General features: G+C 38.0%; 1 protein-coding gene across 5 annotated transcripts; it reads right to left on the bottom strand.

The window, feature by feature from the left end:
• Window positions 1-2,854: 2,854 nt before the first annotated feature.
• SAB (HYPERSENSITIVE TO PI STARVATION 4) lies at window positions 2,855-54,805 on the bottom strand. 5 transcript variants are annotated; one of them, XM_020672482.2, is made up of 23 exons: window positions 54,392-54,805; window positions 44,878-44,989; window positions 42,154-42,414; window positions 39,485-39,768; window positions 38,484-38,745; window positions 36,642-36,810; window positions 36,460-36,537; window positions 33,461-33,724; window positions 30,423-32,540; window positions 27,100-28,981; window positions 26,802-26,902; window positions 25,691-26,047; window positions 25,254-25,372; window positions 20,354-20,609; window positions 18,827-19,051; window positions 9,379-9,518; window positions 8,366-8,438; window positions 6,699-6,800; window positions 6,410-6,598; window positions 5,164-5,523; window positions 4,617-4,784; window positions 3,840-4,218; window positions 2,855-3,483 (listed from the first exon to the last, which is right to left on the bottom strand). In XM_020672482.2, exons 6-23 carry the CDS (start codon window positions 36,801-36,803, stop codon window positions 3,380-3,382), a joined length of 7,077 nt encoding a protein of 2,358 aa, XP_020528141.1. In that variant the 5' UTR covers window positions 36,804-36,810; window positions 38,484-38,745; window positions 39,485-39,768; window positions 42,154-42,414; window positions 44,878-44,989; window positions 54,392-54,805; the 3' UTR covers window positions 2,855-3,379. The 5 variants fall into 5 exon arrangements, 4 of the variants coding, with proteins under 4 accessions (XP_020528141.1, XP_020528140.1, XP_020528142.1 ...); XM_020672481.2 differs by having other exon boundaries at window positions 36,642-36,815; window positions 54,392-54,803; XR_016047572.1 differs by lacking the exon at window positions 9,379-9,518 and having other exon boundaries at window positions 36,642-36,815; window positions 54,392-54,803.
• Between the last annotated feature and the right edge of the window lie 8,521 nt (window positions 54,806-63,326).

Below are 63,326 nucleotides of genomic sequence, written 5' to 3'. Positions count from 1 at the left end.
ATAGAAGTTATATACTTCCCCCAACATCTAGCCATCCAATTCATATCAAATGAGCCACTTGCCATTTGATCTAGAACCTCGCCTCAGAGTATTTTATTTTTTATATTTTTCTACAAATCATATGAATATAAAATTCGGTACATGTCACCATCGCAATGGAGCACTCCTAAAAAAATATAAAAAAGATATTCTCAATAAAATAAAATGACCAAAATACCCCTAAAATTTTCAAGGATATTTTGATCATTTTATTTTCTCAAGAATATTTTGTTTATATTGTTTTTTTTTTTTGCAAATGATAGTTTAAGTGAGGAGTGGACGTCCGAAATCTGATATCAATTTTTTTTGTAGAAATAAAATTAAAAATAAAAATATAGAGGCATGACATTGTGATTGGGTCCATCTCAATCGTTCATTCAAATCAAATGGTCGAGATTTTCATTTTCCTTTAACATTTTTCCCAGAGATTTTGATTTAATTTTCAAAATACCCATTAAAATAAACATGATTTTGAGTTGTGGTAGTATAAAAAGGGTAAAATGTTACATAGTTGCAAAAAGTGAATTGTATTTTGATAAAATTTCTTAAAATTAATATTCTCTCTTTTACAGGTGTGATGTACCATTATTTCTCTTAAGTCTGGATACTAGCCGCCTCTGCAGAACTAATATTATTAATTATTGTGATTAGTTTGTGCCTGAAACAATAACTATGTCACAACTAAGTTGGTTGCTAAGCTCCACTCCTAAAGGTCTCAGCTAAGAGTAAGCTTATACTCGACTTTGAATCTGCAATAATTAAGCATCTGCACCTTCGCGATAATTAAGTAAATAAACAATTCCATGACATAGCTTTGTCGGAACATAATCGCAATTGACGGCTTGACCTGCTGTCATGTTGGTCATGCTCAATGTCTCCGGTTCGAAGCCCAGCTTGACTGATGCCTTGGACACCCCTCTCTCTCTGTCTCTGTCTCTGTCTCTCTCTCTCTCTCAAGTAATCGTAATTCACGTAACATGGGATTCATGCACATCTGACTGTGCTCGTGTTCAGTGGTAGCTCAAGTGTGGCTACAGAGTGCTGTAGATCCTTACCAGCTGGGAAGTCAGCAAAAGGCCTTCTGTTTAATCATCAAGTAGTATAAGAGATTGAGGGAGTTTCTGATTGTTTGGCAATATACAATGTCACCTACAACTAGGACCACTTTTGCTATAGGACATCATCGTCATAGCATTTTTTCAATTAATATCACCTCTACTATAGGTCTGCTTACCAAATCGTTTTACAGAACTGATCCACCTTAATTAGCTAGAAAAAAGCTTTGACGATGATGATGAGATAATTTAGAAAATTGGACCACTTGCATTGTTTGAGGATCTTCACTCGCTTGAGCAATATGCTTGCTATAGCTTGACGACACCAAGAATGTTGTAATGCCTATATACAATTCAATAGGAAAGGTTTGTTGATTATATATACCTTTACCCAAAGAAAAGGTTCTCAATTATACACTACTTAGCAAAATGTTTACGTTACTCATAGCCCCGATTCCAAAAGCGATAGGACATCGATACTCGTTATAATCTCAAACAAGCACCTAGAGCATGGTGTGAGTGTTCAATAAGTACTATTAATCATCACAACTAAGCTGAATTTTTGGCTCTTCCCAAAGTTATTATAGCCCGTCATATTTGTGTTACTTCTAATACCACAACTGGCCATGATCCATGATCAGATTGCAGTTCATCATGTCAAATAACCTTCTATGAAGATTTTGACAAGAGTATCTCGAATCTAAATCACTCAGGTTCCCCATTGAGATACTTCTATCTCAAGCAAGTGAACGTTCCATGAAGCAAATAATGGGAGTATTCTTCAATTAAACCCAATATCGTGGCAAGTAAAGAGCTTCATAGTATCACAATTTCAAGAGGCCTAACTTCTGATTTTCTTCATTTATTTTATGTTACCCATGCATCAACCCACGGAAAAAACCTTCATATGATATGGGAAATTCACCAAAATAGCCACTAGATATGAGGTATTTAACTTCTTGCCCATTTGCAACTTACTACAACTCAAAACAATGATCATTTTTTTTTGGTATTTTGAAATTAAATCAAAAGATATAAGTGCTAAATTATTTATACCTCATGGATAATTTAATAGCATGTGTGCTTGTAGGTACATATCTCCAATTTATCTAATAAAAATACTTGGCATGAGATAATTAAGGTTTGCTTATTAAAAATTAAGCACACAGATTTACCATTCCATAGGAAATCCCGCCGTCATTTCTCTTCTTTCGTTTCTCATTCTTTTAGAATTTTGCTTCTATTTTACTATTTTCTTTTAGGAAAAGTATTTCACAGAAGGTTGCTTTATTTAACTACACCTCAAACCCCATCAAGAAATATAGTTATGGCACCATAAAACCTGCAAATCATTCATGTCCATCTTGACAATGATGGATTTGAAAAAGAAAATGGACTTCAAGCCCTAAAATGGTCATCTTGGCCACTTTATCTGGTCCATTTGAGACTTTTCACATCAGCAAAATATGCAACATTTAGGAGCATCATATTCCAATATCAGGGTGAGATGGATTTACATGTCATCGCGAGGTCTTTTTATGCTCGATCTAATTTTTCCAGAAGGGGTTTTAGATGTGGACTTACTAAATGTCACATTCCTTTCTTCTGTACCTGAGGTTCTGAATATATGTTAATGTTTCCTACCATACCATGATTCCCCTCTTTCCAGAGATAGAACTAGTTAAATGTGACCATCTCAGAACAGATGCTCCCATTCACTTGATTTTCATGCTCTCTTTTACTTCCACAAAAAGAAACTGTTACCAAAATTGCCTGCCATTTCCCTGCATCACCAGTCTTCACATGTTGGGAGAATTATTATACATAAATACTCTCAAAATTTTAGCTCCCTGGCTGCCTAGAATGGACTTTAAAATTAAGTCCCACATTATTGCTTTCCATTTTCTCTTTTCTATATATACAAAAAATGCAAGACATGGAAAACTGCCCTGGGGGGTAGGGGGGAAGGGACGAGAGAGAGAGAGAGAGAGAGAGAGAGAGAGAGAGACTTACATTTGACCCACCCCATTTCAGGCAGGTTGTCACTGACAAGCACTTAGCTCGTCGCAAGTGAATAAAACCAATGCAGTTCCTCGACGACCACGAGCAGCTGCATTTTATCCCAAAACCTTCAATAAATTATTCAATCTCTGGCAACATGCGCACCATTTCTTTTTGGTTTGAAATGGAAGAGTTGAGCGGGAAGCACAAGCCTCAGATTCTTCTGGACTGGCACTTGGCAAGTCTGATTCTAGCCTTTGAGAGATTGTTGATGATCAGAGAACTTATTCGTGGAAGTCCTCATATGGGGAAGAAGCATTAGAGGAATCGCTATCGAACGGTGTTGCTCTTGGTGATGATGGAACTGACTCTCTTTGCTGAGATACACCTGAAAGGGAACAGGAAAAACATGACATGTAAAACAGAGAGAGAGAGAGAGAGAGAGATCATGGAAAAAGAACTACAAAAAGAAAATGATTTTTTTTTCCTTTTGGGGCCGGGGAAGTCAGGGTGGGAATAGATAATAGAAAGAATCAAGAAAGGAAATAACTGAAATGCACAAGAGAGAGAGAGAGAGAGAGTCAGGAAGAGAAAATTTCCTTTTGTTCTTTCTTTTCTTGGTTTCTTTTTTTTTTTTTTTGGGGTGGGGGAGGGGTTTGGGTGTGAATAGATAACATGTGTGTGTATGTGAGAGAGAAAGAAATCAAAACAAAAGGATGAATCAAAAAACTTTTGGCCCACTACCTTTTCGGGTGGTCCGGAACTTCTTTGTATGACGTCTTATGAGCCTCTTTGCCTTAGTGATGGTCAGCTGCCTCGCAAAAGGGGAAAACTCGGCATCACTTTCACTCCACTCACCCTGGAACTCATTCTCGGCATCCCCCCTCATTGTTCTCAACACAAAGGCCTTGGCTCTTCGCCTTTGAGAGTTGAAGAGCCCCCTTATGGACGTCACAAACCCATCACCTGCCCCATCGCTTGGCCTCTTGAACCACGATATGGGGTACTGGTCTGATTTACCATTTTGCCCCCCATCACTGTCACTGAAGTTCAGGTCACTATCTGGTGAGGCTCCCCCACTGACTTGTCTTTGGCTCTGGACTTTGTCTTTAAATTTTTTACCCTGAAAAAAGGGTCATTATGTTAGGTCATTTCCCTTGAACAGGAATTGTTTACGTTTTGTATCGCATTCTATGATAGTTCTGTATATATTGGTCATCATATAGCTGTCTAAGCAGTCCAAACTAATTGTGACCAACTCACTTGTATATAAGCAAAGCTCCTATCATTCATTAATCAAGAAATTATTTATTAAATCCAATTTTATTCTTTTTCTTTTTAGTGGAAAACTATGGGCAAGTGCCCATCATAAGATAAAAGGATGGACAAGAAACCCATAACAATAGGCAGGCACTGGAAAAGCTAAGGCACTTCTTCATAACAACTACAGCGACTAGTTTAGAATCACAGAAAGAAAACAACACTCTCTAGATAGAGAGAATCTGTCTGCCAATCAGCTACCTGCATGCCAGTCACAGACTTCAAAACTCCCCATATGATATGCTTCTTAACACGTGAGAAGAGTCGCCTCCACGTGCCCGTGAAATCTACACGGGTGAAAGTATCCATCAAAAGCCTTAGGTCGTTCACTGCAAACCTTGAACCCTCGTAGGTAACAAGCAATTCAACCTAAAAGGATGCACACAGTAAAAGAACAGTTTAAGCTATGGCATAAACCTGGTATTTTGAGATGAGAAAGACTATAAAAAGTATGACATAGTCCAATGAACTGGTATGGTGCTCCATGCTTCATCCACCATGGTTGGGTGAAGCTTAATTGTATGCATGTGAATTCCCCTGTAGGGCACCACTCAGTTAATCTCCACCATCTACAAGAGGGAACTCAAGGAGGATATAGTCAAGGTGTACCATACAGCACAAATCATTGGAATATCGTGTACTTCGCCTTTTAAGAACATGGTTTCATTGGTGGGATACCTGCTCAAACCCCGCACTAGCATTGCTAAAATTAAAATAAAAAAATGTATGGTTTCATTTAGAAGGGCACCTGGCTTATCTTGATATTGTGAAACTCCATTGTCTTCCTCCCCTTAGATCTTTTCTCATCTTGCAACTTTCCAACCTTCTTCTCTTCATGGGAAAAGCGGCCAGACTTGAGTGTGGGCTTGGGGTCTTTCGACCTGCTCTTTGAGGTATCCTCATAGCCAGCATACTGGTGCTCAGAGGATGAGTTAAGAGACTCGCTTTTTGTATTAGATACACTTGCAGAATGAACTTGTAATACTAGCTCAACAGCAACTGATTCAGCCACATTCTCTTCCCAGTTTTTATCGAAAGAGGAGGTTCGCCGGAGCTCTGAATTTGTGCCACAGACCATATTTGCTTTCAGGTTCTGCAATTTTGAGCCCTGCATTTTAGCAATTGGATTGTTATTTTGGAAAAATGGTAGTATCTTGCAAATCTTATTTTTTAACAAGTTGCTAATTCACAAATTTCTAGATTTAACATTCCCCATATCTCAAATGAAGTATTAGAAGAAAAAAATGCATAGCATAATCCAATGGTCATGGTTACAGTACTCCAAAGCACATCCACCATCTGCTCCCTATGATGGATGCTGGAGATTAACAGTAATTGGCCCCTGCATGATATTCACCCAACACAGTTAATCTCCAATCATCTGTCAAGGGGAGCAGATGGGGGATGCAGCTTCGAGTAACACAAAATGGTATATACTTCTGCTTGGACAAAATAAACTTAGTTCTCGTATTTTCAGACCTTAGTTCCATACAAAGAAAAGTATATTCAATGAAAGAAGAATCACAAGGAAAAGAAGCAAGAATAAACTGATGCTTCTCCAGGCTCGACGACCAGGAGAAGCAAAACGAAGTCAGGATTTCCATTCTAATGGTTTTGAAAGAAGCTAAAGGTTTCCAAATAGCAAAAAATGAGTTGACAAAATAGTTCTATATAGCAAAAGAGATACGGAAAGACTTGCAATAATAAAGCATACATGAGTCTGGGGCTTCAAAAGGAAACAGTAATAAAATACTTGAGTCTGGGGCTTTAAAAGATCCAGGACATGGGTTACAGTTTTATTTATAGAAACACAATCGAGTTTCCAAAGTTAACTGAACATTGTAATAGGGATCAAAAAGTGGACATGACCCAACTCAACTGGGGGATCTGGTAGTATTACAATCGGGTCAAAATTTCAATGGTAAAGCAAGTTCTCCACTTCAAGAATATGATCACTAGCAAATAAGATATAGATCATGTCCTAATAAACTTACTTGGGAGACATCACCATGTGAACTCTGACTTAAGCCTGTGGCCATTGAGGGTGTAGCAGACATGCCATGTTTAATGGGAACTTCAGATTCTCTAACTGAGCGACTGCTTGATGCCACAGATTCTGCAGATAAAGATATATTTTTCTTTCCACGTCTTGAACCCGCTGTTGTTGACACTTTCCATACTTCCTGCATATTTCACAAGGAGATTCCAAATTAAAAAGCCTCAAAAAAAAAAAAGCACATAGCGCAAGCCAAGGCACTTGAAATATCGAAGGAAGTTGCTTGCCTGGCGTCTTTGTGAATCTTGTTCTTCTTCAGGAAAGAAATAGTCCCACATCATTCTGTACATTGTCTCAGTCAGATGTATTTTCAAGGGATAAATCTCTACCTGTATAGACAAAAACAAGTATCGAATTATTCCTCATGAGAAACATTCAAACCCTAAAAAGAGAACTATTAAGTTGATAAAATGAATGTAATAGAGAAGATAATGTTCACTGAAAATGAATCCACTCCATAATCGCACAAATTTTCTCACAGTAATTTTCAATTTATACTATCAAATCAAGTTGAAAAGGAAAGAAATAATAAGTAATGGAATAATAACAACACAAGGCTTGTAAGTTATCACATCAGTGGCATTTCCCCTTGAAATCAACATAATATCAACTACTCCTTCATCAAACTCTCAGGAGATTGTGGTATACAAAAACAGGTACAGTTTAACATAAAAATTAATCAGGATATATTACGGGATTAAAGACCTGCTCAGGTTCTTCCTTGACTATGTTTGATGGCTGGGGTTACCTAGAGATAGAGAAAATGAGGTTTCCCCCCTCCCCTCCCCAAAGAATGTGTGTGGGGTTACTTAGAGATAGAGAAAAGGAGCTTTTTTTCCAAAGAATGTGGTGTATGCTATTCGATTTTACTTCAGATCTAAGATGCACAAATACCGGTTAGGAGGGGCAATTTGGTTTAAATGGAAAGCTCTAAAAGGGCAAGGGGAAGGCTCAAAAGGACACAAATGGAAGTACTGCGAAGAGATATAGTGACCTACAGTCTAACTGAGGGTATGACCCTTGATAGAGCAGAATGGTGTAACAGAGATCCATATAGCTGATCCCAAATAGTTGGGATAAAGCCCGACTGATAGTGGATCATCATCATCAAAGTCCTTTCTGAATTATTTGAGGTCGGCTACATAAATCCTGGCCCACTATTTTGCTCTATCAAGGGCCATATCCTCAGTGTGAGGCCATAAGTCCCAAAATCTTTTCTCACTACTTCCAACTATGTCCAAATGCAAATATTGATTCAAAAATGGATGTGGAGAATGGGGATATAACTTGGCATTCACAAAATCCCAAGACATGTAAGGAAACGGGCCTGGGTCAAAGATGGGACAGGCTAGGTTTTCATAGCCCAATGTCTAGGTTCCAATCCTATGATACCTTGTCAAACAGAAAAAAAAATCCCAAGACATGTATACAGATACAAGCATCCAATCCAACATATGGCTACATATACTTTTCATCATTTTATATAATACTGTACAACAATAATGCGCATTCAGCATGTAAATGCATATATAGTTAACCACATAAGAGCAACTGCGTATCATGGCTAGCTGATACAAATTTCAAATTTATATTCTAAGACTTATTTGTCCATTACCTTCTTTCCCTATGTTGAAAAATATATATGCAGAGCAATTTGTCAATCTACAATTGAATATAGTTATATATTTACAAGGAAAGATGCACCCTTGTTTTGACTCTTATTTCACAGGCTGTAAAGAAGAAACGTGAAAAGAAATTAGAATTTCTATTACAATAAAGCTGCAAATTATTATATTTAAAAAAATAAAGCTGCAAATTATCATCTAAAACAAAAAGAAGTAACCGGTCCAGGAAGACATATAGAGGTCAAACAAAAAGAGAGAGGGCCAATGACCTGGAAAAGTTCAAGAGGAGAACTTCCATCCTTTGGGGCTCCCTGCTTCGCATCTACACGAAGCATAACGTTTCTGGAAACAAAACACCAAATAGGATCATAGCACAATGAGCGTTCCGTCCATGCTAAGTATCTTAATTCATTCAAATGTAATAATGAATGTAAAATCTTCACAATCATTGACCAGTAAGAAGGTAATAAATCTCCTCAGGAAAATGGCAAACTACCCCAGACATATGGTGCAGGCACTAGATTCTTTCCACTTACAATCAGTGATCTACTTATTCAGGCACTACATTATGCATAGCACAAATATAAAATATTGCCCTTGACATGCAAATCTGGTCACATGGCAGTACACTGAGAGGATGCAAAATTGCCTTACCTTATTCAACAAATAATTAGCAGTTTTTCTTAAAAGAACTCAAAAAATCTGCTAAGCACTAGATACAGCAAATTCTTTGTTCAATATCCCCCCATATGAATTTCTAAATACAACACAAAAACATAAGAAATATCAAAATATACATTTCAAGTTACTTCTAGCCACCACACTTGCAATCAAAAAGGTATTTGTACTTATGAATATCAAAGACTTAAAAGAGGCATCAAGCCTGCTAAAAATAAAAAGATGGAATTTGTTGGTGCTCAACTGCAGAAAGAAAACACAGTTAACTTCAAAACCAAGCTGACACAAACTATGGTTTAATTCAGAAAATAAAGTCACGATAGTCTGGGACATGTGTACAATAACTACAAGAAACAAGCGTATCCCTAACTGGAGAATAAGAATGTCTTCAACAGGAGAAATGTAGAGAAAATTTAATATAAAATGGGGTTTACTGGTTATTAACTCCATAGCAGAGAAGGTAATGCTTTTAAGCGCAAAATCCAAATGAAAATGGATGCAGGTGTAAAAAAACAGATGCAGTAAAACCATGGAAAGTCACTAAATACAGCTTCCTTAAAAGCAATATTAATAGAGGAAGAACGCATATGCTAGTTATTCTCACCTTCCCCATTCAGGAGGAGGATTCCACGCAGATAACAGCATATCAGATTTGACATTAGGCATGCAGTTTCTCACAACAAATGACTTTGTTGTAAATTGTGCAACACCAATATCTTTGTAATCGCGATCAAAATCATAGTTCTGTCAAAAATCAACTGGACTATTAGATGCAACAGATGTGAAACATAAAAGATGTAAGAAAAGTGAATGTGAAAAATGGAAAAGCCTTGCAATAAGGCATATTGTGTGTATACACAAAGAAGATGTTTAACCTACTTAGTTTTTGAAATGCTACAGGAAGGTAGCAATGTAATCTCATGATTCGAATCGGTTTTAATACTCAAGATATATGACCATTCTCATGATTCTCATGTACATCCAAACATTATAAATCCAAACATTACAAAGAAAAGGTACATTACCACCAAAGAAAATGGCCTCCAAAGAAATTTTGAGTATGTCAATAACATCCACGTATAAATCTATCAAGCTGTTACAAAAGATACGTGGAGCATCTATATACCTAGGCAACCACACTTTCTAGGAGAAACTTTTGAGACTCCCACTCTTGTCATATTTATCACATACCTCTCCACATTTATGTACTTGCGATCAGAATTCCTCAAAATTCTCGTCTCTTATTGATTTCAAATAGTAAAACTTTCCATGGTATATGTTTCATCCAAGGTTTACAAAAACGGATCAATGACCCAGATCGGCCACCCCAAAAACCGTTGGATCGGTGGATCGGCAATCCAAATCGAAAAATCGGCTGGATCGGCAAGATTCGGCATTAAAAATTTTAAAATAAAAATTATTAACATTTTTTAAAAATCTATTTTTTTAGGTTTTCAAAAAAATAGTGGTATTGCATTATAGTTTTCTTTATTTTGTTGTAAATACATAAGTATTGAGAACTTGTCTCATGTTTGAGTGTTTGTTATTTATTATATTCATTTTATAGTCAAAATGAAATTTAAAATGCAACTCACTGCAATAGAATGGATCTATTGGCTCAAATTTATGGTGAAAAAAAAAACAAAAAAGACTATAAAATGTTTGGACCTTTTGACTTAATTGAGAGAAACAAGGGTATGTCGCTTGCCAGCAAGTTCAATGCCGGCTCCTTCCTCGTCAGCTTTATTCAATTCCTATGCTCAGCTTTTTCACGGCCACCCCTCCTCTGCCACCCTTCCACCTCCTTCGCCCCCCTTCCCTCCCTCTTCCCCTATTTTTCTAGGCCTTTTCTCTCATCGTCATTGACTGGGTCCTCAATCATTCGTGTCCAAGACAACCCCTGCCAACCTGGTGTGGCCCTGCTCAATTCACTAGTAGGCTTCTTCCATCCCCCCAGAGCAGACTTGAGAGCCATTGAAAATGGGCCCAACATTGGATGTCGATCCCTTCAAAGAGGTGTTCTTTTCTCTTTCCCCTCCCGAGAGGTGTCGTCACGATCTGAGAATTCCTCTGCCTTCTTTCAAAGGAGCATCTCTTTTCTTATCCAGTTGGAACCCTAACTTTAGTACTTTTCTCCCTCGCCAAATTTGGTTACGGTTGTTCAACATTCCCCCTCCATCTCTGGAACCTTAATACTTTCAAATGTATCCGCAACACAGTAGGGGGTTTCATCAGCGTCCACTGGAAGCTCCTTCCCCTCGCATCTATCCAACTCCTCGTTGAATCGATCTTGCCGGAGCTTATCCCTCAAGCAACCTATATTTCGTCTAATGGCCTATTCTATAGGGTCCACTTGACCTAGATTCCCTCGCTGCCTTTTAATCGCTATTTTCAAGCACCCATTGTCTCGTGGGCCCTCAAGCTACCTAGCGACGTTCATGAGCCCTCATCTTCTTCGAATGGTTAGAACTTGGTTTACCGGAGAAAATGGTACCAGAGAGGCAACCCCATTGAAAACTTCTGTCATCGACAATTTCCAGCTAAAGCCCCAGTCAAGCCATCAACAGCTATCGACGAAGGTCCCAACTGTCGCTTGACACCTGCATCCACAGTCCAGTAGCCTGCAGAGCCACAATTGTCGACCTCCGTCTTAGCCCCGTCCACATGGGCTGGTAGGATTTCCCCTCTTGGTTTTAGCCTCCCCGAGCCCCATGTTGTATGCCCCCCTTCGCATAAGGTGGTAGCTTTTATTGCCTCCTCTAGCCACGTGGCTAGCATCGCGTTGTCCTCCAATAGTAGCACCCCGAGTAATCCCCTTCTTGCTCCCAGTTTTCCCCCCTTATTCCTTTTTCATCCCTCCCCTTTTTGTTTCCCCCTTTATTACCTACTCCCATATTGCAACCTCCTCTAGAACGTGTGGCAGCTTCTCTTGAGCCACAGGTGTTTCCCTCTCTACTGCCCCTGGACTATGTGGCAGACTCTCACAAGCTCAGTTGTTGCCCTATTTGATCCCCCTTCCAGCCTGCATCTCCCCTGGTGGCTCTGTGCCCTCTCCAATCTCCATGCGACTACCTCCTACCGTGAATTCCCGCGGTCCTCACTGCTCTCCGTCGCCAAGTTCTCCCTCCCGACGTCTTTCGACAGCTTCTCTCCCCCTGCAGCTTCCTCCTTGTTCTGCAACCCTGAACGCCCGTGAAACCGTCGTGCGTGAGCCCTCCTTGCTTTTGGTGCCCCCTGCCTCCTATCGCCTGCTTCACAACCGTGGCAAAGAGCCCTTGGAGTCCCCTGCTTACCACTGTCAAGTCACCCCTTGGCAGATGTCTTCCCCTCACCTTTCTCGTCGATCTCTTCTCTCTCTATCCCACCCCCTCAGCTCCCTCCCCCCCCCCCCCCCCCCGGCCTACCCCTCCACCTCCTCTCGCCCCTCTCCCTCCCTCCCTGCCTCCGTCTCTACCTTCCTCTTCCTCCTATTCCTTGGGAGCCTTTGCCCCTTCTCTCCTCATTCCCCCTTCATTGTCTTCTTCTTCCCTCCATCACTGAGTCTCTTCTTCTCCCAACTCTCGGCCCCCTACTATTCCCAATCCCCCCCCAACGTTTGCTCCTACCTCTCTTGCGCACTCCCCTGTTTTCGCACTTGTTGTCTTGGTTCAGGTGCCTTCCCCTTCCTTTCTCTGCAAGTCTTTCCCTTCTCGAGTGGTATTCTCCTTATCCTCGACCCCCCTTTGGAGGCTTATCCTCCCCTGATTTCTAAAACTTGCCCCCCCTCTCCCTCTCAGACTAGCTCTCTTGGGGATTTATCAAGCCCCTCTAACCAGCTTTTGGTTGATTCAACTTTTGTGGATGCCCGACGTTCTCAAAGTTATCAAGGTTATGGGCATGGCTTTCTCGGGTCCGTAGATGGTCTTGATTGAATTTATCAAAGAATGATTCACAGTTTAAAGAAAACTTGTCCTCTAGAGATAGGAGGGAACTGTCTACCGTTATTTGCCATATCAACTATGATTGTGCATCGGCTGTCCCGGATCAGCCTCTTGTTATTGAGCCCCCTTTGAGTGGTCGTCCTGCCACTAGATATTCTGGTCGACGCCTGCCCATTCTCTCTCCTTTCCATGAGGATCTTAACATGGAATATCAGGGGCCTCGGTCACCCCTCAAAACGGCGTCACGTTCTTAACTTCTGTCTACAACACTCTCTTGCTATCATGGCTCTACTAGAGACCAAGCTTCACGACCCCTCGCTTTAAGAAGTGCACCAAATTTGGGGTCGTCGCCCTTGTCAGTGGCTTGCCCTACCTTCCAATCGGGCCTTGGGCGGTGTTTGGGTAATATGGGACCCATCCCTTCACTCCCTCTCTTCGTCCTTGTGAGAGAGTTCTTTGTTCTATCTCTCCTTAAAAATTCAGATGGTATGCCTTGAAAGTTTACTGTAGTTTATGGCCAGAATTCCGCTTCACGTAGAGATTGCTTGTGGCAAGAGCTCCAAGCGATTACCAAAGTCCCCCCATCGAATTGGTGTATTTGGAGGGATTTCAATACTACCCACTGGTCATTTGAACGGAACTCCAGTTCAAGAATTTCTCCCTCGATCTTGGCTTTCTCAGATTTTATTATGAGAAACCATCTACTAGATTTGCCTCTCCAAGGGGCCCGCTTTACTTGTTCAAACCACTTAGAGGACCTCTCCTTGTCAAAACTTGATTGGTCTCTTCTCTCTCTAGATTGGGATTCTACGTTCCCCAATTCCCACTCAGCGGCTCTTCCCAAGCCTACATCTGACCACAGGCCCATTCTCCTCAATACAAATGATTCTGACCTCGATCTTAAGCCCTATTGCTTCGAGTTATCCTGGCAGGAAGAGCCCAACCTTCCATCTTTTATCACCTCTTGGTGGCAATCTTTTGCCCCTCTTGTTCTTGGATGGCCGGGCTTTCGCCTTCAGCGTAAGGTCTTTCTCTTAAAGCTAGCTCTCAAAGAATGGCGTTGGAGCCTCCCTGGAAACTTTCATGCTCAAAAACAGCCATTACTTAACACAATCCTGCATCTTGACACTCTTGAGGAATCCTTGCCTCCGCTGCTGACCTTAATGCTCGCCTTGAAGCCAAATTAGCCCTGCATTCAATTCCTCATAAGCAGGAAATCTTTTGGGCACAAAGATCTAAGGTCAAGTGGTTAAAACTTGGTGACCAGAATACCACCGTTTTTCACAAAATTGCAATTGTCGGAAGCGCGGCAATACTATCTCTCTTGTCAAACCTCACAATCAGTACTTGGAAGACAAGGTTCTCATTGAAGATGCCATAATCGATTACTTCGAATATCTCTTCACCTCACAAGGTGGACCGAGGCCAATCTTGTCCTCCCTATATTCCCCATGACAAAGTGGTGTAGCTAGAACAACCTTTTGATGAGAAGGAAATCCTGGAAGCAGTTAAGTCCTTAGGCCAAGATTGACCGCCTGGCACTGATGGCTTTCCCCTTGCTCTATTCCACCAATTTTGAGAAACTTTAAAGGATGACTTGATGGCATTTTTTGCCTATTTCCACTCAAGTGGCATTGTAAACAAGGCCATACTTTCTTGGCCCTCATTCCCAAAGTCGAAGTTGCGGAAGAATTAAATGATTTTAATAGTTCCTAAAAGATTATTTCCAAGGTCCTTGTCTCAAGAATTCGAGTAAGTTCTGGGTTGGGTGATCTCTTCTACTCCTTTGTCAAAAATCGTCAAATCCGGGATGGTGCCCTCATCGCTCAAGAGTGTCTTCACATTCAGCATTTGGCCAAAACCCCGGGTTTGGTCATAAAGTTAAATTGAGAGAATGCCTATGACCATGTGGTTGGGATACCGTTGACGAGACTTTACTTCGCATGGGGTTTGGTGATCGCTGGCGCAGATGGATGAGAGGGTGTGTTTCTTCATCTTCCTTCTCGGTTATCATCAATGGTACCCACAAGGGCCTCTTCCGAGCATCAAGGGGTCTTTGGCAAGGTGATCCCCTTTCGCCATTCCTTTCTTTCCATAGCTGGTGAGGTTTTTAGTACCTCTCTCTCGGGATTGTATCAAGCTGGTCTTGTCGGGGGATTCTAGGCTAGTCCGAGAGGTCCCTCTATCTCCCATCTCCAATATGCCGATGATACCCTCCTTTTTTGTGATGTGCTCCTAGACCAAGTTCAAATTCTTCACCTCTTTCTCCGATGCTTGCAATGGGCAATGGGATTTAAAGTAAATCTTGCCAAGACCAACATGATGGGAGTGGCCTTAACCCTTGATTCGGTAGCGCAATTTGCAAACCTCTGGGGTAGTCTAGCCCAACTATTGCCTTCCACCTACTTAGGACTGCCCCTGTGATTCGGCAGGCCCAAAGCTTGTCAATGGTCACACATCATCGACAAGATCGATAGGAGATTCACGGGGTGAAAGGTAGATTTCTCTCCGCTGCAGGTAGACTCACTCTTATCAAGGCTACTCTTTCAAGTATACCCATCTACCAGATGTCCTCATTCAAGATTCCGGCTTCAGTGGCAAACCGACTTGATCAGCTCATGAGAACTTTCCTATGGTCTGGAACTAGAGGAAGGAAATACCACCTCATTGCCTGGAAGACAGTTTGTACTCCAAAATTTCAAGGAGGCCTCGACATTTGCAATTTCAAAAGGACCAATGTCGCCCTCATGGGTAAATGGTAGTGGAGATTTGCAACCCAAAGGGACCACATCTGGTAACAGGTAGTTCGCCTCAAATATCACTGCCTCCGCAATGAGTGGTTCCCGACCAGCAGGGTCCCCAACAATGCCTCAAGCATTTGAAAGGGCTTCCATTTGTGCCTTCATCGCTTTGTTGATTCCATTCAACCGTCTTCTAATCTTCTCCACACGCACAAGCACTCACCATGGCAGAATGTTAATCAAGTTCAAGCATTGTTGAACTTCTGTATTGGAATTGGCTTTGTCAACACGAACATCCTTCTTAGTATCGATCTTCAACAAGATATCACTCACAACTATTATCTCACGGATAAAATGATACATGACGTCAATATGCTTTCTCCTCGCATGATAGACTTAGATCTTCAACAAAAGTATTGCACTTTGACCATCTGAATAAACGATAGTCCGATCTTATTGTAAGCCCAAGTCACATATAAGTCCTCTAAGTCAAATAACTTCTTTATGCTTCCATAATGGTCGGATACTTGAATCAGTCACACCCCTTTGAAGGAGTCTTTCCCTTCCTTTTTTTGATTGGCTCGCTATCCCCTCCCTATCCCATATAGCTGAGAACTTTGAATTCTCTCCCCGTGGTAAGGTTTGGACCCCACTTTTCAGGAGGCCCCTAATGATGCCGAGTTTCCATCTTTCATCAACCTGCAACCCTTCTCCATCACTTCTTCCTCCCTCCTTTTGGTCCTGACAAGTTAGTATGGACCCCCTCTCCCTCAAGTGTTTTCTCTGTTTCTTCCTTTTACAATGCCCTTCTCCCACTTTCCCAAAGCCATTCCCCCATCACCCATACTGCAGCAAAGGCTTGGGTAGTCATGGGGAACCTAAAACTCAGTTCTTTCTTTGGGTGGCGACCATTAAAGGGTCCTCACCTTGGACACTTCCAAAGAAGGGGTTTGCAACTCCCAAACAGGTGCATGAGGTGTTGGAATGAAGCGAAACCAATGCCCATCTCTTTTTGCATGGTGAGATAGCTTCCCACCGATGAACTTCTGTCCTCAATCTTTTTGGATGGTATTGGGTAACTCCGCAGTCCATTCCCCATCTTTTCTCTTCCTACCTCTCACCCCCTAGGGCTATATCTGGTATTCTTCTTTGGAAAGCCTCGGTTGCAACCATCCTTGGACCCTGTGGCTGGAGAGAAACTAAAGAATCTTTGGGGGAGAGTTCTCCAATACCGACACCCGGATGGAAAAGGTGCGATCCATGGTCATTTGTTGGGCAACTAACTACAAACTCTTCAAGCATATTTCTCTAGAGGCTCTTCGCCAAAATTGGAAGGCCTTGCTTCTTCTGAGGGCGTATCACATCCTTCAAGCCTCGTCTTGGTCTCCTCCTACCTCCGGCTCTACCAAGCTCAACTACGATGGCTGCTCCTCGAGTAATCCTAGCCCTTCAAGAGTAGGTGGGATCTTTCGCGACTTCAACGGCCGCACCGTTTTCTCTTTCGCACACTCCATTGGCTCCTGCGACTCCAACCATGCCGAGGCCATGGCTCTCCTATTCGGCCTAAGAAATTTCAATTCCGAATGGGTAACCTTTTTGGTCATTTACGGGAAACGGACCATGGCTCACAGCAGTATTACATGAACACCGATACAAGCGTCAGTATCCAACAAGTCTACTTCAGCTTAAAAGATTCGGCTAGACACGTCCACAGAATCATTTTTTGATAAATAAAATATTACGTTTACTAGTATTTATAACATAATTTCCTATATTATATAACATATGAAGTGGTCTAGGAAGTGGTAGAGAATGGTAGCCCAAGGTTACCTAGGTTTTAACCCTACCTTGAGCACTTTTATTCTATTTATTATACCCCAGCATCCCCATGTATCAACATTTGTTGAAGTGATCAACATGTGACACCACCCATAATGGAGTGTCAGGTGCACATTGTCGCACAGTTTCCATGCAATGCACGTTCCCTGAGCCAGTAATTTACAATCATTTATAAAACCCAAACTGGGACAACATGATTGAGTTCATTGCCTCAATCCATGTACATTAGACTAATACTGGTTTACCAACAATGTGAAGCCCACATCCAGAAAAGCGAAATGTAGTGCCATATGAGAATGCCAAACAGCTATACCACACAGAAAGGGGAACTTCACCATACTACCTAAATGCCCCAACACTCCAGGCCTCACTTACATTTGGAAGCTAGAGAGGACTCATAATTTGTTTTTCCACTGCATATTCTCACTCTGAAGCCCTTACCGCTGCAAAGCAGCTTTCTAACAATAAATGAGGGGACATTGATTTAAGTTGTAAGAGCCAGCCTCTAGACGAGCTTGAGAATCCAAAACATCCTGAAGTGGTGGTCCATAAGTTGTAAGAGCCAGCCTCTACTGCTCTAAGACGAGCTTGAGAATCCAAAAACATCCTGAAATGGTGGTCCATAGACCCCGAAAAACAAATCTAGCATCCATTGATCTTCTCCAGGCAAGTTTCCACATCTGAAGAAAAGGCCCTTGCAGATGCACACAACTGCCATCTTGTACCAATGCAATCCAACAAAGGGAAGTATCAGACAAAAGCATACGAGTTCTTGGCGAATATAATTCCCTCAGACAACCCAAGGAGAGCTTATAAACAAAGTTGTCAACCAGCAACCCCAAGAATCATAACCTTCAATCACCAGCAAAAGTTGAAACTCTCCATTGTCCAGATGGGCTTCCTTTTCCTTCTATGATGCCGGACATGGCTATTTGTGTCGACGTCAGCTATTTGTGTCGGTGTCAGATATGCATAAAGGGTTTATGTTTTCTCCTTACATGAAGGAGATGGGCACCTATGTTTTCGCGAAAATGAGAACAAACATCAATTAGCAGCAAAGCTGCAGAAAGCAAAAACAAAGGTATCTGTGTGCGTATGTCAGCACATGTGCATAAACATACACACCATCAAGTAAGAAATCCATGGCCGAGCAACCAATATGGTGGGGAACAAAAAATAGCAAACCCAAGGCTCACCAATGTTTTCATCCTTTTGCCAATAACAGTTACAAGTTGTTTACGTCCCAGCTATGTTCCAAATAAGTTGCATGGTAATATTTATACACCTACATCTTGGCATACCTTCAGCAGGTGCAGATTATTATCTCAGAATATGTAATGATTATGTACGGAGAATTCATGCAAACAAGAGTACAGAAAATCACCCCCAAGTAAACTCAATTACATGACAAACAAGATCTTAGCCACGTAAGATAAAACAAAATATAGAAAAGGCAAAACAAGAGAACCATGCCGTTAGGAATGTCTGTTTCTTTGTATTGTACAATTAAGCATGTCCTAAAGGTGCGATTGTAACATATTAAAACACTTACCATGTTATTTATCTCGGCTTCTGCAAACGATTTACCATCTGCTAGCATGCTCCATACCACTTTATTGATTCTCAAAGAAATCCGCATTGCATAAGAGGGGCTTTTGTTTTTCTCCTTCTCCATGAGGCGTAAATGTGCAGCTTTCTGTAAAGCCAGCCTTAAAGACACAGATGCTGCCTTCCTAGCCATTTGTTTATCTCCCAACTCTTTCTTTAAACATTGAACCTAAAAATTAAAGCATCAAACTGTATTACACTATGAAAAGCATACATTGCAGAAATATGATTTCCTAATAAACTCAAGGAAACTCGCTACAGTGGCCTGTGGAGTCTATGTAACCATTCTCATAACAACTGCTAGGGAAAAAATCTCTTCTCTAAGAGGAGAGAAAACCTATTCCATACAATTGCCAAATATAGGCATGATAAGAATTTCCTTAGCCCTGAAGATAAATGTATCAGCATTTCTCAATCCAATGAGTAAAGGGGACAGTGAAGACCATTATGCCTGACAGTTTTGAACCAATTACATAGAAAAAGAGAACAGAAGCAATAGCCATTTTCTTTTCTGTATAAAGGCTTTTGGATGTAAGAAGTCCTCATTGAACTGCAATACAAGACTAAAACTTAGCCATCAACAACCACGACCCAACACATAAACTCAAGGCAAATAATAAAACATATGGGGAAAGTAAAACAACTAAAACATCATAATCAAACATACTAAATTTGAACACTATCGTCATCATCACCATCTTCATCCGAGCCTTATCCCAACTGCTTGGGATCGGCTAAACAAATTTTTATCTGCCATTCTGCTCTATCAAGGGCCAGAGCCTTAGTCAAGCGCAAATTGAAGAAAACAGTAAAACCACCAAAAGATAATTAAACATATTAAATTGAAGAAAACAATAAACCCACTAAAGTTAGTATTGCTGCCACTTTTGACACACATGAAACTGGAACTGTGGTTAATTCAAAAAATTTGAAGCAGGGAAAAGAACAAGGACATAATTTGATAATATGCTTCCAGGTAAGCATTCAGCCCAACTTACAAACATAAAGTTCTATCCTGAAAGAACAACTATTTGGATCAACTTTCCAAACAGTGATCTTCCACTACTTTATTTTCATTAGCTCTCATTACCCTAAATTCCCAGGCTTATTCACAAAAAGGCACTCAGTACATTGGAAACTATGACAAAAACAAATGACAATGAGTGCTAAGGTTTCTGAAAATCGACATACAACATTTCCCAGTATATGTATCAAAAGTATATATGCATGATTGCAAAATGCAATTTTGGATCCAAAACATATGTATTGATAGGTAAGATTTTAAAGAAAATGTTCGGCAATATTTCCTCATTTAACCAGATAATCATCCTTATAGTGCGTACAAATGTAGTAGAAACAGCAAAGAAGAAGAACTGCACAAGTTTATTTGGGACCATATTGCTAACTGCGTGCTACTTTTCACTTGAAATCTATTCAATAAAACACAAGCAGTATAGAACTAAGCACTCACCAGTACAGACTTCCCGCTAGTAATCATCCATAGATCACCATACTTTTCTAGTATGGAGCTTATCTCCCCGGAGGTATCACTAGGAACAGCTAGGGTCCTAATGTCATCAAGAATCAACTTTTGTTCTCTTTCTGCTTGCTCAAGGTTGATTCGTGCAAGTTCTACTTCTTCAACACCTTCAGGAACAACCTCATCTGCCTCTTCTTCAACATCTTCGTCCTCATCAGCAGGATATGAGAGACTAGATTTACGAGGCCTGGAAGTTCAATATGAAAAATACATAAAATGAGCAATCGCAGAGATGCGTCCAGATCATGACATTCCTAATAAATATCAATCTTTATCCAGATATACATGCCCCATAATATCAAGATAAACAGCAAGACAAGACATTACGGCCCCATCTGGCTCCTAGGTTTTACAAAACCCAGGTTTTGACCAATTTTCTTCTTTTGGTTCCAATTTCTCCCTTGAAAATTCCTTGTTTTGACACATTTTGGGGATTCGGAAAACCTTGCTGAAATTTGGCTGGGTTTTGGACAACAATCTTCTCTAAATCTCTAAACCCACTCCTTCCAACTTCTCTCTCTAAAACTAACTCCTCTCACCCACAGCAGAGCTTTTCCTGATCTCACTCCCCATGGAATGTGGGGTTTATATTTTGTTATTACCTTTTGTGTTATTAGTTCATGTTTTATGTTTTTGAAGTTGGGTTTGAGTTTCATCACCAATCAATCATTGGGAAAAATAAATATTCCCAAAAACATAACCCTTACAATTTGAAAATCCAAAGAAGGACATAAATAAATTGTCAAGGAAAACAAACCCTTCCAACTTGAAAATAGATACTATTAGGCAAAAACCAAGTCCAAACAGTGAAAATACAATATTTGGGTTTTACCTAAATGCCATCCAGACAGTATATGAACATGGGCTTTTAACCAAACCTAGGTTTCAGATTATCCCAGAGCCAAATGGGCAGTTTAATAGTTCTATGGACTTGATAATAATATTAAGCAGATATATTGGCAACTAAATGCCACTAAGCGCCAAAAAGGAAGATAAGGGAGAAACACAGAAACAAGAAACAAACTGTTGTAAGAATACATAACCTCCATCCATCCTCCCTCAACAAAGAATCATGCAAATATCTTAAACTTCAATAAAATCCCTACCACAATTTATACTCCTCAATGGCACTTAAGCAGTTCCAAAATAAGGAATAACCGAAGGCAATTGTCAAGGCCCAGTGGAGACTTCCAAAGCAGCAGCAGGGGGGAGGGGTAATAGGAAGCAGGCATTAAGACACAGCTAGAGATCAGGGGGAGTGGGTGAGGTCCAGTTTTCTCTTTTACTTCACGAGTAACAATTCCATTAATTCAAAGGTCCCTACTATTGGAGCTATGAAATGCACATGCATTCAACCTCCATCCCCACCCTCAATATAGCTTCCTAAGTATCAAGAAATCATCATCCTGAACTCATGGTTGCCACCAACCACCATGAGCCCAAAAACCGGATTTCTGTTTTTTCTCTGTGCAGCAGCCATCCTAATTCAATCACCTAAATTCAACAAAATTAAGCAAATCTATCACAATTAATAGAGATGCATGGAAGCTTCTAGTCAAATCGAAATGACCTGAGCCTCAAATTAAGAGGAGCCTTTGAAATCTGATAAGATGGCTTTTTCTTTGTTGGTGATCCTTCATAACAAAGAATGGTTATACCCTTGTGCATTATTTCACTGAAATCCAAGCCTAAGAAGCGCATTCAGTAGTGCAGAACAAATAAATAGATAAAGAAAACAACATAATCATCCTAAGGTAAATAAATAATCCATTACATAGCTGGTTGACAAAGACAATATCACCTTGTTAGGTAAGAGATTGACCTTGAGTGGAGGAGGTTGAGGGGGAGACAGATTATATTGAGCGACACTGATGATGATTGGTTGGCTTCAAACAATCATGCAGGGCATGCACGGTCAGATGCCAATCGAGTTCCTAGTCTTGTTTGGTCTCTCGAATACTCAAGTGCTTTGTAGTTGTACATGCTTGTCTAAATAGTTTGATATCTATCTATCTATCTATCTATATATATATATATATATATATGGATATATATATAATGTACTGTTTATCGGGTTATTAATTATGACATCAGGATATGGTGCAATTTATATTACGAAATCGGCATCTCATATAAATGATGGTTCAATATTCAACCATTGGTGTACTAATTTATTTATTGACATCATGATATGGGGGTGTTACATTGATGCTCATGTAAGGATTCCAAATCTTAACCCCTAGTTCGGTGCTCCACCTGAAGCCCTTAATTCCTGAGTTGGATGTAAACTTGTATTTTCAGCTTTCGTCTCACAATGCAACAGCGCTTTATAGGTGGACACACACATACTTGTGTAATAAAATGGCAGCCAAGGTAACACTTGAACATAAACAAGTAGTCAGGGAAAACAGCCCTCTAGTGAGGCACCCAGATGAGGCCTAAGCAATCCTACAGTAATTTATTCATTATTTAGAGAAATATTAGGATACTCTTTATCACTGAACATGTTACATTATATATGCATAGCAGTGTTAATATAAATAAGGGAATATGCAAGCAATTTATGACACTTAGTATGTGTATGTGTTTATGTGTGTATACGTATATATGTGTCTGTGTCTGTGTGTTATTCTTTGAATCCTAATTATTTACACAACCTAAGAACTCCAGGGAACTACTAGGAATGCCCGGACTCCCTACACCGCATAGTGTAGCATCTTAGCCATAGTTGTAACCATTGATGAAACAAAAAACAGGCCGCCTTCCGCCTAGGCAGCTTCCCCACCCTGTCTAGCAGCTCAAATTCCCCACCTAGGTGGGTGCCTAGTGCCCAAACCTAGGTGGGTGCACGAGTCCCGCCTTGCGCATGGGCCGAAAAGACCTTCAAACAAAATGGCTGTTTTCGACTTTCCCTCCTTCTAAGAGGAAAAAGACCACCTTCTAAGGGGAAAAAGAGGGTTTTCTTTTTTCCTTTCTTCTTCCCCCACCCGAAAAAGAGAGAGAGAGAGAGAAAGAGAGAGAGAGAGAGAGAAGCCATTTTTGAGCCTTTAAAACTCCAAAAAAGCTTAAACAAACTGCAATTCTAAAAAAAAATTTTGAGATCAAAAAATTATACAAGATTGAGAAATCATCTCAAAAAAAAGATACGAGGTTGTATTCATCATGAACCACATAGAAGTTACAAGGGAAATTTTAGAGTGATTTAGTGGTTCATAGTCATCCAAAACTTCAAAGATTAGTTTTTTATCTTCGTATTTGAGATCTACCTTTTTTTGGAATGTCCACAGGTTCTAATAGGAGCACGGATCAATGAATCAAAATGTGGGTTTTGCTAGGTTAAAAATGATTAGAACAAAACTCGGTGCAATTTTCATAGTAAAGACACAAATGGCTGGATTAATAGATACAAGAAATACCTAGCCAAAATTGAAAGGGGATGTTGCCCCGTGTAAGAAGGTCACAAAAGAAGGAGAATCTTTCCCCATGTAACGGTTTTATAATTTCCGTAATTCTCACTACATTGTAATTTTGAACTTTAGCTCTTGCCATCTTGGAAATCGTATGGACTATGGGGTTCAAGTCTATGAACTCTGGAGTATGGACCTATTGTTGTGGTCATGTATTTGAGTATTTAGTCTTTATGGATATTTGAGTGTTTTATGGAATCAGGATATTTTTTTTTATCATCAATATCATAGCCTTTTCCCAATTATTTGGACTCGGCTACATGAATCCCGGACTGCCAGTCTGCTCTATTAAATGTCATACCTTCAATGAGGCTATAAGTCCTCGTATCTTTTCGGACTACTTCCAACCACATCTTTTTGGGGCGACCACTTGCCCTTTTTAATCCTTCCACTTGAACTTACTCGCACCTCCTAACAGGTGTTGTACTGGGTCAGCACCACACATGGCCAGCCCACTGAAGTCTACTCTCTCTCATCTTATTGCCGATTGGTGCCACACCTAAATTTTTCTTATATCTTCTTTTATAACAATTTTGAAATGTGATTCATTGATTTCAATATGTTTTTCAGCATTTAGAAGAATATAAATGTATACATACTTGGTTAGAACACATATAAATGCATAAATATGAAAAAATGGTACATATATTTAAACACGTGCGTTTAGGCCACATATATACTTATATGTCTGTCTGGGGCACCTCGAGAACACAACCATGCCATGCCTCATTACCTAAACCAAAATCCAGATAGGCGTAGATGGGGAAACCCAGGGCCAACAACAATTGCATCTGCTACCAAAACACAAAAAAATATTGTAGAACCTTATCATTGAAGCATCACCATGGACTGCATATAAGCTGAAGTTGTGGAAACAAGCACTATTCTCTCTTCAATACAGGATCTTTTCCAATTTTGCTTACCGATTGTAGTTCTCTTAATGTTACCATCAAGTTGCCTAAGGAAGTTAATTTTCCTTGAAATGTGGTAGACATATCGACTGTTACAGACATGCAAATAACAACAAAGAGGCAAATGAGGGGAACCAAAAAGCTAATGAAATTTTGCTAACTTAAGCCAATCTTCGATCGCTGACCCCTCCTGCAATTTTTGTCTATCATCCAACTTGGATCAACAAATTATACGATACAAAAAAAGTACTGCATTAAATAAAATAACAATTAAAACCAATAAAAACAGAAAAGACAAGGAGAGAGGATAAAATAACAATTAAAACCAATAAAAACAGAAAAGACAAGGAGAGAGGATAAAATAACAATTAAAACCAATAAAAACAGAAAAGACAAGGAGAGAGGATTATGGATGGTCCAAGAAGTGGAAAACAAGGATAAGCATCCACTTACTTGGGAAGCCTGGCGAAGAGAAGATTGCTTAGGATATCTAGCATGACCTGAAACTGGCGGGATGTCATTGTTGCTGTGATATTTGGAGAATTAAAAGCAAGCTCTTTCAAAGGTTTCATCTACAATTTGAAAAGACAACGAAAAGTAAAAAGATGAAGGTGATCAGTAATTATTTCTTTAAAAAAAAAACTGAAAGATTAGCCATGAATTACAATTCTGACATCAATGATATACAGAACACCATACTTGAAGTAGCAAGAATAAAAATCAAAGAATGCTACCTTCTCTACAAATATATATTTTCTTATGCAGAATTCAGCTTCACTCAGTTAAATAGAAGAGCATAATCTGGACATAAGAATAGCAACAGATCCACTTCATCTGTCAATGAGATTATGGCAAACTGAACAAAGTTTACAAGTGCAAATGCATCCTACCTTCAAGTCTGCTGTGCCACCTTTGTGTCTTGTGTAGCGGAAGTACATAGTACATGGCATAAACACTCTCTCAAGTAATGCACCAGTACGCTTCACTTTTGGGGAGCTCCTAGGAATTCTTGGTAGCCATTGCAAACCAGCTCCTGGATCAACATCAGTTGGTGCAACATGTGCTTGGACATGTTCCAACATAGCATTGAATTCCACACGTTTCCAAGTCATTTCAGGTTCAGACCCAGAAATGGGCACTCCACCAGTGCCAAGTGCTTGCTGAATCATCTCATAGCCAACATGAACAACTGAATGAAACGATCGGGCCAAGACACGGCCACTAGCTGCAGCAAGTAAAAATCTACCCTGGAGGGGTAATCAATATTTATTAGAGCAAAATCCTTGAAGTCCTTCTAGACAATATCATTTAACAGATAAGTTTTTGTACCCATCAACTACAAAAAAGAACTGTGAGTTTTAAGTAGACAACCAAAATGATATCATTTGAAACAATTGTTCCTCAAGTGCATAATAAATGCCACATAGGTAATAAAGGTCAGGGATAAAAGCGATCTCCAGACCCAAAAAAAATGCTACTTCACCATATGAAGACTTTTCTACAAGTATATGATGCTACATATACTTGATTTGCATTGACATCGAAAATCAATGTTACAATTTGCAATGCCCATTAAATCATTGTTTGGCATCAGTGTAGACAGCAGTTAACTCTAGCATAATAAAAATGATGCTAACGAAACATAGTACAAAGACCACTTTTAAAGCATGCCATTCCCAGGCAGCAAAAGACAGATCGAGGAAACAGCCAACAAGAGCAACGCGTAGCAGAATCCCCATGATCCAAAACCAGAATCAATGTAAAACTTCACATACATGTTTTATTTATCAACAGAAATGAGGTTCAGAACAAAAACAAGTAAAGCAGACCATATGTGCATGATTAAAACTCTTGATGGATTGATTGCAGCCACAAAGACTTCTACAAACTGATGATGCTATAATGATGAAGAAGAACATGCCCCGTGCTTAATGATAAAAAGTTAAAATATATACTCAGAAACACCAGCAGCATGTTTGAAATAGAGGAATTACTGCTTACATTAGCATCTTCAGAATGAAGATTGAACTGAGGTTGAATCACATTCACCATAAAATGCCTTGTCCCTTCCTCCTCACTGTCATCAATGCCTCCATGCTTAACTGACAACAGAACAACATACAAGCACTGTCTTAGAAAACATACATATAGCCGCTTAGCATCTCTAATGAAGAATAGAAGCAGCAAATTTAGAAGCAATCAATATTATTGGTGATATGATAATGATCATAAAAATCTTCTAAATGGTAAGTTAAATACAGTTGCTAAATGGTCACAGTGCTTGTGTGCAATGACTCACCAACAGCACCAGAAGACAAACCCTCCATTTTGACAGAAGGCAATGGAGACGACGTCAAACTGTCCCCATGTAGCGGTGAAGGTATGTTAGTATCATCGCACTTGGGAGTAGGAGAAGATTGAAAAGCTTCATCTGGAGGAGCATCTGCTTCATCAAAGGCCTGCTGCTTGGCCATTAGCTTCCGCTGCGCATATTGCCGAGATGGAGAGGGCTTCGGGGATTCAAATGCTTTTGATATTTCACCAACCCATGACCAAACAGCATCTCTATTCTCTAAAGTCCAAAGAAGCTTGAGGCCATAAACAAATACACGCTGACAATTGTCAGCAATGACCACGTTAAATCCATCATCATCACTTGGATCTGATCGAGTATGATCACTCTCACTGCCATTTTCAAACTCAGATCTAACATAAGTTGTCTCAAGATTTCGCCTTCCTGCTTCTTGCCATGCTAATAATCTGGTGGGATCTGCTTTTGGAGCCTGCCTTCTTATTGTAAAATAGTCAGAAGACAAGAGAAACCCATCCTGAGAATGCTTCTCACTGCAGGCTCCCAAATTGTGGCATTTTCCATTGCTAAGTCTGTCTGCAAATCCAGTTAGTTGACTTCTTTTTGTCTTTTGATTGTCTTGAGAAATGCATGCACAATGCCGTTTCTTTATTTCAGCTTTCAGCATGTGCAGATCAAGACCCTGGTAAACAAGATCTAAAGGATCACGCTTGCAATCAAAGGTATATCGCTGCCTACCACGACTATAGCCGAGTTCATATTTTAACTTCGTCATTCTGAAGGTCAAACCATGGGCAGGATCATCATCCACTAGAGGAACATGTTTGATGCAAGTTGGCGTTGCATCAACACGCAGCATGCACTCTGTCATCACTTTGTCCAGCGACAAATTACCTGATCTAGCTACTCGAGGTATTCCAAAACGTGGCCATCTAGAGAAAGAGCGTAACTTATGAGGAGGATTATAATTCATATTCCACCACCTGAATATCCATATTAAATCATGGGCACCCAAATTCATGATAGGGGAATCGGCTGAATTATTCTCTGATTTTTGCAAGGGATCTGAATCCAACATACCAAATAGTTGAGCTTGTTCACCAAATGGATAACCAGAAGGCCTAAGCAAAAAATTCCAACGAAGGGAGAGGGAAGTCGATCGGAAAGGATCATAAACTTTCTTGCGTGGTTGACGTTCATTTGGGAAAGCATGTAAGTAGTGATTAAGGGGACTACCAGATTCACATGCCCAGTCCATTGTGACTTCAAGAGTGAAGGTAGGGGACTGCAGGAAAGCTCCAAAAACATCAGCTGGCAGTTTTATACTATAATTGTTTATTAGACGCTCCAAACTGCTTAGAAAAATCCTAAAGTCCTTGGCATTAAGAAGAATGCGACCATCTGACTGCTGAATATCTGTGTAGCCCGAAACAATGTGGAGCTTCTCAATCTTTTCGTAAGGATCAGTCGTTGCAAGAATATTCCATTTTAACTCAGAGCAGGATAAATTATTTTTTCCATGAATGTAGTAACGCATATCATCCCACCAAGGCAAGCTACGTTCCTTCTTAGGAGGCTGATTTTCGGAAGTATTGACATTGACTGGAGCATTTTGGGCTTGGGAAGTCAGATCAAAATTCCTAGTACTTAAATTAGCCTTGCGAAGGGCTACCGTAAAGGCATAGCTTACATCAGCAAAAGCCGGTTCAAAACCCACTCCAAAAGACACTTCTGCTTTCTCAAAATATAGAGGCAATTCCGAGTACATTTTCATAGGTGGTGTTGTACCACTAGCTGACCGCAACATGGCCACCCTCCTCCACTTTCCAATGAAAACATCTTGTAGAATTTGTGGTTGGAAACATGTAGCCTACAATATGTATAGGTGAACTTATAAAATTAGCCTCACCATGCACCAATATAGCAACAGAGGAAGACTGGATTTCACAGTACTGGCAAACAAATGTGGCATAGTAAACATGTATTTACACATAAGCATCCATGTATACATTGCACGTACAAATATAAAAAGACCTTACTACTGAATAAGATTTGAAGAATTTGTAACGGTTCCCCTGAAGCAACATTCTTCAATCCAAAAAAGTAAAAATCAGCAAGAATTTCAAAGCATCATTTTCATTGTTTTGTGTGTTCATGTTTCCTCCGCTTAACTCTTGGTTTCCATAATCATTTTCAAGATGCAACAAAGTTCTGTCCAAAGATGTTATGCCAAAATAATGTGTGATTCAATTCAAGGAAAACAAGATACTAATCTAAGGGGTTATTCTAAAGGCGACAAATTAAATAAATTTAGATTCTGTTGAAAAATCAGAACATATTTCAAGGTTCAATATTTAGATGAAATTAATAACCCCTTCGTTGTGTATTAGAAATTCCAAAGAAAGACCGGTATGAAGAGCAATAAAGCAAAAAATAAATATGGTAAATAAGCAAATAAGTCACAAAACTACTACACTCCTGGCAACTAAGTTTTACATTCTTCAAACCACAAACACAACCAACAGTGATAATGATAACTATGGGATCAAGGAAGAACTGGTTAGCTATTTTTCAAACATCACGTTGAGTCTTATAAAACCCAATCATTCTAGGGTTGACACATATCATTAAAGTACCTTTTGCAAACTCCCCACACGCCCTTAGGGATAGTTTTAGAAATATATAGGTATTTCTTTGTTCTTATTACCCCAAAACCACATGAGTGAATATTAATTTTGACAATAAATGAAGCATGATATCATCATTCTCGAGAAAATTCAGAAAAGCATGTGTTTCCTTGAGTCATACAAAAGAGAAACTAGGCGTTCTCTCTTTGACAGGCTCCACCTTTTGTTGTATTTTAAGAATTTAAAAGCCATTGAGATATGGCTGTTTTACCAATTTCACAATGAAAAAAATTATTTTGTTCCTGTTAGAGTGCAACTTCTGTAGCTAACTAATTGGGGTCACTGCATGAATCCTGGTCCACCATTTTGCTCTATTAAGGGTTACACACTTAGTGATGCCATAAGTCCCCATATTTTTCTCATTACTTCCAATCATGCCCTTTTAAGCCTACCCCTTGCCCATTTTGAGTCTTCCACTTGAACTAACCTACACCTCTTAACAGGTGTTGTACTAGGTCTGCACTACACAAGGCCAACCCACCTAAGTCTACTTTCGCTCATCTTATCGTCTATTGGTGTCACACCTAATTCTCCCGTATGTATTGATTTAAACTGACAACCATTATATAAAATTTGCAAGCAAAAGGAGCACGAATTCTACGTGAATAAAAACACCATACAAACCTGTTGTGCAAAGACTATGCCACCTTCACATTTTCCGGCAGCTGTAGATAGTAATGGATATGTAAAATTTCTCAATTGAAGGACAAGTGAACCAGTGTGTACAACAATGTGCCTTCCAAGCAACCGGGAGAATGGGACATTGGTCTCCATGGCAGCAGGGTCAAGAGTCTTAATCAAATCAATCATCCCATCATGACCGCCTTCAATTGCAGTCAAGGTTACATCCAACTCGGTAACAGAAAGAGACAAAAGAGAAGTTCTTGCAGTACTTCGCTTGAAACCAGCCTGAAAACCTCTTTTACAGGCACCGGATCCATCTGATTTCACTAATTTTTGGCATGCCTGATAGTACGACTGAAATGCCTGCTTTTGGATTTCCTCTCGCAAATTTTTGACTGATGAACCATTACAAGGATCTATTTCAGATCCTATGGCCTGCTTCTGTTCATTTGGCTCATGATTTCCACCACATTTCAATCCTTCAGAAACAATTTCATCAAGAAACTTCAATCGAACATCTTGTTCACAAATTTGAGTTTTCATCATCTGATAATGTTCATCAAGCCATCCCTGAATTGGTTCTTCCTCAATCTCAGCAGTAATCTTGCGTATGCCAAACTTAACAGACCCAAATTTTGTTGATTGATTCTTTGAAGGCTTTGCACCCTCTTTCTTCATGGGAAATAACAATGACCTTCTAGCAGACATGATAAGCTTCAAGCCCCTCCACATGTCCTCAACTGCATCTTCAATTGCACGTAACTGCAACCTATAAGGCATACAAATATGGACATCAAATCCTTGAATAACACAGTCCCAAGTGGTGATTGGATGTACTTTGGCATCAAATGAACTACTCATAGTGGGTATGGTAGGAATTCGTGAAATTTGCATACGGCTGCTTTTGAATACCCTGGCCTCATTAAGACTTAGTGTAAGACCTTCAAGGAGTATCCCAATTCTGGCATTCTCAGAAAATATTGATTGTACTTGGACAAATGCTTCCACACCATCAGCAAGATCAGCAGATAAACTCAACATTTCTACATCAATAGCAAATACAAGCTCCTTCTTCTTATGATGCTTATCAGATTCTAAGAGGTCAACATGTGCTTCTTTTTCAGATGCTCCATCTAATCTCACAAAGAAATCGTTTTGCAACCTGCGAATTTCATCCCGATTCCGACACTTCTGACACAGAAAGGATGACTTCAGCCGCAAACCAAACTCATAAAATGAGAGATGAACATCAGGCTCCCACCTGACGGAAATATCAGTTGCACTGAAGAGAGAGCACACAGCAACCTCATTAGCACCACCAGAGCGACGAACAAATTTTGCATTCTGCATATCCAACAGGGTAACTTTTGAATCAACCTTACTTTCTTCAGAGAGTTCCTCATAAACAGATCTTGCCCTTTCTAGCTCCATCTGTGTAAATTGCTTTTCCTTATTAATGCATAGCGCAAAATGAAAAATATCAAGTGACACAGTGAATTTCAGTTCTTTCCTCTCTCCAGATGTCATGCATGAAATTTTTGCACTGCGTGGTGTACCATCAGCACTTCCACTGATAACCACCACACCCCCCTGTGACCCAAAGTTAACCCGCTTGGGATCTGCAACCACGGCATTCTCCATACTTACTTCACCACAAAGATTCACAGAACATCTTTCAAGGTTAAGCTTTATAATAAGACCTCCTTTTGATGGTTTTTTGTTTGAAAGATGCATACTCTTTTGGCTTGACTTTTTACCGAGATTGGACAGACACTTTGAAAATTCTTGAATGAAAAGTGTAGTCGATATTATTGACTCAAGACGCTGGTATGTGAAGTATAAACCCATTCCAGTTATGTCAATGACAAACATTGGCTTCCAGCAAGTTAGAGAATTTTCTTCATCTGACAATTCCACTTCTTTGTGCCCCCAATCAAGACTCACCCGTGCTATATGCATCAAGGATCCAGTGTTTGTTTCCACACCAAAAAGGCTTTCCTTTAAACATTCATGGTATTCATTTGCTATGTGGAGATGCAATTCTCCAAGTTCCATATGAACTGCAATCTTCGTACTTGTTATATTGTTTGCAAACAAATGTGAAGATTGTGAGCACCCCTACATCACAAAAGAATCATTTAACTCAGTGTCAATTATGGTGTATATAAATGTTCATCAAAAAAAGAAACAGATGATCGCTTTGATATCTTCCCAGGTCCTCTCATGCAATTAGTATTTTCAATTGTGAGTGGATATAATTTAACTTTCCAATCGAAGTACTGCAGGAGCAGTCCCAAAAGTCAAGAAGAAATCAAAACAAAAAAACCACCTCATAAATCACAAAGAGACATAAGACTACCTTGGCAACCATATTAACCATCGAGTCATTCAAATTAGAGTACCAAAGCAGTAGATTGGCACGAATTCTGCAAATCTAGCCATGACAAGGGCAATTTCCATTCCACATTTTCCCAACAGAACTTGCATTACTATATTAAACAGAGAGATTTTTTAAGCAAATATTTTCAGAGAAAGATACTGATCATAGAAGAAACAGAAACTGCAAAAGAAAATTACCACGTCCTTATAATCCAAGTGTTCAATTTCCAACAACAAATACTTTCTTGTTTTAAAGAACAATAATGAACAGAATTTAGAATAGTCCAGGTATTTACATAAATTACTCTGCAAGGATGGAGATGACCAAGAGGACATCTCTTATCTTCAGCAATAAACAATGGAGAACCAAATTACTTTCAATGCCAAATACACAGAGTAGCGCAATTGGCACTGTACATTATGACCAAAATAGTTTCCCTCTCTCTCTCTCTCTCTCTCTCTCTCTCTCTCTCTCTCTCTCTCTCTCTCTCTCATGCCCATACTTGCAGTGAAATAAATACATGTAAGAAGCACTTCAGTTTAAAACCAACTCCCTTATATTATTTTTTAGCAATGTCCATCTTAGAGGAATCAATAAGCAAGGCATTAGAAAAATACATAAATAAAAGCGCACAAAGAGAAAATCCAAAAAAACATACATGATACAGCGGCAAGCCGTTGAGACCATAAAGCACGATAGTCATTTCTGGGGCTGAGACAGTACATGTCCACATGATTGCTTTCATATCAGTTGATGGAGATGTGCTTGGAGCATTTTTCCCTTCAGGAAGAACTCTAGAAGACTTTCCTTTTCTCTCCTTTGCAAGGTAAAGGAACATCCAAGGCTTCAATCTGCTGGTAAGTATGTTGCATTGGGTACCCCCAAGCTTGATATCGACTTCAGCTCTCAAAGGCATCGTCAACTGAAAGTAAAGGCCTCATAACATAAATACACTTCGTAGAAGTGATATCAAAACCGAGAATATAGTGGAAGTGAAACTCAGGATCTAAGAGCTAAGAGGACTTCTGCCCAGTAAGCCATGCATGAAACAGTAGCAACAATATATAGAACGACAATAATAACTACAAAAGGATAGAACACAGCATGGTCTCCTAAAGAGCTGGAAAAGAAAAGAGCCATAGACTATTTTTAATTAAACATGGCTAGAACATGCAAAAATTCCTTTTGTCACTTCACCATTCATGTTTAGATGCAGATACCACTGCCAAAAACAACCAATATTTGTCTACTTCTTCTGACCTTGAGCTCCTGCAATTGAACGTTTGTGAGGAGAGTCCATAGGCTCTTGAAAACAATTCTATAGAGCTAGCAACATTTGGCAGGCTCTCCTGTAGCTGTTTAACTCAGCAGCATATGTAGTCTCATCCAAATGCACGATTCAAAAAATTTCCTTTTTGAATGGCTGTATAATTCAACAAGTTAAGAGTTCTCCAAAAGAATATAAAAAAGTAGAAGACATTTTAGAAGATGCAAGAACAAAAAGAGAAGAATGTGGTTCAACTAGGTGAAATCAAGGTTGAGTTTGATTCAGACATGAGCAATCAGTTTTAGCTAGACCGTTCAGACCTGGTCATCAGCCACAACCTAAATGCAGCGAGAAAGGTGACCAGACCAAGATTTTGCCAGGATCGGTTTGACAAAAGACCATTAAAATTAAGACACTAGTCATAATTCCTTCACCACTAACACTTGAAAAAACATGACCACTGCAGCTCACACTTCAAAGCTTTCGTAAACAAGTGCTATTTTCACCTCCACAAGAAACTGCAAGATAATTTTCACTTGACGAATAGGATGTGATTCTAGTGGATATGGACTAGAAGTGAAGGGGATTCAATGCTACGACCTTTAATAGTGAAAGCCATACATCTTCAGCTACATCAAAAGTAAGGAAAATTTTCCAAATCCTCATCTCATTATTCTTTTTTATCTCTCTCCAGTCTCTACAAGCTTCAAAGATTATCCTTTCATTTTGTCTACCTTAAAATAATCACACCCGCTTGTTTGCATCACCTCCTTCCAAAACTATCCATTATATTCCTGAGTACTACTACAGGCATAAGGCAAGATTCGAGTTTCTTTTTTAAAAGGATTCAAGGATTCTGAGGAAGTTTCTTGGATATAAATTGCAAGTTCAAGAAGGCAGCAATATACTCATTATGAACTACAAAACAATCTCTTCTGGGAACAAAGTTAACATTTATCAAAAAAAATATCCAAAAAAAAAAAAAAACAATCTCTTCCAGGAAGCAGGCATGTTGGTAAAAAAAAACCAGCTAATACTACACTCAAAAACCTCACACAGTATGGAAGACTGAATTGCAAGCTCCATCTACCAGTCACCACACTGAACATCACAAGTTGTGGGTTTAATCAGCAGTAAGGACAAAGACAAAATACAAATATATAAGTTAGACTGTAAACATAGATTGCTTACATGGTCCTTTAAGGAATCAGAACAAGATATGCTTTGATGACATGATTGCCAACTTCCAGGTAATTATCATGATCAAAGGGAAAAACAGAGAAGCAACAAGTCCAGCTCTAATGTTGAATATCAAGTGAGGGCAGCTGCAGCTAGTGAAATAAAATGACGAGGTGTTTACTTCATAGAAAAGGTTGTATATTTCCTTCCCAACAGGTTTACCATCTTTTTGATCTGGATACAAAATGTGCTTCTGTTATTTTGGGAATTATTGATTAACAGTAAAAAGCTTTAACATTTCATGCACACACCCACACACATGTACATACACAAGTACACGTACATGTGTATCATATCTGTATGTAAGCATTCCTAAACATGGTTTCAAGATTTGAAGTCCTTTTGAGTGTATTAACTCAGGCTAGTCCGAGGTCCCATCAACCTAGAACCCAAAAAAAAGAGAGTTAAATAAATGTGACACAGTTGAGCTACATGAAACTAGTCCAAGTCTCATCAGTGGCTTGAGATTTAGAGACATCATGGTAGCTTCATATTTTTCTGTCGAGGTGGTTTTGACCTTAACTTTGGGGCACTGGGTGTGTGTATTGGGGGTGGGAGGCTCTTCACCTCAGCAACGTACAGCTCCTTAGACTCTCCTGACAGTGAACCTTCTTTAAATCGGCATTCTCCAGCCCTCTCCTGATGCACTTTGCAACAAGGAGTGAACCATGGTAATTGAACTGATGTTAATCTAGATATTCTTGCCACTACAAGACATAGTGATTAAGAATTTCAAGAATAAGAAAATAAATAAATGAGGAATAATAACACACTAAATTCAGCCATAGATTATAATGAGCTCCAACTAATCTCAACTAGTTCACTGTCAAAAAAGCCAGCAAGGATTGAGAAAATAACAGATTGTCTATGAACCTTATCACCCTGCCATAGCAATCTATACAATGTATATAAAGGAAGATATCTACCTTTGACCCATAATAACTTTCTAAGATGGAACAAAAGCAACATTTGGAAGCACTGGGGACATATTAGTTACACAAGGAATTAAAGTGGCTCCAATGACCTTGAATTTCACAAGACCAAGGAGTCATCTACTCCAGGATGAAGCCCAATTAGCTAATATGTGCAAAATTAATTTCTCTGTTTTTGTTTACTACCAATATTATGATGATGAGAGGTTAAGAACTTACTTGTGTTGGAACATAAAAGGAAGTAGTAATAACCACTTTCAGTATCTCCAGGACAGACTTCCCTTCCTCTCTAAGAAGCTGCAGATAGCAGAAGTGAAATGTTTAAGATACCACCAGTACAAATAGCTGCATAGTAGCAACAGCTTATCACTTGGAAGTGAAAAGAAGAAACATAAAATTACATGAATCTCACTGAAATCCACTTGAATATCAAAATGTGATGTAGATTCCCCTAGATCTTCAGAGGACTGTGATTTGCTGCTTCTCAGTTGAATACCCATTATGTTATTTTCAACAAGGAGGCGCTGACCTTCATGCATAAATCTCACATCCAGCTTTGGCATATTGAAGCTAACCTTCCACAGAAAAAGTACGATTTGTCACTATTATTGATCTCAAAAAGCCCAACAGGCCAATAGACCTTCCATGCCACATTACAAGTTACTGAGTTCATCAATCGGATATCCTACTTAAGTTCCAAGAGTCAAGACAGACCTCTCACATAGAGGAAGTCGGAATCTAAATTTATTGCTTCATAATAGTGAAATCAAATAGTAACTAAGGAAATTATCAAAAATATACCTTTATTTTCCCCAAATTGGAAAAAAAACCCTCAACTTTCATAAATCTCATCCACACCCTTTTTCTGGCTTTTTTTCTTATCAAAATAGCCTTCACAGTAGTCGTATTATTGTGAAGCCCTAACATTAAGTACCGTAATGACTCCCCATTTTATACTGCATTTTAAATTCCATGATAACTCAAGTATTTTAAATGCCAAAATTGAGGAAAAAGAGTGTGAACGAAGTTTATAAAAGTTGAAGGTTTTTTTCTAATTTGACAAAAATTAAGGCATATTTATGATAATTTCCCTAGTAACTAAAATTCATAATAGTTTAAAGAGAAAATTACAAATAACCCCCAAGAATAGACTTCCTATGCAACTTACTCCCAACCAAACTTTTTTTCCCACTTTTCACCCCAAAATATACTTTTCTAGCAAATACTCCCCCCTTTCCCCCCCCAAGTAAAAAAAAGGCACATTTTTTTTATGAAAATACCCTTTTTCGTGCATAAAAAATTAATTTTGGCAGGACATTCACGTGGGCTTACACACAGTAACAAAAGCTACATGGGCTGCCGGACCGCCATGTACCAAATGCCGGACCCTGTTAAACTAAAAAAAGTACCGGATCGCTCTTTGACATTGTCGAACCGCACTTTGTACCTGTTGCTGGACCGCATGGGCTTATTGCCAGACTGCATGTGACTATTGCCGGACCGCTCCTTGGCAGTGCCGGACTACTCTTTGGCAGGGCCGGACCGCTCTTTGGTAGTGCCAGCCCATTCTTTGTCAGTGCCGGACCACTTTGGGATATTGCCGGACAGCTTGTTCATACTGCCGGACAGACTCTTTGTGTTTTATGGGAAAAGTTAGGTAGTCGATGTTAGAAAAGGGAGAGGACATTTTGGTTCTAAAACTATTACTTTTTCATTGGGGGGGGGGGGGGTATTTGCTAGAAAAGTTTGCTTTGGGGTAAATGTTGTGATAAAAAAATTGGTTGGGGGTAGGTTGTTAAGAAAGTTGGGTGAAGGGGGTTTTTTGTAATTTTCCCCAGTTTAAATGCAGCAAATTGAGTCAAGAAATCCTTAAAACGTACAAGTCAATGTGACTGGTGCTCCAGGTCTCAAGCAATTGGAACTTGGCTTCCTGAGGAAGTCTCTCCTTCTCTAAAATAATTTTTTTATGAGGCAGTTGTACTCTATGTGTTTCAGCAATATAACCCAATTATCGGGAAGTGCATCATGATGGACAGTACAAAGTCGCTAGAATCATTAAGTTTATCTGTACTAAACCAAATAAATGCATGCAGCCAAAAAAATAAAAGACGAGAACATAAAGTATCTCGCACTAAATGACATGTACATTCAAAATCCAGTTTGTGGCCATTTATTGACAGAGAAATTAACAAACAGAGACAGGAAACAAGAAAATCAGCCATCATTCAAAATAGCATATTTACCTTTTCCGGAAACCGCGAAATATACTTTTTGACTGATAGAACAGCACTGCCCTTATGGTTGGATGTTTTCAATGATTTTGATGCTGATATAGGCTCATAAATATTTGTATCAGACAAAGGCTCAGAAACAGCCTCAACATTAGCATGTCCACCAAGAAAGGGTTCTTCTGAGTAAGATTTTTTCTGAAACAAGTCCTCTTTAAGATTGACAAGGACTTCTCCACTTGTGACATCCAAGTTTTTGACCACGACTCCAGATTCCCTGAAATGAAAGGACATCAATGCTGAAATGTCATCTCAATAAATTACCAGAATTCTTGTAGAAATTCCTGAAAGTTGCAACATATTTCTGAGAAGAAGAAAACTAAATGATGCAGATGAGGATATATAACAAAATTCTAAGGTAGCATCCAGCTACAAATATTAATGACATCTAGCATTTAACTAGAACAGTAATAACACAAGTGTCAATTATGAAATACAACATGGACAGATGAAGGAATTCCAGAGAAAACATGTCATCATCATTATCATTATCATCATCATCATCCAAGTTTTATCCCAACTATTTGGGGTCGGCTAGACGAATCCTATTCCACTATTTTGCTCTATCAAAGGCCATACACTCAGTCAGACCATAATATATTTTCTCGCTATTTCCATCCATGTCCTTAAAAGCCCTTCCCCTAGCCCTTTTAGAGCCTTTCACTTGAAAATCACCCCAGAAAAAACATATCATGTACAGAAAACTTGTTCACAAATCCAAGAGGAAACATATCATGTACACAAATATTATACCTTTAAGATAGGTTATCATGTCCCATCTCTTACGTTTAGACACACCTAAAACTTTCATTTAACAATGTTAAACATATGGCTATACAAAGTCTTTGTTTTGGATTTTAGAGTTTGCGATAAATTCCCAACTACTACATCTTACATACTAGGACCTCACAGAACATATCAGTAATCATAGACATAATAATAGATAGACAACTCACCTGTCATGTCCTAACTCACAGAAGAGGGATAATTCTTCACAGCTGAAAGGAGCAAATATCTTCTCCACTGCAGCTGGATAAGTCTGTCTCAAGATATTTCCGCCAGTTATAGAACCAGCTGTCAGGTCATAGCTGAGCCTCCATTCTCCCACATTAACAAGGAAAGGAAGTAATTGTAATTTGAAAGACAAATTTGGTATTGCTCCACCTCCTTTAAATATATCCAGTTTCAGATCTTTCACTTCGATTGCAGCTTTTGGAACACCTATGGTACCTTTTGGAATCTGTCCAATTTAAAGTGCAAAATTGAGCACAACGAGCTGCTAAAAACGGGCTTCATAGCCTCGAGAAAGAGGGGGGGGGGAACGTAAACAGATACATCTATGAAGAAACGAAAGATAAATTAAAACAAGGACACAATCAACAGAGTGAACCACAACTTACATACAGAAACCATCACTGAGATAGCAATACTGCTAACAAGGAAATCTTTTGCACAAATTTACAATGTCTACGCATGTTGACAAAAACTACAAATCAAGCAACTCAAAGACATTTATGACATGAAGGTCTTAACTAATACCATTAGTTTTTTTTTATTTTTTTTTATTTTTTTTTTTAGGAGATAAAAAACAAGATTTGGGGTTATTTGGGTTTCTAGTTTTTTTTAGGGGCATGTTGTATTTTTTTGTTGTAGAGAATTGAGGAATAGAATTGAAACTATATTTTTTTAAAGATGAAGAGTTATAATTTAGTTGAGATTTTTTAGGAAGCCAGTTAGGTTTTAAGGTTATTTTCTTTATAAATATGTAACCCTTAGATTTTTCTCAAAAAAAAAAAAACTCTTAGATCAGAAAAAATAGAAAGAGAAGAGCAGAAAATCTTATTTTAGATCTTGCGAAGAGATCATTTAGGGTGAACTCCCTTGCAGACGCTAAGAGAGGGTATAATCTCTAAACCCTTAGTTATTTTCTTGTATTTTTCTGATTTATTTATTTTATTCACACACCTCTCTGCATCAAGTGGTATCAGAGCTTACAAGATCCATCTATCACAATACTAACAAACCTACTCCTGTGATCGAGATGTTCTATTGCCACAAATTATAAAAGCTATGAAACAACAAATTGAAGAGAGCGTAAAAAGCATAAATCAATCTATGGAGCATATCAAAGCAAAGATCAGCGTAACGTATCAGCGGTTGAAAAAGTTAGAAAACACCATGCATTGAGAAGAGAGTGCTCACAACTACATACATCTGGAGCCAAATTTCGTCCTAGAGAAGAATCTAGTCTCACTACCAACTCTAATGGTTAATCCTACATGTAATGAGAGAAATTTCAGAAAAGAACTGCGACATGAGGAACGCTCGCATGATCCCGGTATAAAGGTCATCCTTCTAGAGGTTCACACGGAGTCTGAAAGAGAAATTAAAATAATGTTCGAAGACAAAGTACCCAATCGAATGGTGGAACTTCATCACCAACTATTCAAGTGGCCTTTAAAGGATGCGATTTGCACAACAAGTTCGACGTCAAGCTTCTCTCAAACCCATGAGACGGATGCAATTGTTTTCTTGAGGGATATTTGTGACTTTTTGTTGCGGAGATTGAAGGGAATTGGAAGTTTAATTTTTTTCAAATGATGAAGGGCTATGATTTAGTTAGGGTTTCTTAGGAAGAAATTTTGGTTTTAAGGTTATTTTCTTTTATAAATATGTAACTCTTGGATCATAAAAAATGGAGAGAAAACAGAAGAAGAGTTTATTTGGATCTTGTGAAGAGATCTTTTTGGGGTGGACTCCCATGCAGACTCTAAGAGAGGGTATCCATCAACCCCTTATTATTTTCTTTTATTTTGCTAATTTATTTATTTTATTCCCCCACTTCCCTACATGAACTTGAAAGGTAGCTTATTAATTGGAAAGCAACCAGTGTTAAAAATATTCAGGAGCAACATCAAATAGATCCAAAGACTGAGACAACATGCTTTGAGATACAGACAAAGAATGGAGACAAAAAATAGGACGGCATTAAAGATGTAGAAAACCTCAGTTAAGGCAGAAAACATTTAAGTGTATCATCTTATAACAATGAGAAACTCCAACTCAACCAGACTCCTTTTTTTGCCGTTAGCTGTAATATATCTTGATTTGATTTTCTTCTCTTTTTTCCAATTCTTGTTTGGTACCATCCCTCTGGATGCACCTCCATACAGCTTGATGCAATACTTCATGTAGTTTCATGGTCCTCCAAGGCAACCAAAACAACTATCCATATCCCACACATGTTTCAGATATTGTGTCCATGCTATTATTTATATCATGCATCTCATTAACATGACATAGGTGTCACACCATTTTTACCTATCAATAAAAAAAACAGGCCATGGGACTAGCAAATAAGAGACAAGGTCATGCATAAACCAGATAGCCTTATTTCATTAGGAGGTTTATTACAGTTACTTGATACTTAATAAGTGTATCTTTGAACATGTCAATCCTAACACGCTTATTCCAGTAAAACTTAGTAGAGTATAGTAACACAATTAACTACCATGGAAGCAATATAAAACAAATCAAGAACAAGCAACCAGATAAGTAACCCATCACACAGCATATTCAACTATGAATAGTAATACCAGATTAGTACCAGTCACCAGGAGCTCACCTTTACAATTAATTCGGTAACAGAAATTGATACCAGTCTGCTGACATTAGTGATAAGAATCCACTTCCCTCTACTTGCAGACTGAGATTTCCGATGTTGAACTTTCTTCACAGTTTTTTCTGGACGCCTTAAAACTATTTCCAAATCAGTAATCAGAACTTGCAGCTTTGGATCCTTTGAAATAAAACTCCACCCAAGCTTGACCAGAGACTTCCGCAAGCTGATTTTAACTTCTCCAACAAAAACAGATTCAACACCACCCTGGGAGGAACAAATCACAACACGGAGGATATGATATTAACAACTGTAGAGCTGGAAAAAAAACAGAAAATAACAGTAGAAAACAATAATGCAAACTTGAAACAAGTTTTGCAAAGGAAAAAGTCACTCATAAGTAATAAATAAACCATGACAAAATATGGACTTCTGTCAAGTAAACCATGGGCAGAATACACGTCTTTCTACAACTTGTAAATAAATTTAAACTTTGAACATTCAATTGCTCATGATCATTTTTATCAATTCTAACCTCTTGTTCTCGATTCATTTGCTGATGCTGCATAGCTGACAAGCTTAAATGTCATTTGCACACTTTAAATTAGGATGACGTCCACAAGTAAAGTCATGGGGAACTAAAACTCCTAAAAGAGACAGACAGCCAGATGTGCATCAACTTTTTTTTAATACAGCATCTGGAGGATATTGACCTGAAAATATTATCTTCATATTCTATCTGTGTTTGTCAAATATACAAGACACAAAAAAAAAATATAATATAAGGATTCATACCATACTTCAGTTCAGTTTTACTTGTTATTTTGCTTGATTTGAAAAGGATATTATATCTTATGTTTTGCATTGTCTCAATTTTCAACAACCTCCTGGGTCCCATATTCTGTTCTATTCCTAAGAACTGACATGTCCTGTATCTGTGATCATGTTATATATGATAATGACCTTATCTGGGCTTTCTATCATCAAGTCATGTCTAGGGAAGCTTGCCATAAATCGATCCAGCTTAGTATTTGGAATATAGCCAATGCATACAGCTAGTAAATGTTGTACAAATATCAAGTTATATACTGTTATGAGCACTACAAGCCATATTGAAAATTCTGGTGCATAATGTTAGCATAATGAAAACTAGCAAAGACAGTGGCACCATGCACTCAAAAACATGCAGGCAGAACTATATCTGCATCCTAAACACAAATTCAGTACCCTTCATGAATTTAGTTTCCAGAAATTGATACAGCTTATCATCTTGTCAAGGAAAAACTCCCAAGAGGTTAAAGTCAACAAGCTTGATGTCATTAACTTTCTCATTACAGCTTAAGAGCTTGATTTTCTATCAATATTATTATTTTGTGCTTAAATGTCCCAAGGTGTACTGGACTTGAAAAGGATGTAAATGTCAACCTTTAGGCACAGTTTAAAGCTGCACAAGGAACATTGCATACATTCATATATATCAAGGGAGACAACCTAAATACCATCAAGTGATTCACAGAGGGTTGAGTGCCCACATTTTGTGGTCAATCATAAGGAAATCATAGATCACTGCAGTTTTCCTATCAATGGATTTGACACCCCCACAGCATGGCTAAAGAGCATTAAAGCTCAGTTGTGGGTATCGGATTATAAGCTTCTTTTACTCAGAGAGAGCTCCCAATATTAGTTGACGATCATTGGTATAATGAGGTTCGGTTCGTCTGAAGTAGTGTGGCTGTCTAAATGCCTCTTGCAAAGTTCTGATGCTTACTGTCTTGCTAACCATTTTCCATTCTTCACCAACTCACTAAAATCACCAAAATCACTAGAAGAAGTGAAAACCAGTTCCATCATTAACCATTTTTACTTTATCCCCGACATATTTACAAAAGGGGTTGTATAACATCCACAGGATGTACACTCTCGAAGGGTGCTTGAAGCTCACTGTCTTGCTACCTATTTTCCATGCTTCACTAATGTGATTCACGAAAATCACAAGAAGTAAAACCAGTTACACCACTAACTATTTTAATTTGATCATGATGTATTTACACAAGGGATGGTATAGCCACAGTGCACAGGTACCATTCGACTATTCAGATTGAACCTACCCCCCTATCCAAGAGCCACAAAGTTATGCTCTTTTTATTTTTTGTACTTTTATTGATTGTATTGTGGGACAAAAACTAGGATAAAACAACATAGGGCACACCCAATAAAACTAATAAAAAATATTTTGAGCAAAACAATTGACCCCTAAATACCCCTAAAACATTTATGGGATATTCAGGGGTCAAGTTTTTTGCTCAAAATATTTTTTTTCTTATTTCTATAGAGTGCATTTTATAAAAAAGAATCTATACTCCAATTCCAGGTAAAACGAATTTGTAAATCATCATCATCATCATTGTCCAAGCCTTATCCCAAACATTTGGAATTTGATAGAAAATAAAAAATAAATAATGAAATAAGTTTTTGGCCTTTGGATATAGCCTGGTTCAATCTGAACCACTAGAAGGACGCTTTCCCTTTACACAATGGACGACAAACTGGCCCACTAAAAGAATCAACTAAGATCTATCAGAAAAAAAAAGATTATACCAACAATTGGAAAATTACATGCATGATGTCATAATACAAAGGACGGTTATAAGGAATATGGTTCATGAAAATGAAATGTTTCTTCTAAATTATTTTGCTTAGCTTAAGCATATGGAGAAGAACACAGGCAACCTTCTTAAACTTCAACACCACATCCCTAGCTGAGTTCAATCCAGTGACCCGAAAGCCAACCGAAGCACCAAGGATCCGGCTTAGCAACCAAGCGATGAGCCTTGCAGCAAACCTGTAAAAAAGAAATGAGAAATTTAAGATGGAACCACAATGAGAAATTGTTATAAGTTCATATTATGTCACTTTTAGTAAAAAAGAGAGGCAACCTTAATCAAACAAGGATTGACCGAACAAGTGGTAACTGAATCACAATAAAGCTTATGGTGCAACCAATTTAATAAATGCAGAATAATCAGATCTTCTAGGATGTAAACTCAGAATAAAGGAAAATAAAAAATAGTGAGAGGGGAAAAACATACAAAATAAACACTACTTTTCACTTCATATTGCAAAAATCCTCCACAAAATGAGGATTGTTAGTTCAGCAACAAGCTTCGGCATGAAAGGTTGGGCTGTAATACATTATCATCAGTGTTTTAAAACTTGGCGAGTCAGTCCACTTGGACTCTCCTGAGTCAATTGGAAGGAGTACCTTTGCTGGTTCCAGAAGCCCTCAACATGCTTGTAGACCATGTTCTGACTAGCAACCACCCAAATAGCTCTACAGACCCAGGCACTCTACTGAGTCTCCAAGTTCGACCATAAATTTACCTCTCATTTACCCAAATCTTGCCATGAAAGATGTGAGAGGAGCCCGAGAAATAAAGTCCGGCCTTTTGTAGATCTTAAACAAGCAAAATTCCAGAATAATGAAGGAAATAATGTGGCTATAAATCAAGCCATGGTGAAGAAGAAGCCCTCATTTCTTCATTCATAAAACTCTCTATAGTAAAATATCTTAGTCCCTCATAACATAAGCCTCCCTCTTTATACAAAAATAAAACCCTAAAGAAGGAAAAAGAAATGCTAAAAATAATTTTCTCTCCCCCCCTCACGTATCTCCCTCTCAAAATACTCTCCCCCCTCACATCTCTCTCTCTCTCTCTCTCTCTCTCTCTCTCTCTCTCTCTCTCCTCATTACGTGAGCCCCTTAAAAATAGGAGTGCTCCCCTTAAGACCTCATTCACCCGCATCTCTCCAAGTCATGTAACTCCCACATTCACCCTCATCTCTCTAAGTCATGTATCTCCCAAAAACTGGGACTCCCATTAATCTCTTCATGAGATCCATATATCCCGTTAAACTATGAGTTACCTTATCCCACATAAATCTCTCCCTAGTTGTTAGAAATCTCCCATCCAACTCTAAATCTCTTTCCTTGATTTCAAAAAAAAAACTCTAACCCCTTTCCTTATCTCGATCCCATAAGCTCTTGCCATGTCCTAACGTCCCATTATGGAAAACAAGTCACCCCATGAAAATAGCAACTTTTCTGCATAAAACTCTAAATTAAATATCCCTTTTACCCCCTACATATAAATCCCTCAAAAACCCCTAGAAAAACAGAGACTAAATAAACAAATCACCCATGAACCTGGAGATTCCCCAAACATAAATCATACAAACAATAATTATAAAAATATTAGCCAGTAACTTGAATTTCTTCGATGCGATTTGCATCCTAACCCTAGGCTGGAAATAAAACTAGTATCGAGTTTTTGCTATTGCATTATGATCCTCCCTTAGCTGATGGTGAAGCCCTACATCTCTACCAATTGTTCTTTGTAAGGTATAACATTTAACAACCGCTATGCGCCTCCGATGGACATCCATTTGGCATATACATTGGGGAACATATTGCTGATTGAGGGATCAAAATCGACCTTGCTAAAGAAGAAGCATTGTTTCAAACCAAAGAATTTTGATTCCTGGCCCAAGAAGCTTCCTCCCATGAAAAACACCCAAACACATTCAAATAGCTGCCTGATTATTTGGGTAAAGAACCTCTTTTATACAGTCACCATCTAGAACTTTGTCCATCAAGAGCATGTACTTTTCATACTCAAATTCTCCACCCACACAATGTGCCTGAATGCCCATTTCAACTTACTTGATCTCATCATCTACACCTTCTTGTATATTTGAAGTCCATTTTGTCAAATAATTCTCTAATGTTGTATCCAATTTTGAGATGCCCTCAATAAAGTTGCATGAGTTGGTGACAATCCTTTAAGTACAATGTCTTGTGCAGAAGTGCGCACGATGAGTAAGCTCTCTGCCACCCTTCCTCTCAAACCTTCTCAAAACAAGGTCAATGCTATTCCTGAGGTTTATTGCCCCATTGACAACCACATGCTGAATTTTCTCATCTTGACCAACCAACCTTTGACCAGTGCACAAGCTACATGGAATATTCCGAAAGCAATCCCACACCCAGCTATACTTACACCATGCCTCCATTTACTAAGAAATTACGATGTGCACAATTTTAAATTCATGTACAAAGGAAGTGTCCATCTTTTATGTTGGCTGGTCGTTCCTCTAGCTCCTCAATTTTGACAGGCCCGCAACTATGATAATCCAAATATATTGTATTGACACCAGATATAACCGTAATTTCAAATTTGCAGGCACCCTCCATATCCTCAGGTATCCCTATAGAATTGCAAATTTAGAGCATAAGTAATTTCACTCCACTTCTATGGGCTCGCTCTACAAATGTTGTAGAATTCAGAAGCCCGCCATTGCAAATACTATGAGAGTTGAGCTCAAGAACCACAAACTCTACAATTCTCAAGGATTTATGAGCCTGATGATAATCATCTTCACTGAATAATGAAGAAGAGGAAGAGAAGACTTCAATAAGCCACAATAATTATTAGGTCATTCTCATATAGATTTAGAGGCAACACTCTCTTCTACGTTCATTTTCTTTTTCTTCTTTTCCTTCTCATTCATGTTCCACCTAGTACCATTATCAAATAAATATAAAGGCATAGAACCAAGAAGCCCATCATATACATCATTAAAGGCCAACCCTTTACTTGATTCCTCTTTCGAGCGTGGAAAGATTGATGGCATACTTTTGCTTCCAAGATGGCCATATGTAAACGAAGAAGACGAGGAAAATAGTACACTTGGATCAAGAACAAGCCAAACACAAGCACAATTCAAAGAAACCTAGGGTTTCTTCTCCATACCCCAAGCTAGGGTTCTAAAAGCCCAAGCTTTTCTCTCTCTTTCAATTTCTAAAAATCATGAGAATTAACCCCCTCAAGGCCGCACACAATCTCTTATATATTATATTTTAATGTTCCAAGTACAAAAAGTATTTAGGCATAGATGACGTAGGCAACTCAACCAAGACAGAACTACAAAGCTAACTCAATACAGAGCAACAGATAGCTAACCCAACATTGACCCATATATCCTAGACTAACTTATAATTCATAATGACAGTTTTACCCCATAAACACTATACGTGAACAATCCTCGTGAATAGTACTCATGAAATAAATAAAAAAATACAAAAGCCCTAGAATTCCTAAAAAATTATAATATACATCCTTTGAAATTACATAAAAATAAAAAATAAGGATGATTTGCCCTCCATCATTCTCCTCTTGTTGGAGAAAACTCGTCCTCGAATTTTGAAGTGTGCCAAGATGAATTCAACATCAAAAACACCTTCTTCAACCCTCTTTCTCATTGTTGGCTCAAAGATTATTCGTGGTAAAGATAATTCCTCAAGAAACAGATCCTAATATATATATTGGGGAATCAATGCAAATTTATCAAATACAGCTATCCTTGAACTCCTATTGAAAATCTTGTAGGAAGGTACTAAACCAATTTTCTGGTCTCTAAAGGATTTCTTCTCATCAATTTCATTATTCTCTGAAATCAGGGCTATAATTTGCAGATTCTGAATCGACCATGCTTCCACTGTACTACTATGATTCCAATGCCCTAAATTTCTTGAATGCTCTACCTCTCCATATTAATGAGATCTTCAAAGGCCATGATTTTGATCAGTACTCATGCTGCCTTCTCTCCATATTCGTCACCCTCTTCCAAAATCTCTTCATCATGATATTGATCCTTGTTATAGATTAGATCTCTTAAAAGATCTTGTTCTTCAATAGAGTATATATCGAACATTGGTGGTGAGTCCCAATCTACTATTTGTTGATTTTCACTGCAATCCGTGTCAAAATCAATAATCTCATCCTTCAAGTCAAAATCCCTGGAATAATGTTCCACACATCTAGGTCTTTTATCGTTATCCTTATCATCAGACTCCACACACGAAGCGCGAAAGTGAAAAGGTTTGTACTCAAGATCCTCTTGGGCTGAAATATCACGTCTTACCCATTATTGAGACTTGCGAAGTTGCTGAACTTGCCTTTTAAGTTCCTCGATTATGTCATCTATAGGATCATGGAGCCGATCCACGAAAAATCCCCCTTTTACAGCCCCTTCTCGCTGCCACATGTTCATCGAAATCACAAACTCTAAGCAAATAATCAACAAAAAACTGCTGAAATCAACAAGATCTAGGTTGATTTGGAAAAACTTTGGCCAAAACCTTCGACCCCCACTGTAACTTCCTCACTTTGTTATTGATTCAAGGCACCAAAGAAATCGAAACCACAGCCGGTCCGTACATGCTATAGTAACTCGTACAATGCTACAATAACTCCGTACACTGCTACAATACTTTCCGTGTAGATCGCAGGCACTGATACCAATTTGATGTAGAGAATTTTGAGAGAACAGTAAAATCAGCAAGAAACAAAGCTAAACACAAACATAATTTAACGAAACCTAGGGTTTCTTCTCCACACACCAAGCTAGGGTTCCAAAAGCCTAAGCCTTTCTCTCTTTCAATATCTAAAAATCATATGGAATGGCCCCCTCAAGGCCCACACACCTCTTATATATTAAGTAATACATTGACCCACATATCTTAACTTGAGTTAAAATTCATAAAGACAATTTTACCCATGTAAGCAGTACTCATCAACTAAAGACCCCTAGAAATAAACTCTAAAACTAAAACTATAATATGCATTGTGTGAAATTGAATAAAAATAAAAAAATACGAATAATTTTGCCCTCCATCAATGATCCTGCTCCAAGGGTGGATCTAGATGTGGTAAAATTCTCTCTTTGCTCGTTTCTACACCCCTACAACAATCACGTCAGCTTTGGGGTCGTCCGTTACCCAACGTTTCTCTGCATCCATGCTCCCATTGATGTTGTCGTGGATCCGAGGAAGCATAGCATCAGGTCATTCCAACTCAGACTCGCGCTCTTTCATCGATCTCCACAAGAACTCACATAATATAGATCTAACACAGTGGATCTCATCTTGTTTGATATGCATTGTTGCAATCTTTCTTTTAGCAACAATTTTTCAACCATATCTGTCAAGTTGTCTATTTTCTTATATATTTGATCTTGCTCAGCATCCCAACGATTGTGACCTCCACGAATAGCCATCATAGTCTTTCTATTGCGAAAGGAGCACAGGTAATTAAATCTGGCATTCTTTTGAACTTAAACCAACAAAAATTCAACAATAATGGAGGAAATAATGGGGCTATAAATCAAGCCATGGTGAAGAAGAAGCTATGGCTTCTTCATTCATGAAACTCTCTACAAAAAAACATTGAAGTCACTCATAACATAAGCCTCCCTCTTTATACAAAAAAATAAAACCCTATAGAAGGAAAACAAATACTAAAAAAAAAATTCTTTCTCCCCCTCACATATCTCCCTCTCAAAATAACTCTCTCCCCACTTTCTCTCTCTCTCTCTCTCTCTCTCTCTCTCTCTCTCTCCTCATTACGTGAGCCCCTTAAAAATAGGAGTTCACCCTTATCTCTCCAAGTCTTGTAACTCCAACGCTCACCATCATCTCTCTAAGTCATGTAACTCCCAAAAACTAGGACTCCCATAAATCCCTTCATGAGACCCATAAATCCCATTAAACTAGGATAGTTACCTTATCCCACATAAATCTCTCCCATCCAATTCTAACCATGTAACTTATCTACATCCCATAAGCTCTTGCCATGTCCTAATATCCCATTATGGTAAACAAGTCACCCCATGAAAATAGCAACTTTACTGCCTATAGCTCTAAATTAAATATCCCTTTAACCCCTACATAGAAATCCCTTAAAACAACCCTAAAAAATGAAAACTAATAAACAAATCACCCATGGACCTGGAAATTCTCCAAACAGAAAATCATAAAAAAAAGTGCAAATATTCTAGCCAGTAACTCGAATTTCTTTGATGCGATTTGGATCAGAATCTCATAGAAAACTTCAATTTCACTAAGCAAATCTCAATTACTAAACTCAATAAGTGTCTACAAGAACGGGAATTGAGAATGAGGTGGTATCAAATTAGGATTTACAAATGAAGTATCTATTTCAAAGGCAATGATCCCACCACGCTACGAGAATTGTATTTTTAGCAACAAATAGCAGCAAAAATTCCCAACAATCCCACATAGAGAGGAGGTCGAGGAGGACATGCATTTGCAACTTATACAATCCCACATAGAGAGGAGGTCAAGGAGGACCTGCATTTGCAACTTATTTTCTATTCTCATAGTTAGTATGCAAGGAACTAGAATCAATTAATTGGAGTTGGACATGAAGAATGACATCGAGTATCAGTTATAGCAAACATAGGTATATGCCAACTGCTGTTTTTTTAGGTTTTCAACATGAATTAGACCGTTGGGTATAATTGGTATAATATCGAGTCGGGTATGGCTATGTATTGCGCAATGTTGAGGCATCATTTGGATCTTGTTCTCATCTAAAGTGGAAAAAGAAAAGAATGGACTCAAAACACTATATTATTAAGATTTGACAAATAAATGGAATTACATCTCAATTTTACATTCCACTCCAACTTTGGGAAAACATATTAGATTTTTTTTCATATCATGAACTAGAGCTTTAACAAACCATTCATTAATTAGGAGCACATAAGTTAGTTTTAGCGAGAATACGCTTCTCTAATGAGTCATTTACTCGTTTGGACCGTTCAAACTCATGTTTTGCAACCCACAACATCAGACAGTGAATCTTGATTGGCATAATTTTTCGCCTCAAAAGCAGGTTATTTGTTTACCAAAAAAAGGTCACATAATAGCTTTGCTAAATCTTAAACATCATTTGCATCCCATGTTTTTGGACATGCAAGGCAAATAGACATTGGGGTGCCCGTTCCTTCCATCTCTCTCTCACTACACTGCTACATCCTCTCTTCCATCTCTCCTCCATTCAAGCACCATTCAACCTCCTTGAACCACCTTCTCTTTGCACCTAGACGAGGAGAACTTCCCCAATCGTCGATCAAACTCTGTTTTTATTTTCCCCTTTTCTGCTAGATATCGTCATTCAATCTCGAACCTCACGACTTTTTACTCATATTTGTACTCCATTTTTGCAGGTATGTGAAAAGCCCCCTTTTCCCTTTTTTTTTATTCAACTGTTATCCTCTCTCTTGCATTTCCTTTTTCTTTTTACTGTTATCCTCTGTCTTGCAAATGCAAAAAGACCTCTCTCTTTTTTCCTTTTTTTTTACTTTTTTTGCTGTTAATCTTCTTTTCCTATAAAACCCCTGCAGATTTGTTTCTTTTTCCTTAAAAAAATAATAATACTAATAATAATAAATAATAAATGAAAAAACTTTGTTGGGTTTGGGTTTTGAATTATATTTTTCCTTTCTTTCTTTTTTTAAGGAATCATCCACATTTATGTAAATGATTCTGAATCAATCTCCACCATTTTCAGTTTTTTTTGCTAGCAAATAACAGATTTGAAACATTATACAGGTTTCTATTATTTCACTTACCATAAAAGAAATAGAGTTTTGTTTAATAGAACATGTTTAATTTTTTTCTTTTTCTGTTTAATAGAACATGCAAATCAGAGATTGTCTATTGTCTTTCTTTTTTTGTGTGTAATAATTAATGTTCAATAGCTTACTGCAAATTCCTTTACAGCTCTTTTGTTTCCCTAAATAATTACAAATGTGGTGAATCCCTGGATATTGTTTTTCAAGTGTCGCTAAATCGTGCTTTTACAAACTGCGAAACCTTTTTAGCCTGAAATAGAAGGAAACTGCATACCCAGGTTCTATAATCAAATGACCCAAATAGGGGATCTGCATATCATGGGTTCGATCTAAAAGCTATCCAAACAGCATTAACCTAATAACCATGGTTTGCATAACCAGGATTTTGCATAACCAGGATTTTGCATGATCAGGATATGAATCAAAAACTGGGTTTGCATATGCATGGAGCCAAACGAGCCATAAATTAAACCCATACAGGCACATCCCTTTTCCTCTTTAAGACAATGGGAGATGAGTATAATAACTTTTGAGGGTCTATAAGCATCTTGGAAAGTCTACACATTGAAAAGGTTAGCATTCTATATTATAGTACAATAGCAGAATAGTGAACATGGGACTGTACTAGCTACTTAACTAGTTTATGATATAAATTTCTTTGGATCAAATTTTTGCTCAAAAAAGCAATCCCATAAAAGAACACCATTGAAGTTTTTTCTCATGTTAACAACCCCAAAAGCAACATGTCACAACCCCAACAACAATGGAACATAAGTTAACAGAACCCCCGTGGATACATTGACTAGGGATGCAACTTGTTGAATTTGTTCGATTGATCTTCCTGGTGATATCCGTGACAATTGAAATAAAAAAGAATCCCTCTGTTAGAGAAATTTCATAGACCTATAAGATATCATGTTTCTTACATATGAACCGTAACTATCGCTCATACACAGTGATCTATCTTCTCTTTAAACGATCACTCTAAAAAAGTTGATTATCAAACACATCATGATTATGCTGAACATGTGATCTTCTAGCTTAACTTCCAATCTATCATATGCAGAAAACCCATTCAATGCCAATTGCTCCACAATCCATGACAGATCTAGGGTCCTTTAACTGAAATATATTCAATCTATGAACAAGAACTAGTGACAAAATTGTTCCTTTACCCATTAATTTGAACCAAACCGCTTAATATTAACATACAAGAACCACAATTCTCGTGATTCAGATTAACAACACAATGAAGCATAAACCAAAGAAGCATCCCAATATTTAATCAAAATGCATGATTCGAGATTGCATGAATTCATTTCAGAATTACTCAAAAGTCATTCAGAATTACTCAAAAGTCAATTTTGTCAAAATTGTTGGATAATGAAGACACCGATATTCATCCTAAATGCAACATGAAACGTGTAGGCTTGTGCACACTAGAAAAGGCATACATAAGACATTACAACTAAAAAATTTCAGATTATTGCAGAAAAAATCTGAAAAGTGAGATAGAGGTAGAGAGAGCACTCAAACACTGCAAAATGGGCCAAATTCCCAATCAAATTCAACCAAGCCAAAATTTCATTAATCTACCAGACGCTCATATAGCACTAAAAAGCGCATTTCAGAGTAATGCAGCAAAAACAAAGGAGAAACGCAAAAGAATGGAGCAACAATTAACCTAATTTTCAATCAAAACTGAAAATTTTTCAACCAAAACTGAAGATCGAGCAAGATTACTCACATGAAAACCACCCATCCCACAGCTGACACCATCAAAAGCCAGAAGAATACGATAACGGGAGAAGGCGCCATCGCCCGCAAAAAGAACGAACCAGCTGCAATTCCCTCTCAAAGCATCAAATCTCAATGAATTCACACAAGGGATCCAACACATCCCTTCATAGCACAGCTAGAAAACCCTAAAATCCATAGCCACCATGAATCCAAACCCTAAATAACAATAAAATAATCAGATCAAATCAATTCGACAAAGCTCAAGCCATGATCTGAGATCTAAACAATAGAACAGAGACGAAGAAACCGTTTAACCATTGCTCTGAAAACATATATTATAAATATATAGAGTAGCCACGTATACATAGGGGGGCCGTATAAATATACGGTGAGGTGGGGCAAGGGAGGCAGTCCGACACGTGTCTTTGTGAGGAGATGACAGGTGGTATTTATAGGGGAGAGTAGTGCTGGGTCTTACAGGGGTAGGATAATGAACGAGACGAGGGTGCATTAATGAGGGCGAGGCCGTTCCGGTTCTAGAGAGAGAAAGAGGGTGGAGAGATGAGTGAAAGGCCTTTCCGGTTTTAGAGAGAGAAAGAGGAGATAGAGAGATGTGGGCAGTGCTTTTCCGGTTCCAGAGAGAGAGGATAGAGAGATGTAGGCGGTGTTATTCCGGTTCTAGACAGAGAAAAAGAGAATAGAGAGATGAGGGCAAGGCTCTTCTGATTTTAGATAGAGAAAGAGAGGATAGAGAGATGAGGGTGAGGCTTTTCCGGTTCTATAGAGAGTATGCCGGTTTTATAGAGAGAAAGAGAGGATAGAGAGATAAGAGTGAGGCTTTTTTTTATTTTAGAGAGAGAAAGAGAGGATAGAGAGATGAGGGCGAGGCTTTTCCGATTTTAGAGAGAGAGTTTTCCGGTTCTGAAGAGAAAGAGGATAGAGAGATGAGTGCGAGGCTTTTCCGGTTCTTGAGTGAGAGAGGGGTGGTTCTAGAGAGAGAGAGCGAATGGATATTGCGATTTGGTGGATGAAAAGGAACAAGAATCTACATGTAGATTGAGAAAGCGCTACCTTTTCTGTATTCTATTCCCTCTCTCTCTCTCTCTAAATTCTTCTTTTTATTATTCTCTTTCTTTTCCTTTCAAAACGCATAGCGACTTTTACTTCCGAACTATGATTTCACGCAACCGTGGTATGGTAATATATGTTGTAATAACCTTCAAAAATTATCTTATGCCAAAACAAAAAAATTTATTTTAATGAACAATTATAAAAAGGAAAAATTTGAAAACACAATTTAGAAAGTAATTTTTAGCCCAATTAGCATAGATGGTTCATTTTGGTGAGATATTTAGATTTAAGCCTTAAAAGAATTTTTTCATTTCCAATTTTTTTGGATGGCTTTATTATCATTAGATGAACAATGTTAAAAAATATAAAAATGATGTTGAGTTTATAAAAGCTAAGATTTTGAAAGTCACAAAATGAATGGTCTAGATTCGTTTTTGGAGATGGCTCATTTTTACTATATCTAGGGTTCAAATTGAACTTTTTTTTATTTTGGAGATTGATTATTGAGATGAAGAGAGTGTGTGTTTAAATTTGAAGTCATACAAATACCACAAACATGATTTTCTAGAAGTTTCATTGCATTATACTATGATACAACCGTTGCATTAGATCATTGCTCTTTGCTTCCACTTCCTTTTTTGTTTATGAGGTTTGTATACTATTGAACTAAGGTATCAGCTTTATACTATTGAAGTAAGGTCTACCGCAAACCTATGCCGAAAATGTAATTGCTGCAATGTAAGGTGTTGTGATGATATGAAAATTTATTGCTACACCCAATTATGAAATTTCAAGTTTTAGCAATGGTGACAATCAAGTAGATCTATGAGCACTTGAAAATCTTGAAAATAGACGGCCCAAATAATTTGTTAGAAAATGAACTATTTTTAGGACTAAAATTATCTCCTTTTTTTTCATATCTATGAATCTCGAGGTCGAGTTGATCGATTTGGGGTATATAAAACACCTTATAAGTGGATGTTTTGGGTGCACATTACTTGTACGTATAAGGTTGACACTTTATATAAATTTTTTCTTTGAACACTTTTCCTCTTGTCTCTCTCAATGAAGAAAATAGGAAATTTGCTATTTACATAACCTCTTAATTGTGATTCGTCTCCTTTACTTAATTTTGGTCATTTTATTTTATCAAAAAAAAAAATTTGTTTTTCAAGATAATTCCTATACATTAAAATTAGAACATATAGAGGTTTCCTATGCTAAGGGTTAACCACATGTGATTCTCAGTCGTTGATCCGAATGGGCAATTGGGAGAGCTTGAGTTAGAATGTCACCTCTTAGCATTTGAGTGTTTGATATTGATCAGACAGCTCAGAGTATTTTAGTTGTTTTTTTTATTTAACAAATATTTTCAAGGCTATTGTGATAATTTTATTTTATAAGAAATCCTTTTCTATTTTTATTAGGCGCATCTTTAGGCAAGCCCTAAATTTGATGTCAATTTGAGTTATATAAAAAGTTAAAAATAAAATGGTGTTGGTGTGATATTATGAACGAAGTTATCCCAACTATCCATTCAAATTAGACAGATGGAAGTACCATTTTAATTAAATGGCTGAGAATAGCAATTGGTTTGAGAAGAGTGAGTACCTTAATTTTTCCCTTAACCCGTTTCAAGCCAACATAAAATTTTGCCAAAACTTTTCATGAATCCAGTATCTATGTTATTTGCTTGTGCTGGGGCATTCCTCGTAAGCCTCATTAAGGGTATGCCCTTGATAGAGCAGAATTGTGAATCAAGATTCAAGTAGCCGACTCCAAATGGTAGGAAAAGGCTCAACAGATAATGATAAAGATGAGGGTCGGGGATAGCAGCTAGATGTAGGTGACGTCATACATAAGAGTTTCATGGATGCTAAAGCGTAATATGGATATATTATTCTCATTGGTTGATGAAAATCAACAAGCTGTATCAAAATTGCCTGAGTTGCTTAGAATCGATGTTCATTTTTGAATGGTTGCTAGCTAATTATCATATTTTAGTTAAGTAGCAATGAGTTTACAATATTCCCTTGTTTGATTTTAATGATTTTTCTCTTTTTAGCCAGTTGACTCCCTCACCAAGCCCTCGAGTCAGCACCCAATTCTAATTTTTAAATAAATTCTACCATTGGATAGGGTTGAGAATTTACCTGGATTGGATCTAAAATGTGAATTTCAGATCTTATCTGGATCCGAGAATGGATCCAATATCTGGATTTGACGGGTCGAGATAAATGAAATATGAGAAAAAAATGATTTCATGTCCTACAATAGTGCATCTTGTAAACTATCCAGTTTCGGAATCTCAAATGTTTATAAATAGGAAAAGTATAGAATGAGACTATTTACATTTAGTACAAGGTGAACACATTAATCTTGACCATTGGATCTGAAATTGGGTAGTTGCAATGATTCCATTTACCAAGCATAAACTTCAAAAGAAATTTTCTCAAACTTTGTGACACATTCAAGCTATCAAATCTCACATCGGATAGCTATAAGTAATTGTGACCACCTTGCATCAAAGATGAATGGTCTCATTGTATATTGGACAATATTTTAAACTTTAAACTATATTTTCATACCATCATAGGAAATTATGATACTGAAAAATGCATCTTTCAATAAAGTTTGAAGACATTAATTATTTAATTGTTTAAGGTTGACTCCAAACCTCACCATTAATTAAAGGGAAAAGTTTATATAGAGTTGAGGCTCTAAACAATCAAATCAGAGCCTACCTTAAAATTTTCACTAGAAAAGATTTTTAAGATGAAAATTGACTGTCCAAAATACCTTAAAATTACTTCAAAATACTTTAAGTGAAAGTATATTTTCAATTTTTGAAGAGATTTCTATATAAATCTACAATGTTTTTGAAGCTTTAAACTTTATAAATAACTATAAAAATATATTTTAAAGCTATCACAAAGATTTTCAATATTAAAACTACATTTCTTGACACTATTTGAAGGTACGCTCTAGGCTCTATACAAACCACACCTTTTATTAAAAGGAGAAAGATCCATTGGTTTGGACATCTAAGCTCATAAGCGCATAATACAAGTAACATGAGGGTCTACGCAAAAAGGCCAGCCAATAGTTAGACCTTGCTATTCCAAAGGGTTACTCATTGCCTTTTTCTCTTGATATTCTAAGGTTTATTGATTAATCTGAAGATTCAAAAGGGGGTTTTTATGAGGTATGGTATTGTTATCGAGAGATTTCTTATCAATTATGAGAAATGCACCCAAAGGAAGCATAATACTTTGAATTCAAGATGCAAATTTCGTTAAAGTAGCTAATGGAAGTTATTTAATTTTTGCATTCTCTTCATTACTTGATTACAATTTATTGTTTTTGTTTCTTTTCCATGACTCATTTTAAGACTGAATTAGATGCACTATGTCTTATCTTAAATATCCACGCCTTATATAAAATCTATGCTGAAATTCTTCCAAAACGCCTATGGCCTATTCCTGTAGGACCACATAGATGATTTCTTTTTCTCTTTTTTCTTTTTTTTTTTATGAGGTTTCTATAAGGCCTATGCTTTATGAAAACAAAATAAAGCCTCACCTCAAATCCTCATTTGAAAAGTGCTTTTGGCAATAGCACTCTCTATGATGGTTCTAAAATCAATTTCTAACGCCGACAATAAAACGTAAAACTCAAAAAATGGTAGAAATCTTGCGGATATGTAAAAACTTTTTTTTGAAGGCAAAATTGATGGTCTAGATAATTTGTTATGGTATACACTATTTTTAGAGCTTGAAATCCTAATTTTTTTTCACAACCATAATGTTCAAGTTAAGATGATCGATGTACATGTTTTCCAATGCTTGACTTGCCATTTTCAATGAGTTATGAGGTGAGGATTTACTTATTTTGATAAAACCATTTTCCTATTTTTTTTATCCTACATTTTCTACCCACTTTAGAAGATGAGTATTTCTACTTACAAATTAAATTTTGAAATCCTGAATACTTATATCTGACCCTTCAAAAACTGACCTCTCTTCAGTTTTAGAATGCTTTTTTGTTATCTGACATAGTGCATTTGATTTTTTTATATATTTTTCTGTTTTATTTATTTTATTTTATGTTCGTCACGAGATTATATATCTAGTAGTTGGGGCCCTAAAAATGCTGGTACATAGGGTCTACAAAGGGAGCGAATGGATGATGTATTCACGAGAGAGAGTGCCTTAGTCATCAGCTTAGCAGTTGACAAATCAGTTTGGTCAGGTTACAACAATTTAAGTTTAAAAAAGAAAATCCATTTTTTTATTTGCTCCAGCGGGAGCACATAATCCTTTGACTTCATAATTTATTCTTAACCCATGTTATCTCTAAGCGCATCACATATGAGTAATGGTACTTCTTTCCATGCATGATAGAATTATGTAGGGGTGGCAATGGGCCAGCTGGCCTAACCAGAAAAAACTAGGGCGTCCGCCACAAAATGTGGTTCGAGGACTGGACTAAGGCTGGGGAACCACGGCCCGAGGGTAGAGTTGAGCCGGGCTTAGGCAAAAGCCAGCCCTGCCCTCTTTTTTGTTATTTTTTTCTTTTGTTTTTGTCCTTTTTTGTTTTTATTATTTGGCCCGACCCATAGGGCTTGGACCAAGACCTTTTTGGCCCTGTTAGGGCCGGCCGTTGCCATCCCTAGAACTATGGAACACAAAGTTGTTGTTTTTCCAATATGACAAAGATCCATTTAAAACAAATTAAATTTTCCCCCTAGTTGATTCTTTTGTCCTTTTCCATGTATTGTTTCAAAAATTTAGAAATGTTGCATGTTTTCAAGTGATGTTGTATGATTCTGGGCAATGCATGTGCACTACAGGGCCTAAGGCATGGTCAACACAAACTGCAAACCATCTTTTTCAGCACTCTTGTCAATAGAAGTTTTTAACCTTGTCAAAAAAAAGAAAAAGAAAAAAAGAATGCAAACTACAAAGCATGAAAGATCAGGTGGTGGTGGCACCCCACCATAATGTGGAGTAGAGTCTTGCCCATCGTTGGATCAATCATTTGGGTGAACACAATCAATCCAATGGTGGGCAGAGTGCTGCTCCATGATAACACAGTGGGGTGCCACTCTTTCCTCTCTTTGTTTGATTGCTAAAATACAACCCTTGTTGTTTGGTGAAGCTGCATAATATATAGAGCTAGAACACATGACCCTGAAAGAGCAACTCTACTACCCACTTTCTTGCAAAGCATAGTGAGTACAAACTAAAGCAATCCAATAATCATGATGAGAAAAGTGTGCCCCAGCTGATCCCTACCCTGGTTTCATTTTTCTAACATGAAATAGAGAAATATGTGAAAAGCTTAGTTACAATAATATCTGACTGAGAATAATATCTGACAAATCATTTTGTCTTTATTTTAGGGATTTTAGTTTTTGTATATGGAGGTAACAGTCACTCCATGAGTCGTGAAGTCCAAGAATTTTATTTTGAAACTGTGTTTATTGCATGACACTCTTACAACCACCCATTTGAAATTTAAGGGACAATAGTGATTGTGACCTCCATGTATAAAAGAAAAATGGTATTTTGTAGACAATCTCTTCTTTTATCACAATAAAGTCTAATGCCGATTATAACTTTGAGAATACCTCTGTAAAAGTCAATTTTTTGTGTTTAGACTACCGAATGTTATCCTGATAAAAGACTTTCCCTTTGAAATTATGTATATCATCTGAAAGCAAAATTAGTAACTTGATTTTGAAAAACATTACGTCTCTATGGCAAATGTAGAGGTGGGAACAGCCCAAGCTAGGATTGGGCCAGCCATAGCCCTAGCGAAGCCCTAGTATAGGGTTGGCTTGAGCCTGACCCTACCCTGACAAGACTGAAGAGGCTCTGGTCCTATCAGAGCAGCACTGGGCCGAGCTAAGTAAAATAAAAATAAATAAATAAACAAAAAAAAAACAAAAAAGAAAAAAGAGTCGAGCTTGGCAAGACCAGACCGAACCAAGAGGGTCTGTCGTGGACCTGAGCCAAGCCCGATCAGGCCCTTTCATCGGGTTGAGGTGGTCTAGTGCTGGCCTGCCCCTCGGGCCACATTTTGTGCCATCGCCCTTTTTTTTGAGGGCCCGCCCTAGACAAATGGGGAGCAACTTTACAAGGAATTGATAATGCATATGTAAGCTAAAGCTATTAAGATGGATAGTGATTTTGACATTTTGATTTTGTTATACCCTAGAATATGTCAACTTCAACATTAATGAAATGCTCAATATATTTATATATTTTAATTGTGTATATTTCAATGCATATGTACTAATCTTAATAAGAAATTTCTATAATAATTAATATATTAATTTATTAAACTCCCATTAGTTATCTGATAACTATGCCAAATACAATAACTCCTCATTAAAACATCATACTGATAATATCCCATAGCAATAATTGTCACTAAGATGAAAAGTACATTTACAAAAGGGATTATCACAAAGAGATCATTTATCTTTTGTACATGGAGTTCACACTCATTAGATGTCAAATTGGATGGCTTGGGGTGAGTCACAAAGTCCGAGAAATTTTTTTTCAGAACTTTGAGTCTATCCAATGATAGTCTTACAACCACCCATTTTGAAATTTAAGGAACATGAATGATTATAACCTCTATATACAAAAGATAAATAGTCTCCTCACAGACAATCCCTATTAGGTATGTTAACACCCACACAAAAATTTTAAGAACAAACAAAAAGATAACTTGAGATTTTGTAGATAGTTCACGTAGTTGCAGGACCATGGTAAACATTTGGTTTCTTTGCTCATGTAGATTTTGGTTATTTTCACTTGCAAATGAGCCTACAAAGAGGCAAAGGAATTGGCCCAATTATATGGTGGCTCAGCAAGGACAATCCAAATTAGTGGGCAAGGCCAAGAATGTCTAATGATATTCGCTATAATTATTTGCATGTGATGGTGCTACAACACTATGATGGCACATATGAATTTGCTAAAAGTAGGAACATAAGTGATGGTTGAGTGACATCTACAGGAGTATATGATAATTAAGATCACAATGAACAGTTAACTGACATTTATGGAAGTACTTGATAGTGGCAGGTTAAAGCTTAGGGTTTAGGTGTGTCTAGGGATGCATATGGTGAGTCCCCCCGCCCCAAATCCATCTTGGAGATGGACTTTGGATCCAATATTTTGCAGGTTTATCATCTCGATCACCATAATCATGAATCTGGAAAAAACATTAATTATTAAAATAGTTTATTTTGCACTTTTTTTGTGGATTGTTTATTTTAGTTTTTCAAATCAGATCTACATTGTTCTTTGATCTCCAGAATTCATGGATCTGATGCAGAGCTAGATTTATAGTGATTTTTAAGCAGTGTATTAGGTCTTAAGTCCCTCAAAACTAGGGTGGACACCTGAGCCACTCTACTCACCAAATACTTTTCCGATTTTATATGACATTTGTCATGGTCAAGCCCGAAACATTCCAAGAATGTGGCAAGGATAAAGTTTCCATGAAAATCATGACAATAATTCACGTTCTTGCTCACTCTCAATTCTGATAGCTGCAAAATAATGGAAGTTCCTATTGTTTTTGAAGCATGTACTTATAGATAATTGATAAAATTATGGAACATGAAAAGTTTTAACTTGATCAGTTTATGACTTGCAAGCTGTCTGCTACAGTATTCTACATTCTTTCCTATTTTTTCACATGAAGAGTGACTCCCCTTATTTATTTTTTTGGTCTTTTGATAGGAGGGATCTCTTCCAATGCTATTCAGTGGGTGAATGACAAGGATCGCTGGCTGTGACATCTTAAGCAAGTTTTCGAAGAAAAGGAGATTGTATTGGCAAAATGAATGT

The sequence above is a fragment of the Amborella trichopoda genome, chromosome 13 (genome assembly GCF_054954075.1).
Source record: "Amborella trichopoda isolate Santa Cruz 75 chromosome 13, AtrichopodaSantaCruz75HAP2 v2.0, whole genome shotgun sequence".
NCBI lineage: Eukaryota > Viridiplantae > Streptophyta > Magnoliopsida > Amborellales > Amborellaceae > Amborella > Amborella trichopoda.
This window is presented reverse-complemented; position numbering and strand designations above follow the sequence as displayed.

What these genes read in the sequence shown, in the direction of transcription:
- SAB (XM_020672481.2), bottom strand. Translation starts at nt 54,462, where the DNA reads ATGGCGCCTTCTCCCGTTATCGTATTCTTCTGGCTTTTGATGGTGTCA. An exon ending in CTAGCGGGAAGTCTGTACTG is followed by an intron (nt 19,052 to 20,353) that starts GTGAGTGCTTAG and finishes TTTAATTTTTAG; the next exon opens with GTTCAATGTTTAAAGAAAGA. An exon ending in CTCCTCTTGAACTTTTCCAG is followed by an intron (nt 6,801 to 8,365) that starts GTCATTGGCCCT and finishes TTGTCTATACAG; the next exon opens with GTAGAGATTTATCCCTTGAA.